Source organism: Eubalaena glacialis, chromosome 14 (assembly GCF_028564815.1).
Source record: "Eubalaena glacialis isolate mEubGla1 chromosome 14, mEubGla1.1.hap2.+ XY, whole genome shotgun sequence".
Classification (NCBI taxonomy): Eukaryota; Metazoa; Chordata; class Mammalia; order Artiodactyla; family Balaenidae; genus Eubalaena; species Eubalaena glacialis.
The window spans coordinates 59,056,127-59,128,215 of NC_083729.1; the positions used below are offsets into that span (position 1 = coordinate 59,056,127).

At 41.5% G+C, this 72,089-nt stretch overlaps 1 protein-coding gene across 1 annotated transcript; it reads left to right on the top strand.

The window, feature by feature from the left end:
• Nucleotides 1–25,752: 25,752 nt before the first annotated feature.
• Nucleotides 25,753–50,358, top strand: PLEK (pleckstrin). Its single transcript, XM_061211221.1, has 9 exons — nt 25,753–25,846; nt 35,429–35,584; nt 35,833–36,014; nt 37,852–37,943; nt 41,427–41,611; nt 43,023–43,127; nt 47,425–47,508; nt 48,353–48,422; nt 50,087–50,358. The coding sequence occupies exons 1-9, from the start codon at nt 25,805–25,807 to the stop codon at nt 50,221–50,223; spliced, it is 1,053 nt and encodes a 350-aa protein (XP_061067204.1). The 5' UTR covers nt 25,753–25,804; the 3' UTR covers nt 50,224–50,358.
• Nucleotides 50,359–72,089: the final 21,731 nt, after the last annotated feature.

Sequence of the window (72,089 nt, forward strand, 5' to 3'; positions counted from 1 at the left end):
AATGTTTAAATAAAGGATTTATTACAGACACTGAACAAGAATAAGACTAACTTACATTGTACTCTTCATTTGAGGAGTTATCTAAGGACACCTGAACTGAACAGTATAATTTTTTTTATCCTGGTGATAGTTAAATCGATGTCTTAGAATATTGCTTGTTTGGCTGATCCCTTAACACATCTCTTTGTTTATGTGTCTCTTCTCAGGTTTCCATGATGGAAAGAGATTTCCCCCTTGTTATTATATTCTAATATTTTGTTCTTATTTGGTTGAAATTTGGGAAAGGAGGGAAATGAAATATGAGTTCTCAAAACACTCTGGACCTTTAAATGCTTAAAAATTATTTTTATGTCTACGTCTGCCTTTTTGATGTTGTCCACTGTGTTTGCTTTATACAAATAATATAAAGCAAATACAGATAATTTCTAAATGAGCGCTCTCAAATGCTAAATGCTACAGGATCAGAGATGGGAGAACATGCGTCCTGGCACTAGGTAGGTCTGGGCTTCAATCCCAGCTTTGGTGCTTATCAGACTTTAGAGAGTTTCTTAGTCTTGCTGAGCCTCAGGTTTCCCTTCTGCAAAATGGAGATAATTATACCTTCCTTGGATGCACACACTAGGTGCTTTATAAACCTAGTTATTTGGAGGAGGCCATGGGGCTTGAGAGGAGGCAGAATTCGGGGCTGGATCTTGAGGGATGGATGGGATGCTTTCTCTGACTTTTGCTTTTCACCAGCTTCTTCGTCTCTGTGATAAAGTAGCATCCCTCCTCCACTGCCTGCCTTTGCTGTTACCATGGTGATCCAGGTTCTATTTAGCCAGAGTTTGTGACAGGACAGATTGGTTTTGCGATTTGTGAAATCTCACTCTCTAAAATAAGGACCAGGCAGTCACGGCAGCAGTAACAACATGGTGTTGGGTAGAGCTTCTGCAACCTCCCAGTCACACAGTAAGTGGAGAAGCTATAGTCAGCCTGGGTTGGTGCTGTCTTCTTTTTTTTTTAATATATATTTTTTAATTTTTTTGGCTGCGTTGGGTCTTCGTTGCTGTGCGTGGGCTGTTCTCTAGCTGCGGCGAGCGGGGGCTACTTTTTGTTGTGGTGCACGGGCTTCTCACTGCGGTGGCTTCCCTTGTTGCAGAGCACAGGCTCTAGGCGCACAGGCTTCAGTAGTTGTGGTGCGTGGGCTCAGTAGTTGTGGTGCTCGGGCTTAGTTGCTCCGCGGCATGTGGGACCTTCCTGGACCAGGGATTGAACCCGTGTCCCCTGCATTGGCAGGCGGATTCTTATCCACTGCGCCAGCAGGGAAGTCCCGGCCCTGTCTTCTTTTTTTTTTTTTTAATTTTTATTGGAGTTGATGTACTATGTTGTGTTAGTGTCAGGTATACAGCAAAGTGAATCAGTTATACATTTACATATATCCACTCTTTTTTAGATTCTTTTCCCATATAGGCCATTACAGAGTATTGAGTAGAGTTCCCTGTGCTATACAGTAGGTCTTTATTAGTTATCTATTTTATATGTAGCAGTGTGTATACATCAATCCCAATCTCCCAATTTATCCCTCCCCCACCCTTATCCCCTGGTAACCATAAGTTTGTTTTCTACATCTATAACTCTATTTCTGTTTTGTAGATAAGTTCATTTGTACCCTTTTTAGGAGGGGCTGTCTTCTGAACTGATAAGATATAGCAGTTGAAGATTGCCACTATCTTTTGTTTCCGCTTTCCTTCAGTTTCTTTTTTACATCACATGGCTTCGTGTTCCGCCCTTTCTACCATCAAAGGCATGCTCTTAGCTCATTCGTTCTTACTCAGCTGACACAGTAGAAGTCATGTAGTGGGCCTTAAACTTAGAGGTTTCTTAGAATTGGTTTCAGAAAACTTTTTATTATGGAAAATTTCAAACATTAAAAAGTAGACACTACTCATCACCCAACCTCAGTAATTATCAATTCTTGGCCAATATTTACCTCTTTGCAATTCCACCCTCACCCATATTTTTGAAGCAAATCCCAGAAACTGTATCACTTAGTCCATAAATAATTCAATAAAATCCCTAAAAGATAAGAATCGGTGTGTGTGTGTGTGTGTGTAAAACAGGACCACAATACCATTTACAATGACCTTGGAGATACCCTTCATCATTCTTGGAGAAATTATGAAGAATAAAATGATTGACTTGTGCTTCTTCTCATGAAGGTTTAACTGTAACAAGAATTTCTTTCCTGTAATAAAAAACTAGAAAATTAAACAAAATATATGTGACAACTATTGCTAGACAGTGGATGGCAGGCAGCATAGGACTGTGAAATACACAAGGGGAGCCCTATGGTAGTCCCAGCTTGCCGTCTGCAGCCACTTCCAGGCTGTGGTGCAGGAAGGAGAATGGAAACGGAGCCTAGTGGACACGCTGGATTGAGGAGCAGAGATCAGAATTATTGGAGACGGGCTAGAATTTGCAGGGCAGAATATCAGTGAGGGGGGATTGGCAGGGGGACGGGGAGTGGGGAGAGAGAGAGAGAATGAGGATGCTCTGGATATCTGCAGGGCAGTCGTTGAGAATCTTTGGCTAACTGATCGTGCGGGGTGAAATTCCACGAGATGAGGAAAGAACCACCAGAAAGCACTAGGTTGAATAATTCCTGGAACTCACACAAGGCTGGGAATGGTTTGCATTGCTAGCAACCAGAGTGGAAAGACCTTGTAATATTTGCAGCTCCTTTGTTGTACATTACCTTTGACTTGGTGAAAATAAGCAGTTAATGGGCCAAAGTCTATTTAAAAAAAAACTTGTGTAGATAAGTATTGTCTGAATTAGAGCCCTGTTACAGAGCCCACCCTATGATAACCGGTTAGCAGGAACCATCTTCTATTAAATCACATGATCATTCTGAGTGATATAAAGATAGGCAATGCTGTAACCCTATCTTTTAAGTTTATTTCTCAATGATTTTTAACAATTTTTGGATCAGCTGTAAGCTTCTGCTCATCTGTCCCATTTGTTATGTAGGAAATAGAAAAAAAAAGTGTCATGGGCTTCCCTGGAGGTGCAGTGGTTGAGAGTCGGCCTGCTAATGCAGGGGATGCGGGTTCGAGCCCCGGTCTGGGAAGATCCCACATGCCGCGGAGCAACTAGGCCCGTGAGCCACAACTACTGAGCCTGTGCGTCTGGAGCCTGTGCTCTGCAATAAAAGAGGCCACGATAGTGAGAGGCCCGCGAACCGCGATGAAGAGTGGCCCCCGCTTGCCGCAACTAGAGAAAGCCCTCGCACAGAAACGAAGACCCAACACAGCCAAAAATAAATAAATAAATAAATAAATAAAAATTAAAATGGAAAAAAAAAAGTGTCTTTCTCTGCTTCAATATATATACTTTTAGCTGTTATCTAACTATGATCAGAAAGCTTAATACAAACACCTTAAAAGCCGTTATTTTTTATCAGCATCCCTCCCCTCAAAATTATTGATTGGTATTCAACAACTTCATAGGGAAGACCAATATGATTAATTACTTTCGGTATATTACTTTTCAATTTTCTGTCTTAGTGGGATCACTATGATTCTGTGTTGTTTAATATCCACCTATCTGCCTATCTACTGCATCCCACTCCCAGCTTTGTTCAGGGCCTTTTTTTCTTAGTGTGGCATGTTCATGTCCCTAAGAGCATCTAGAACACTATACTTCGGGAAGCAGATAATAGAGCTATTCTAATAATGTCTGCTTTTATACTCTTCTAGTTCAAAATCACTATTGCCTATGATATACAACCTTGATTAATCATTCACATATTTATATATATGGTAGAGTGGACCACCAACTGTTTTCCAAGAAGAATCTCTGTCCTGGCATAAAAAAACCCTGCAACCACCAAATGCAGAAGGGGTATATTCATCTGTAAGGTGTGAATTATTTGTGCATTTGACTGGCGTTAGCCTGTGAAGATGGAAGCAATATTAATCCTTTTACACAAAGGATAATATACAGTGTCATAGTTGTGTACCCTGCTCTTTTCCACTTAGCAATATACTCATTCATCCATTCATTTAACATTTAAATATTATTTATAGAGTTCTTAATATGTGCCAGGTCCTGTTCTAGATGCTGGGCATGCAGCCTGCCTTTTGGTGCTTTGTCTTGCCACCAAGAGTAGCTCCAGGTTCAGACTGGCAATCCAAGTGGCAGGACTCAATTGCACCGAGTCTAGCAGTAAGGTTACTCTGTCGATGGAAACAGGTCATGGAAAGCAGCACACAAACTTCTTCGGGCTCATCAGTGATCCAGCAGGGACTGCAAACATAGTTTCCATGAACAAGGTCAGGGTATGTGTGATTCATCTCGAAAAAGAGACTTTTCTGCCCTAGTTCCCCTCCTGTCTCTCTATATGATTCCAGTTCTGTCAGCCCAAGGCTTGAGTGCCCATTTGCTGCTCTCTCAGTAAACAAGACAGATAACAAAAATGTAGTATGTAGTGGTCCACATTTATGCAAGGAAGTAGAGCTGTGAGAAAGCAAACCCAGGATCAGCTCCCCAAGCAAGTCTGGTGCTCACCCTTTACTTACACACATGCACTCGAGGGGGAGACAGACAAAACAAATTAGTATATCGGTAGGTGCTATGATGACCAAGAAGGAGAAAGAAATAGAGGAAGATGCAAGGTGCTGCTTTGTACTTTGAGGAGGGGAGTCCTTGTACACTTGTTATTTGCACACAGGTAAGTATATCCATAGGATTTTTGCTCAAAAAGCAGATTTGATTCTGGGTCAAAGAATATGTGCTTTTTGGAATTTTGATATAGCCAAATTTCCTTCTGTAGAGTTTGCTCTGCTTTATACTCCTACCAGCCACGTGCCTATTTCCCTACATCTTCATCAACACAGGATGCCATCTAACTTTTGACTCTGAGCCATCTGATATGTAAAGAATTGCATCTCATCTTTTTTTGGGTTCACACATTTTTCATAAGTTTAAGAATCATTTGAACTTCTTTTCCCATGACCTGTTCATCTTCTCTAACCATTTTCTATTGTCTTTACCTTATTTCTTTGTGTGAATTTTTAGTACATCAAGGAAATAAGTCTTTTGCCTGGGATATGTAATAAAATATTTTTTTTGATTTGACACATTTTTTGCTTTGTCTGTGACGCTTTTTTCATACATAGTTTTTATTTTTAACTTTATGTAATTTAATCTATCAACCTCTTATGGCATCACCACTCTGGGATTATAAAAATAATTTTATCTCATGTTTTCTGATAGGAATTTCCAGATATCATTTTTAATATTTACATTTTTGATCCATCTGGAATTTATTTTGACATAAGGTGTGAAATGTAGAATATATATATATATCTGTAGACTATATATATCTGCTTTTTCTATATGTCTATCATCACTTTGATTTATTGAATAACAACTTGATATTATTTCAGAGCATATACATCTGCTCTTAATTGGCCACCTAGAATATACACACTTTAGGCCTTTGCCAAAGATTATAACCTCAAATTTTTACTGCTAAACTTTTATCTTAAGCACTTTGATGAAAGATGATTTACATGGAAGATTGTTTAAAGGATATTCCTCTGAGATTTTATATACATGTGTGTGTTTTCAAGTTTTATTTCTGGATTAAGACAGAGAGTTTTATATATAACTCCTATTGTTTTAACACCTTTTTGAAGGTGAGCATTTATTTCCTTACCTCAGATTTGTTGAGAGATTTTAAGAAATTGCTATACAAAATCCAAGATTGCATTTATCGTAGGGATATTTTATTCAGTGACTTCTGTATAAAAAACACAGTAAGCATTTTTTTTTTTTTAAATGAAGAGTCAATGAAGCTTGGTTCCTTCTTTTGAAATGGTGACTCTTTTTGGGGTGGGGTTGATGTGAATTTCATGATTGATTTCTCTTGGCTGCCAAGCACCTGAGCTTAAAGGGACGGTATGCCGGGTACTGTGTGGAGCTTGTAGGCTCTGGAATGAGACAGATCTGGATCAAATCCCAACCAACTGTCCTTATGAGCTGAGCTGCCTTGGGCAAGCCATTTATTTATTTATTTGTTTACTTATTTATTTATTATCCGAGCGTTCTCATTTATTTTTATGAACAATGTTTGTCCTTTAAATAATTTTTTAATTGAACTATAGTTGATTTACAATGTTTCAGGTGTACAGCAAAGTGATTCAGTTACACATATATATAGATTTTTTCCATTATAGGTTATTACTGGATATTGAATATAGTTCCCTGTACTATACAGTAGGTCCTTGTTGTTTATCTATTTTATATATAGTACTGTGTATCTGTTAATCCTGAATTCCTAATTTATAGCTCTTCCTCCTTTCCCCTTTGGTAACTATACGTTTGTTTTCTGTGTCTGAGTCTGTTTTGTAAATAAATTCATTTGTATCATTTTTTAGATTCCACATATAAGTGATATCATATTATATTTGTCTTCCTCTGTCTGACTGACTTCACTTAATATGATAATCTCTAGGTCCTTAGGCAAGTCACGTAACTCCTCTGTGCTCACTGCCTCACCCGCAAGCCAGGTATAATAACAGTTGCCTCGTTAGATTGGGAGGATTAGATGAGGTTAAAATAAATGAAGGGTTAGCACAATGCCAAAACATAGTAAGCGTTCAATAAATCTTAGCTTATTATTATTATTATTATTATTGTTGATTCATGTTGATCAAAGTGTTAAGAAGTATGCCATTTTAAAAATGGTTTATAGCATTTGGAAGATTAACATAAGTCTTAGATGCATTGACATCTGTCCTTCCCAGGAGGAGCTGAATTATTTCTCTTTTGCTATTGTCCTTAACATCCTAGAAACCAGGGGCTTGAAAAAGATCAAACTGTCAAAAAACAAACAAACAAAGCAAATGTGAGTGAATCCTGTTCATTTCATAGAATCATAGAATCTAGGTGTCAGAAAGGAATTTAGATGTTATTTGGTCCAGTTTCCCTTCCCAGAGTTATTTGCTAAATATTTAAATAAACCCCAATTTTAACTTTTTTCCCCTATAAATGAGACTAAGGTGTCTTTTGAAAGAAATGGGAAGTCAGTTTGAATTGGAACGAAATGTATATTTATTATTTCTAATTTGTCAAATATTTTCAGAACCAAATCAGGATCTGATATTTCACTTGGTTTAATTCTTTTGGGAAACAATTTCCTCCATCTTTCATGGGAGGTTAGCTGCTAGAGGGCGGGAGATCTCACAGCGCTCCTGGCACCCACTCAGATCTGGTACCCACTGTGGTCCTGTGCAGTCAGGCAGTAATCAGCAGCCACTGCCGCTGCTGCTGAGAGGACGTTGTGCTGACCTGGGAATAACAGCTCTGAGTTGATGATGTCAGTAACTTTTAAAATAGCTTATTTAAAAATCTCTTCCGTGACCTCAGCTACACTTAAGGCCACTTAGCTCATCTAGACATGGGCAGGAAATGTAAGAAGGATAGGTGACAACTGGAACTCCAAGCAGCTGTATCTTCAGAAGCCCATTTTAGGAAAGAACTTGTCTGAACAAGTTGAAGATTGAAGATACTCTTGGTATCAAGTGACCGTGATGTAGATATAGAACTTGTGTATCCCCAGCCCTGCAAGTCTGGGGAAAGTCTAGCTATACAACAACAGTTGTACATGGTATTTCTCAAGCTCTGCACATACCTTCTGTGATGGGAGCTCTGGCTCCCTTCTCTGGTCCCCTGTGTATTTTAGAAATTCTGCAGGAAATGATTCACGGGGACTCATGGACAGCTGTATCAGTTACCGTGTGTTTCCCCCGTTGGCCCTTCTTAGCATTCTCTCCTGCAGCTCAGGCTGCCATCGCAGCAGGCGATGCCTCCCTAGGTCTGCTGCAGCCAGGCTGGGGATTTGTAATGCCAAAGATGCTGATGTCTGCACTGAGAGCACGTCCCCCACTTGCAGAGCCACTTGCAGAGGGTACCACTGCCATCCCTGAAAAGCTGTGCTTAGTCTTCTGGAGCCTTCAGTGTAGCTGAAGCAACACCAAACCAGATGGCATTTTGGCATTTGTTATGCTATTTATCTGTTCATTGGACACCAAAGCTATACCCCCAAATCTCCAGCAATCTATACCTGTTACTATTAAAATTTTTATAGACCATTATTAAACATGCTCGTATTAAAAATTCGACAGTTGATTCCACAGCACCTAGATCATCACAGAACTCAAGAACTTTTCAGCCTAATAAAAATTCCAAGTTTGGGACTTCCCTGGTGGCGCAGTGGTTAAGAATCCTCTTGCCAATGCAGGGGACACGGGTTCAAGCCCTGGTCCGGGAAGATCCCACATACCGGGGAGCAACTAAGCCCGTGCGCCACAACTACTGAGCCCACATGCCTAGAACCCATGCTCTGCGACAAGAGAAGCCACCGCAATGAGAAGTTCACGCACCACAATGAAGAGTAGCGCCCTGCTCGCTGCAACTAAAGAAAGCCCACACAGCAACGAAGACCCAACGCAGACAAAAATAAATAAATAAAAAAATAAAAATAAAGTTCCCTTTAAAAAAAAATTCCAAGTTTGTTATGCAAAAATTATCACATAAAGTTTTGAACTGGTTCACGTCCTGTTTTTTTTCCCACTTATTTCTATTGAATGCCTTTATTTCAGTCTATACATACTTTGTAATTCATTTAACCAACATTTTATTCTTGCACATTTAGATTTCCCCCTAACTTCTCATTACAGTGGTCCCTTGGTACCCGTGGGGAATTGGTTCCAGGAACCCCGCTCAGATACCAAAAATTGGCAGACGCTCAAATCCCTTATATAAAATGGCATAGTATTTGCACATAACCTATGCACATCTTCCTCTATACTTTATTTTTTTAAAAATAAATTTATTTATTTATTTTTGGCTGCGTTAGGTCTTTGTTGCTGCGTGCGGGCTTTCTTTTTAGTTGCAGTGAGCGGGGGCTACTCTTCGTTGCGGTGCGCAGGCCTCTCATTAGGGTGGCTTCTCTTGTGGAGCATGGGCTCTAGGCGCGCGGGCTTCAGTAGTTGTGGCACGTGGGCTCAGCAGTTGTGCCTCATGGGCTCTAGAGCGAAGGCTCAGTAGTTGTGGCACACGGGCTTAGTTGCCCTGCAGCATGTGGGACCTTCCTGGACCAGGGCTCCAACCCCTGTCCCCTGCATTGGCAGGCGGATTCTTAACCACTGCGCCACCAGGGAAGCCCTTCATGTATACTTTAAATCATCTCTAGATTACTTATAATGCCTAATACAATGTAAATGCTATGTAAATAGTTGCTGGTGCTTAGCAAATTCAAGTTTTACTTTTTGGAACATTCTGGAATTTTTTTTTCTGAGTATTTTCTATCTGCGGTTGGTTGAATCCTTGGATTTGGAACCTGTGGATATGGAGGGCCATATTATAAACCACACCGCACAGAACATCCTCATGGCTATATTTCCCCCTCACAACTATAATTATTTCCTTAAGGGGGAAAATTCCTGATTGCTGAGTCAAAGGAGTTGTATTTTTTTAAGGCTTTTGCTACACACGATCTAGTTGCCCTCTGCAACAGTGGGACTGATTTACACTCCTACCATGCTCTTGACAACTCTGAGTAAATCATTAAAATAAATGCTTACTTCATTTATATGTAATTACTGCAAGAATACATGCACACTGTGACAAGTTCAAATGATAAAGAAGAGATTAAAGTGGAAGGTGAAAGCCTTCTGACTTCCCCGACTTCCTAAAACATTTGGGGTTATGTTAACAGCTTTTTTTTGTTTGTTTGGTTGGTTTTCTAGTTTTTAGTTTTTTGCAGTGAAAGCATGGGGTCCTAACCACTGGACCGCCTGGGAATTCCCAAGGTTAACAGTTTTGTGTGTTTCCTTCCACTTTCCTGAGCAGTGCACCTAGAAGAAGGCAGTTCTGAGACTTTGGCATTTACCTGCTTTGATGTGATGAAAATGACCCTGTTGAAATATAAAATCACTGCTTTTAATGGAAAACACTTAAAACATCAATCCACCCTCTTTCATTTCCATATTTATTTCATTCCTTTCTGTACTGTTTAAAATGTTTACTGGTTTGTACTATTTTGATAATCCAAAAAAATCCATGAGTATATTTACAAATATGTTAGAATTGGGATGACCTCTAAGGGATGTCGCCTGTTCCCCAAAACCATAAAAAAGAAATTTGTTATATTTATTATAATGTATGCATATTACAGAGTGCTGAGAAAACTGTTAGAAATTTAGTTGAGGGGTTTTCTGTTGCTGTCTAGAGTTAAGGACAAAAGATCATACTGTAGCCTGTTTCCCTAACCTGCAAAAAGCAGGAGTTCCCTCCCTCAGATTAGAAGTGGACAAAATGGCACATGGGCTAAACCGAGCGTGCCACCTGCTTTTTTTTTTTTTTTTTTTTTTTAATTTATTTATTTATTTTTGGCTGTGTTGGGTCTTCGTTTCTGTGCGAGGGCTTTCTCTAGTTGTGGCAAGTGGGGGCCACTCTTCATCGCGGTGCGTGGGCCTCTCACTATCGCGGCCTCTCTTGTTGCGGAGCACAGGCTCCAGACGCGCAGGCTCAGTAATTGTGGCTCACGGGCCCAGTTGCTCCGTGGCATATGGGATCTTCCCAGACCAGGGCTCGAACCCGTGTCCCCTGCATTGGCAGGCAGATTCTCAACCACTGCGCCACCAGGGAAGCCCCACCACCTGCTTTTAAATGGCCTGCAAGCTAAGACATTTTTAATAGAAAAATCAAAAGAAGATTAATATTTAGTGATACATGAACATGATATGAAACTCAATTTCAGAGTTCATACAAAATTTTACTGGCACATAGCTACACTCATTCATTCATATATTGTCAATGGTGACTTTTGTGCATTTAAATTTTGAGAGGTACCAACCACATTGTTCCCCAAAGAGATTTTTACTAATTTGTATTTTCACTAACAGTATATGGAAGTGCATTCATGCTCTCACCATTATAAAAACAAATTTAAGTCTGATGGGCAAAAAATGGCACATCCTAATTGTTTGAAGTTGCATTTTATTTTTTAATTGAAGTATAGTTCATTTACAGTATTGTGTTAGTTTCAGGTGTACAGCAAAGTGATTCGGTTATACATATATATGTATATATCTATATTCTTTTTACATTTTTCTGATTCTTTTCAATTATAGTTTCAAAAGATATTGCATATAGTTCCCTGTGCTATACAGTAAAACCTTGTTGTTTCTTAAGTTGCATTTTAAAAATTACTACTGAAGTGGGAATTTTTTCATCTTTATTGGTCATTTATACTTATTTTGTGAAATGCTTTTTCATATCTTTTGACCCTTTTTTTCTCTTGGGTTTTTTTCTACTAGATTGGTAGGAGTCCTTCCTGTATTATGAAGAGTAACTTTTTGTATTTCATACTTATTTCAAATATTTTTCCAGGCTGTCATTTATGCTTTCACTTAAAAAAAAAAAAACCCTAATATTTACTAAGCACTTACTATTCAATACACACCAGATACTCACCTAAGAGCTGTGCATACATTACCTCATTTACTTCCCATAGCAAGTTTATGAGGTGGAGACTATTATTTTATTTATTTATTTATTTATTTTTTAGAAATTTATTTTATTGAAGTATAGTTGATTTACAATGTTGTGTTAATTTCTGCTGTACAGCAAAGCAATCCATTTATACATACATATACATTCTTTTTCATATTCTTTTCCATTATAGTTTACCACAGGATATTGACTATAGTTCCCTGTGCTATATAGCAGGACCTTGTTGTTTGTCCACTCTATATATAGTAGTTGGCATCTTCTAACTGAGGCAGGGACTATTATTACCCTAGTGTTAAAAACAAGGAAACAGAGTCTTAGACCACATGGCTAGGAAATAGTTGAGCTGGGATTAGAACCCAAACAGCTGGGTCTGGTGCCATAATCTTCGCCACTCTTCCATACGGCCTTCTTTGCAGGCATCACCCAACATCTCTTGTCATCTTCACAATAGTCCTAGAGGTGGGTGCCGTCGCTATCTGCATTTTACAAACGAGGAAATGGAGGCTCAGAGAGGTCAGGCCATTTGCCCAAGGTGAGAGGTAGAGCTGGAATTTGAATGTGAATCTGTCTCCAAAGTCTGTGTTCTTACAGTTTCCCAGCATCTCCCACTTTGAGGACCTCTCCCAAATGGAGGAGTTCTCAGCAGGGTTGGCTGAGCTCAGAAGGGCTTGGGAAGACCTTGCTAGGAACTGCAGGAGTCACAGGGCTTTGTGTTCAGGCCTCCTGAGCTCCTTTAAGCCCTGCCCAGTTTTCTGACCTTGTTTATTTAGAAAACTCCCTTCCTCCATCCTAAACTTGCCGGTGCATCACAGTGGGATATGGCATTTATGCACTGGTCAGTCTCTAATGGGACCCTTGAGTCTGTAGGACACATGTATTTCACAATGCCCCTTTCTCCTTGTTCTGGACCACATCCTGCCTCCTACCTACTCTTCTTTTTGGAAACAAAAATTAATGTGAGTGTGGGTGGGTGGTGCTTGAATACACCATCTGTGTGAAAGGAGATTTCAGGGTCTGTGTTATGGGCAGCCTTCAAGGACATTCACCTTACGGTGGGAGCTGGAGCAGGCATGTTAGGCCATGGGATGGAAATCATGTGTCAAGGAGGTAGAACAACCAGATCAAATCTGGATCCCGACCCCCCAGAGCTGTATTGCGACACTGGATTGTTTAGGTTCAGCTTGTCCTATGAGAGAGGAATAAATGTATCTTGTTTAAGCCTCTGTTTTATTTGCTTTATTTTTAAAGTAGCTACGTTTATGCTAAGGCAGCTAATGAACATATGAAAATAATTTCAATTGTATTGGTGGTCAGAGAAAATACAAATTAAAACCACAAGATACTGTTTAATATCCACCAGGCTGGTAAAAATTTAAAAGTCTGATACTACTGATTGTTGACAAAAATGCGGAAAAACCAGAAATTTGTAAACTTTGTTAATTTGGTAAAACTATGTGAAACAATTTGGTGTTGCTGTGTAAAATATGATCCAGTCGTCCCAGTCCTTGGTGTATCCCCAACGTAAATGAGTGCACTTAGGTACCTAGGAGACAAGTACCCAGCGTTCATTGGATCATAGTTTGTAAAAATAACAAACTGGAAATAACTCAAATGTCTACTAACAGGGGAAGTATAAATAAGTTCAAGTCTATTTGCATAATAGAATGCTATACAAAGGTGTAAATTAATGAATACATATATATCTATGTGCATTATTAGGAATATAATATTGAGCAATAAAGTAAGTTACAGGAGAATCAATATGACATTTCTGGTTTTTATGCAATATATTCTTTTAACTCTCTAATTATAATTTATTAATTATAATAAATCTTTTTTCTTCACCTCATTGCACTATTTCTGTTTTCACACAGTTGTTTGGTTGTCTTGTTTATTTTCATCTCTGGTTTCAACTTAACATTTTTCTTCCTGTATCCGGTTATCTTTTGATGCCTTTCAGATTCAAAAACAAGGCACTAGAAATCTGCTTGTGCTTGGGTGGAACTTGTTGACTTACGTAGTGCCCTGGGGCTGAGCGGGCAGAGACCTTGCTGTTTGGCTGGGGATCTCCTCAGTGTCCATATGTGATGGTCATTTCCCCAGGGAGGAATCCCCCGATTATCTTCTTGATGGAGATCTGCCTGCCTGCCAACATGGTTGGCCCAAGCAGAGGCACTGCGCCTGGGATCTTGCTGGTTGGTAATCAAACTTCATCTCTCTGTTTTCAGCATGTGCTTTATCTCCATTCTCAGCTGTGACGGTGGTCTCAGAGAATACTTTCTTGTCTTTCTTGTTCAATAATTCTCAAATGAGTAGTTCTAATAGTGTGATTCCCAGATCCCTGAGACTTTCCGTTGTCAGCCAGGTTAAAATTGTTTTCATAGTAATACCACAGGTTATTTGTCTTTTTTACCACGTCAACATTTGCAGTGATGATGCGAAAGCAATGATGAGTGTAATTGCCTAGCACAATCAAGGCAGTGGCACCAAACTGTAGTTGTTTTTTGCTGTGACACAGCCACAGATTAAAAACACCAAAAACAGGTTTTACTTAGGAAGGTCCTTCATGAAGCAGTAAAATTTATTAATGTTATTAAATCTTTACCCTTGAGTACATGTGTCTTTAATATTCTGTTTGACAAAATAAGTGTGCATAAAGCACTTCTATCTTTTAGCAAAGTATGATGACATCTGAAGGAAGGGGACTTGTGTGATTCTTGGGGCTGTGAGCTGAACTAGACCCGTTGTTTTTGCAGAAACGCAATTTTTCCTTGAAAGAATGACTGACTAGCTGGTTATTCAGACTTGGGTATTTGGCAGACATTCTCTTGAAAATGAATAAAGCGAGCTTGTCAATTTAGAGACAATGGTATTCGTTGCCAATGATAAAATTCAAACGCCCAAATGAAAATCAGAAATTTGGAAAATCTGTATCTGCTACCATGATCTTGACAGCTTTCCAATATTTTAAAACTATTTTGATGAGATTGATGATGATAATTTTTAAAATGTGGTTTTTTTTATTTATTTAAACTTTTTATTGGAGTACAGTTGATTTACAATGTGTTAGTTTCAGGTGTACAGCAGAGTGAATCAGTTATATTAAATGTGATTTTCAATATTATGGTAAAATAAACTGTCAACATTTGGAAGGGTGAACCAATACTTTTCAATTGATCAATGAGTCATGCTACAAAACTGTCCAGGGGCTAAAAATATCCATTCAAAGTGCCAGGTAAACTAATAATTTTAATAGAACAGAGTACCAAAAGTCCATTCATATGGATTCAAATTCTACGTCGGAACTAACCTTTAAGAAACTTCTCGAGTTTTGGTGTAGTTTGTAAGAAGAATATCTAAAATTACCTAGAAGAGCTACTAAAATATACTCCTTTTCAAAAGAATATAAAAAAGAACGTGTATATATATATATATGAATCACTTTGCTGTACAGCAGAAATTAACACAACGCTGTAAATCAACTTTACTCCAATAAAAAAATACTCCTTTTCTCAACTACATATCTGTGTGATGTTATATTTTCTTCATTTACTTCAACCGAGACAGCATGTCATAAGAGTTCAGACACAGAAGCAGTGCTGAGAATCCAGTTGTGCTTTATTAAGCAGGACATTAAAGAGCTTTGAAAAAATGTAAACTAATGTCACTCATCACTTATTTGTTTTATTTTAAAATTATCTTTATTTTATTTCATCACAATATGTTATTTGTGTTAACATGCTGTGGGGTTATTGTTACTTTAAAGTGAATTAGTGAACACTTTTTAAATTTCTCATTTTTTCATTGTTTTAAGCATAATTTTATTTATTTATTTATTTTTTATTACATTAAAAAAATTGAAGTATAGTTGATTTACAATGCTTCAGGTGTACGGCAAGGTGATTCAGTTATATGTATATAACTTTTTAAGATTCTTTTCCATTATAAGTTATTACAAGATACTGAATATGATTCTCTGTGCTATACAGTTGATCCTTGTTGTTTATTTTATATATAGTAGTGTGTATCTGTTGGTCCCAAATTCCTAACTTATCCCTTTATACCGAAGCTCTTTGAGGTCTTCAATAATTTTTAAGAGTATAAAGGGGTCCTGAGACCAAAGTGTTTGAGAACTATTGCTCTGCAGAGTAAACCTTTTCTCTTCTACTGGAGCAGAAGTGGGCCAGTCTTTGGGGTGTGCTGGCTGGGTAGGGATGCAACCTTTCCATAAACAGACTTTCAAATATATTTTTTGTCACAGCCCTTGTCTGGGCTTCAAGAAATAAGCTTCTCACTGATGTCCTTTCCTGTAAATAGTTAGGGTTATTTTCATTACTTTTTTACTTGGGTCCTATACTTCGTCAAGTCATTTATTTTTTTCTTTTTCTGAAAAAGTATATGAGTATATCTTTTCCAAGTCCTTAAACATATGAAATATCTTACTGAGTCTTTGAACATACATGACAGATTTGTTGTGAGTCTAAGACAATTTTTGTAGCTAGTTTTCTGATTCATCAATTCGTTTTTCTGCAGCTCCCATTTGCAGTTCTTTTGAACTGTTGAACTTGTAACCACATGTTAAACCAGATCTTGGAGTTTAGCCAGAAAGGAGCTAACTGGTGTTAAATACCTTTACATTCTGAGTGAAGCTATAGACCAGGGGGTTGGCATACATTTTCTGTCAGAGGCAATAGAGTAAATATTTTAGGCTTTGTGGGTCACATGATCTCTGTCACAACTGCCCAACTCTACCTTTTAATGTAAAAGTGGCCATAAACAAGACAGAGATGAGTAAGTGGCTCTGTTCCAGTAAAACCTATTTATGACCCTGAAATGTGAATTTCATAAAATTTGCATGTGTCACAAAATCTTCCTTTTTTTTTTTTTTAAACCATTTAAAAATGGAAAAACCATTCTCAGCTGATAGGCCCTACAAAAAACAAGTAGTGAGGGGGCTATGGCCTACAGGCTGTAGTCTGCTGACCCCTGTGCTAGACTATTCACAGAGCACTTGCAAAAGAGGCAAACAAGCTCTACTCCCATCAGCGATCACCTGGCTCCTGCCTGAGTATTGAGATTGGAAAGGTTGGGGAGATTTCCTTGGAGAGTCATCAGTGTGCTGTACTCCCATCCCACTTCCCCATCCCCCATTTGGAAAGGGAAGACATGCTCCCTTCACCTTGGACCAAGTGGAGAGGATTCAGGGGTACTTTCAGAGTGCTCCAAACCAGAAGTGTTTAAAGAAGGGAGCCCATGGGTGGAGTACTTCTCACTAGGAGGCAGAGATGAAAGAAATGCACTGGAGCAAAGCTGCAGTCTCTCTCTGCCTGGAGGCCCAAGAGCTTGGATTCTGGGGCCAGATGCAGACCCCTTGAGGCGAAGCCTGCCTGGGGTAGCTTAAGAAGGATCCTTTCCACAGAGACCAACAGGAAGGATGAAGGGACCCTTTACGGACAGCTTATCTGGTGAAACTCACTCCAGAGGCTGCGGGGTAATGGCAGGGAACATCCAGGAGGGAGACCTTGTCCACATCGAGGGGATTGTTGCCATCATCAGCAATGGCGGAACCAGGATGTACATCTTGGGAGAGAGGGAGCCAGCCACAGTGCATCCGCCAAGCGCCAGTGCCAGCTGGTAGCTGTGCCGGTCAGGCAAGACCCAGTCCAGGGCCGACACAAATGGGCTCAGCGCAACTGAATGAGCGTGGCTGCTCATGGTGAGTGAGTCCACTGGAAAGGAATCTGCGCTGTAGGGCATCTTTCATGCCCTTTAGGTTATCATGAAAAGCAGAGTTTTTCAAATAGTTTTAATGATATACAAAAATGAGCAGAAGACGTAAATAGACATTTCTCCAAAGAAGATATACAGATTGCCAACAAACACGTGAAAGAATGCGCAACATCACTAATCATTAGAGAAATGCAAATCAAAACTACAATGAGATATCATCTCACACCGGTCAGAATGGCCATCATGAAAAAATCTACAAACAATAAATGCTGGAGAGGGTGTGGAGAAAAGGGAACCCTCTTGCACTGTTGGTGGGAATGTAAATTGATACAGCCACTATGGAGAACAGTATGGAGGTTCCTTAAAAAACTAAAAATAGAACTACCATACGACCCAGCAATCCCACTCCTGGGCATATACCCTGAGAAAACCATAATTCAAAAAGAGTCATGTACCACAATGTTCATTGCAGCTCTATTTACAATAGCCAGGACATGGAAGCAACCTAAGTGTCCATCATCGGATGAATGGATAAAGAAGATGTGGCACATATATACAATGGAATATTAGTCAGCCATAAAAAGAAACGAAATGGAGGTATTTGTAGTGAGGTGGATGGAGTTAGAGTCTGTCATACAGAGTGAAGTAAGTCAGAAAGAGAAAAACAAATACAGTATGCTAACACATATATATGGAATCTAAGGGAAAAAAAAAAAGTCATGAAGAACCTAGTGGCAAGACGGGAATAAAAACACAGACCTACTAGAGAATGGACTTGAGGATATGGGGAGGGGGAAGGGTAAGATGTGACAGGGTGAGAGAGTGGCATGGACATATATACACTACCAAATGTAAAATAGATAGCTAGTGGGAAGCAGCCGCATAGCACAGGGAGATCAGCTCGGTGCTTTGTGACCACCTAGAGGGGTGGGATAGGGAGGGTGGGAGGCAGATGCAAGAGGGAGGAGATATGGGGATATGTATACATATAGTTGATTCACTTTGTTATAAAGCAGAAACTAACACACCATTGTAAAGCAATTATACTCCAATAGAGATGTTAAAAAAAAAAAATGAGGAATTAAGGCACAGTGCCTAATAGTCTCTCCCCTCCGCCTAAGCCCAGGAGCTAAGGCAGCTGTCCTAGATGTTTGACCCAGGGACAGGCCTGATGATGTATCTTTCGTCATATCTACCTCCCCCTTAGATCTCGGAGAGTCCAGAAAACCTGACCTAGCAAATAAGATTGGAGAAGGATAGGGCGAAGAAGCTGATCAGAATCTTCCCTCTTCACTCCAGGGTTCAAATCGGGGCTGAGAAAACTCTGTAAGTTAAACAAAAATGTTTGGAGTGTTTAATATTAGACTGAACTATAGTTAATATGATTGTTAGGCTGATTTGGGTTGTTTGTTTTTAAAGCTAAGCGTTCTTGGGAAATACGTGGAAACTGCCCAAGATTTCACCCAAGGGGCCGAGAAGGAACTAACTGATTGTCAGAGTGTGGAGCATTGAGAAAAAGAATAGATGCTTTGTGATTGTACCCTACTGGGTCTAGCTCCTTCAGGAACATGTTACAGTTGGCACTATCAAATCTTTTCAAATGTGCTGATTTTTTTGTTTGCTTGTTGTTCTTTAAGAGAGAGCTCTGTATCTTTCAATGTCAGAGTTGAAATGAACTCTATCCCTGTTCATATCTTTCAAGCCCATTTCAAGGAAGTAGAAAAAAATGTTAGATTTACTAGTGTTTTGTTTTAAAAGACCAGAAGCCTAATTGCTTGGGGTAGCGGCAAGGAAATGGAAGTGAGGGGCTTCTCCAAGGTCCTGTTTGAGTTGCCGCTTGGCAGTTGTTTGGGGAACTCCTTTGGGCTGCAGCTAGCCTGTGAAGGTCTATTGTTCCTGGCAAGAGGCACCCCCTCTGGGCCGAGCAACCTCAGGATCACAGTGCTTAATTGGAGGAGGGTACTATTGCATACAAGAAAAAAGCATCCCTTCCCCAGGGCAGCAACGCTGGAGGTCTTGTCAGACACCTTGAATCTCAGCTTCCGATTGCAAACTGCGCACGTGTTCTATGAGCCTGCAGCTCCCACTCGCCCACCCTTTCATCCAACAATGGCCCCTATCTACAGGCAGCAGTAGCATTGCCCCTTCTCCTCCTTCAGATCCACTCTCTGTACAAGGAGTGGGCTGACAGTAAGTGCCCAGCAGCGCTGTTCCACGGTGCTTGGTTTCCTGCACTTCTCCGAATGTGCTGGCAGATTTGGTTGGCATCGACCTTCAGCAGTCCATACTTCCTTCCAATAGCTAGTCCTCTCAGCTTGGCTGTATTAGTGGGATTCTTCTGGGGACCCATCCTCTTAGTTTTTGGTTGTCATTGTTGGTGTAAGACCTTTATTTAATAATATCTCTAAATATCTGAAATTTGAGTGCTTTCCATCTTTAGACAACTAGAGACTTACTGCATTAAAATCTTGAGATAACAAAGGTGCACTCTTTTAAAAAGCAGTGTTCTCTACCTCCATAATCTTTAGAGGGAGAGGAAGAACTGACAAAATGAAATTTCCATTGCAAAACAGTCCTGAATGAATTTAAAGCCTTTCTGAACAAATAGGATGTAAACATAACAATATGGAAATTTTTCCATCAGAATCTCCATCTGAATGGGATAAAAATTAAGAAGATGAAGATAAATCGGAAATGCTTTCTTTTTACCACAGTATTGAATACGTTTTAGAATAGTTTTAGATTTACAGAAAAATTTAGATAGTATAGAGAGTTCCTATATGCCCTCTACCCAGTTTCCTCTATTATTAACATTTACATTAATATGGCATATTTGTCACTATTAATTAACTGATACTGATACATTATTATTAACTAAAGTTGATGCTTTCTTTAGATTTACTTGGTTTTCCCTTAATGTCTTTTCTGTCTCCTGGATCCCATCCCATGTTACATTGAGTTCTCATGTCTCCGTAGGCTCCTCTTAGCTGTGATAATTTCTCAGAACTTCCTTGTTTTTTGATGACCTTGACAGTTTTGAGGAATACTGGTCAAGTATTTTGCAGAATGTTCCTCAATTGAGGCTTGCCTAATATTTCTCTCATGATCAGATATCAAGAGTGCATACTTTCAACCTGACTTATCACCATTGATGTTGACCTTGATCACCAGTCTGAGGCTGTGTTTGTCAGTTTTCTCCACCATAAACTTACTCTTTTTTTCCTCTTTCCATGCTGTACTCTTTGAAAGGAAGTTATTATAAGCGGCCCATGATTAAGGAGTGGGGATTTATGCTCCATCTTCTTGAGGGTGGAGTATTTACACAAATTAGTTGGAATTCTTGGAATAGATTTGCTTTTTCTCCCTCATTTATTTATCTGTTCCATCATTTATTTATCTATTTTATTCTTTGGGCTATAGTCCAATAGTGCTTTATCTATTTTGTTGTTTGAATTGTTCCAGCTTTGGGCATAGGGATCTCTTTCCGTTGGCTCCGGTGTCCCTTTGACATAACCCATCATTGTGGTTTTATTTATTTATTTAAAAAACTTTTAGCACGTCCTTGCTTTCTGACACTACAAGATGCTCCAGGCTCATCTTGTATATTTCCTGTCCCAGTCCTAGAATCATCTATTTCTCCAAGGAGCCCTAGTTCCTTTCATTGGAGATAGTGTGTCAAGATCTGGGCACTAGGGTCTTGGTCAGTTTAGGCTGCTTTGACAAACTACTGCAGACTGAATGTCTGATAAACAACAGAGATTTATTTCTCACAGTTCTGGAAACTAGACAACCAAGATCAGGTTGTCACTGCAGTTGGGTTATGATGAGGGCCTTCTCCCATGTTGCAGACTGCTGTCTCCTCATTTTATCCCCACATGGCAGAAGATCAGAGAGAGAGAAAGCAAGCTCTCTTGTGTCTTTTTATTAGGGCACTAATCCCATTCATGAGGGCTCTACCTTCATGGAGTAATTACCTCCCAAAGGCCCCATCTCCTAATACCATCACATTAGGGATTAGAATTTCGACATTTTGGAGGCATACAAACACTTAGTCCATAGCACTGTGAACGTTGCTACCAGGGTGTTGTTGCTTCTAGGCTCTCAGTTGACAGAGCAAGGAAATATATGTGTGGAAACGCTTTCATTGAAGCAAATGGGTATATGCATATGTATACTTTTGTATTTCTTTTATCATTTCCGCATGAATGTTGGGAAGAATTGCTTAATATGTGCTCTCAGTTATGCATTTTGAGCTGGAGGCCCATTGGGCAGCAACTAGATATTCCCTAATGGGTTTAAAGAAATTAACAACTTAAGGCTTTCCTTTCATTGGGAGATAATTCTCCATGGATCTCTTGTGCTTCCTTACAATTGGCAAGGAGAGGCACTATCTTTTCACGGATGTCTGTTTGTACGGTGAACAATAACCTTGGGAGATGGAGATAGGGTCTCTCTGCAGAGCAAGGGCAGATTTGTTTACTGTCCAGTATAATAAGGATAATGTCTCCTTCTGAGGCAAAGTTTGGGCAGGTTTGCTTGCAGCCCATGGTCAAAGATTTGGGTTCAATAAGCTCCTGTATGTGCAGCATCCATCCAGGCTGCTCCATCTTTTCTCACAGCAATTGGGGACAAGAGGAACAACACAAACATGAAGCCTATCCTGCCTACTGTGTTGTGAGTAACAAAGTCCTTTGTCAAATTGTAAGGTCCGGAAGTCTGGTGTCTTCTAGCAGCTTCCACAGAACTGTGCAGACTAACTTGTAAGCTTGCACGTAGGTAAACCTCAGACTCTTCTCTGGTTCTGACACCTTCATTTAGGTTGAGTACTAACAGTATTCTGATATTTCTCAGCTAGATGTAAGCCTTTTTTGGAGTTACCAATGCTGAAGAATAAGTTTTTAAAATTTTAAATTAAAAACATTTAAAACGTTTCAAAATAAAATCATGACTCACATATAAGAAAAGGAAAATTTTATTTAGCTCATGAATTAAAGTGGGAACCAGCCAGCTGTCACAACTGGTTCAAAGGAGAAGTCAAAGACAAATTGATATGGAGTAAAGGAATGGTAAAATCAATTTACAAATGGACAAAAAAACTGGCTTTTTCCATGGGGAGTAGGGTGGGGTTGAACCTCCACCAGACAGAATTTATTTGCATGTCCATTGACAAGAATTATTTGCATTGATATCAGGTATCCACAATTTATAGAGTTGTAAAATAATTCAAATACATGGAAAGCACAAACTCCATAGAATCAGGTAACCTGGAAAGGTGTGCTGTAAATGATGCCTAGTTTTCCACTGGAGACATGCAGTAATCTTTTTTGCTTATTCCAAAGTCTTAAATATTCTCTACACCAATAAAATGTACTGTAAGAATTGTTTCCAAGGTATTGATCCAATGTGAGAGAATTAAAAGGAGGACAGAAAGAGATTTTTAAAAGTAAGCCTAGACACATACACATAAAAAAGATATTGGAAGAGGTTCTAATTATCTGATCTGGGAATAGAATCCACCAGAGCAGAAGATCATTTGCTCAGATTCCGTCCAGTAAGAGAAGGAAGTCCTAATAAGTCATTGATTCAGACAGTTCCCTCTACTGACCACTAGGGGTCGCTAAGCAGGCATTTGACCCCTGACCGGAGAGGCAGGGGTGGCAGCATCTAATCCAGCCACGGTAAAGCTCACCTGACTTAACACATTTGGGAAGCTCATTGGTGGCAAGACATTTTTACCTAGTCCAGGGCCTGACACATAGTAAGCATTCAATACATATTTCTTGAAAAGAATTATTCAGAATGCAGGGGGTGCTTTTACACTGTAGGCATCTAAGAGATATGATATTTCAGAGTAAGGATTCATTAAGACTTCTGGTCATATTAGGACAAAAGGAGAAAACATTGTAAATTAGAAGTCACTAGGTTAATTAAACAAAAAGAGATACATTTAGCCATGAAATTAGACTTGGTAAATCTGTGAACAGTTTCCCTTGCCTGTACAAACACCAACGTAGCAAAATACTTGTTTCAATGCAGACCTGGCAGTCCTCTTTTTCTTTGTTTCTGTTTTGCTCAGGTGCCATCAAATGTTGATTCTTCCACTCCTATCCCCCAAAACTTTCTAATTTCTTACTAATTTTGGTGCAATGAGAAACTGATGGCAAGTCATCTATAATTTTAAGGAATCGATTAGGATAAGATGAAAAGTGAAAAATAGAGGGGCAATGACGATGGGTTAGATCCACAGCTGGAAGGAAGGAGGAGAGCGAATCAGGAGGCCCTTAGAAAACCCCAAGAACAGATCCTCTCCCTGCCCTTGACTTTCCTGGCTCCTCACACGCATTCTGTGGACATCTGTTGTTTTTGTCTGCCTAGGAGCCCTTCCCTCTTCTACTGTTACTAGTGCCTTGATTTTACCCTGGGGGGATGAGCCCCTCCCTGACTGGGCACGGTCTTGATGGGGATGTTAGTGCAGGTGCTTCCCCCATCAGATGGCTGAGGGGTAAACACTAAGCCAAGCTAGGCCAACCAAAGGCCCGGTCGCTGGAAACTCTTGTAGAGCCTGAAAACCACTGGACTTTCAACCTGGTGTCTCAAAGAGACCATCCATTACTTCTTGCTTTGTAGAATCCCACAGCTGTTCTGTTTTCCATCCTTTCAAAGACCTGAGTCTTTATTTTTTCCTTCAAGTCCGTGAGTCACCCCACATTCATCTAGTAAATTCCTATTTGCCTATATAAGCCAGAGTTGGTTTCTTTGTGACTGTAGCCAAAGAATGCTGACTGATGTAATGGGAAAAGGGAACGAGTCAAAAACCTAGTCCTGTGTTACTTCTATAATCTCAGTTGAACTTATCATTGAAAAGGACTAGCCGTAAGGAAATGGAGACTCCTTGAAAATGAGGCATTACTAACATTTATGGACACATTATGTTCTAGACACTTTTCTAAACATTTACAAGTATTCTTATTTAAGAATACTTACCTAAGAATGACCCCATGGAATAAATTTTATTTTTTCCCATTTTACAGATGAGAAAACTGAGGCACAGATGATTAAATAACCTACCCATTTTCACATGACCAGGTTAACATTCTCAAAGTTTATTCTGTAGAATACAAGTTTTTCAGACGTGTATTAGTTTCCTAGGGCTGTTATAACAAAACACCACAAACAGGGTGACTTAAAACAATAGAAATGTATTTTCTCACAGTTCTGAAGGCTAGAAGTCTGAAATCAACTGGCAGGGCCATGTTCTCTATGACTGCTTTAGAGGAGAATCCCGGCCTGCCTCTTCTAGCTTCTGGTATTTGCCGGCAATCCTTGGCATTCCTTGGCATGTAGAGGTATTCCTCCCATATATGCCTCTGTTTCTCTCTGTGTGTCTCACTCCTCTTCTCCTAAGGACACTAGTCATATTGGATTAAGGGCCCACCTACTCCAGTATGACCTCATCCTAACTGATTACATCTGCAATACATTATTCCCAAATAAGGTCACATTTTAAGGTACTGGGGGTTAGGACTTATTTTGGGGGGGCGGTCATTTTTAGATATTCATGTTAAATATGTTTTTGAGGGTTTTTTTTCCACTTTAATTCGTCACAAGAATGTTGATAGCAATTGCTCAAAAAAAGAATTATGTGGTCAAATAAATTTGAAAAACACAGGATTAACCACCATTACAGTAGGATTCTCAGCTGTAGTACTTTGGGAGGGTCTTTAATTTGTTAAGCTGAAAGGGAGCCAGCAAACTGGGACTGCAATGGACAATTTCTCAAACATGTTTGGGTATGGACTTCTTTTTACTGTGGGATCAGTGGTCTGTGTGACACAGACCCTCCTTACTCTTCTGGGTTTGCCTCTTACCTGCTATGCGTCCTTAAGACAACTGCTTTCTTCTCTGAGCATGAGTTTCCTTATGTCTAAGATAGAGGCAACAATATCCTTTCCCCTGTGGGTTTCTTATAAGAACTCTGCTAAATGAGGTAGGCTGAAACACACCTAGGAGAACACCTGGGACAGAAGTAGACATTCACTTAACAGTAGTTGCCTTTGTTATGCTATCTAGACAGTTCTGAATTTCTTGGCATTTTTATTCAGCCTTTCTAGACTCTCGGATATAATTCCTAAGCCAGGAAAATTTCCACCAGTAGGGTTTTCTTGTTCATTTTCCTTTTCCTTTCACTATTTTTTTCTCTTTAGGAGAATTATTTCTTTTATGATAATAAAAATTGACCTTAGGTAAATATTCGACCCAACTGTACTTTTGATAAATCTCCAATGTTAGCAAAGAACGGGTTGTTTCACTCTGCAGTTCCTTATTCGGATCTTCCACCCCGGTGAGGGGAAGAGGATGTGATCACGCGACAGCCAGCAGAGGGGAAACTGTGAAAGGGGCCTCGCTCTAGAAAAGCAGCCCACAACGGCCCCAGCTCTCAGAGGAGGGCGAGCTTCTGAGGCGACTCGTCTGCGGGGGGACTCGGCCATCTCTTTGTCCGTCCGACATGGAACCAAAGCGGATCAGGGAGGGCTACCTTGTGAAGAGGGTAAGCAAAGTGCCACCTGCAAGGGTGTCCCTGGACATAGGGCGGGGGAGGATTGGAGTCCAGCTTTGCACTCTCTAACCTGCTGAACCTATTGGGCTGAAATGGGAGAGCATCGCAGCCTGTAGAAGGTTGGAGTGGTGAGGAGAAGCCAGGACGTGTTGCCTTCTGGTTCTTAAAAGTGAATTAATACAGCTCAGGCGTCAGCACAGCTTGATTTTGTGGGGCTGAGAATTCCAGACGACAGGGTCTGGAAATCCTTCAGGATTTAAAGCATCCTTTTCAAGGGCCACACATGTGTGTTATGCTAGAAGACTGAAACTCTTCTTCTATAGAGGTTACTAGGAGAAACTCTTCATTTGTTATTTAAATTCTTCTTCCCCTCTCTTTTTTTTGGAAAGGAGGAAGAAGAAAATGATTAAAGATGAGCGGATATAATGATACAGTAATGGTAGCTTATTCATCCTTTTTTATTGGACTGAAATCTCTTCACTCACAGTTCTTAGTGAATTTGTATAACGTGCTGTTAAGGTGGTAGGTAGATGCACCATTTGAAAGATCAGAAAACAGAGACACGAGTTTACTCAAAAACACTTGGTTTCACTGGTGTGGCATCAGGAAATTGAATTTCGTTAGCACTGCTGGTTTTTCTCCTGATGGTGGGTGGATGCTGTGTCACTGTGATACTCCCCAAGAGGGTGAGTTCACACATAGGGCTTGTTGGCATCCTGTGGACAACACCTATATGAACATGTAACTCACACTGACCCAAGTGAGTTCAGGGTGTTAGAAGTGAACTGAATTCAGTACATTCCTTTAAAGGCCCAGCTTTTAATTGAATGAGAGCATAATGGGACTCTGTTTTAGGCCATTCATGGTTTAACATTTTAGCCTGCAAGTTCTACTAAGAGGAGGTTAAACTGTTCACATTGCTGCCTGATTCTGTTTTGATTTAAATCTGGAAGGGGCCTTAGACCGTCTGACCTCATTCCCTCATTTCCACAAGAGTAAGCTGAGACCCAGAAGCTGGGTGACTGCTCCAAGTCACGTGGCTGTGACAGATTTGGGACCAGAAACTCACTCCCTGACTCCTGGCGCTGAGCTCGGTCTAGTACACCGGGATTTTCATTGAGTAAATTCAATCTAAGTTAGGGTTTGCAATGTGTCTATGGTCGTGAGAGTTACGAGTAGATGCCAGAGAATAAATGAGCCCTCAGCTGGTATTCTTTCTAGCTAGCCATATTTTGAAACATCCTTTGGAAAAGACACATGTATATACACAGAGGTGTATGTAGATTCTTTGCAACAGACACGAATACTCTCTTGAGAGCCAACAATAATTAATGTTGACATTTCTTTCCTGGTCACTTAGGCTAGTATCCTGAGAAGAGCAGGTAAATGGAAACATTTTCTGCAAAGGTTTTTTGTTTGTTGGTTTTTTTAAAAAAAAAACAATTTAAACATTTTGTAATTAAAATTGCTGTTATATTGTATACTTACATTTTAAAGTCTCTAAATTACAAAGGATTAAAAGACTCAGTCTCTAATAAGTGAGTCTGCCCCACTAGAATATGACGATGAAAGAGTTAGGGTTGTCAAGCATATGGACTTAAATTAATAAATTTTTAAATCAGTGAGAGTAATTCTCTCAGATCATGGCCTGTAAAAGTCAGTCTAGAAAAAGTACCTAGAAAAAAACATGGTGAAATTTCACATTGAGTTTTCCAGTTTATATCTCCCATAATTTTCATGTCTACAATTTACATCTTCCATAATTTTTGCATTTTTCTCTGGGGCCTTTTGAACACTCTCTGTTATACTGTGTTAGGATTCTCTAATTTGTCATTTTAAAGAAATGCTTGGTTCAGAGATTCCCTTTGTCAGCTGCAGAACTGAAGTCAGAATTTCCCAGTAAGGTGTTAAACTTCTTAACTTCTTTAGACGTCATTTTTTTTTTCTTTCAAATACTTCATATAGATGGGTTAAAAAGTATATGTCAGGAACCTAGCACACAGTAGATGGTACCTAAGTCACAATGATTATTAATATCAGTGTTGCTATATACTTCAGTAGATAGGCAGTCCTCTCCTAGATGCTATTGGTCATATGCCCTGCTTCCTGGATTGGTTGCCAAGTTAATAGTGAAGAAAGGAGCATGGAGATCTTTCTCTGACAAGGCTGGGAGATGCCTTGACTATAGTCACTGATGTTAAAGCACGACAGGCGATAATATATGTCTCCCTCTGTTCAGCTTTTTTTCTTACACAGTTTAAGATATCTGGGTGGTAACAGAGAATATATTTATTCTTGTTTTATGAAATAATTTTATTGGATATAAAGATGTTTTGGGTGGAAAAAATATAACATTAGAATATGCTAGTACAAGGATTTTGTCAAGTCAGTAATCTTGGGGTCGGTAGTCAATGGTATCGACTCTATAATGTTTCTGCTTTTCTTCTGTGCAAGATAACTCTCCACATTTCACAATTCAGGTTTCCTCCTTTGCCTCCCTCCTGAGATCTTTAAATAGAGTTGATGGACAGATCTTTAAAGAGTTTTTTTATGAAGAGCAGGAGGGACAATACATGATTCTGTCATTTTGCAGCTTTTTCATTCTAAAGAAAACCCAGATTTTCTTGCCTCAAAGTCTTGACACTTTGACTTCAAAAAAAAAAAAAAAAGGAGCACTTAGAGCTGCCATGTAGCAGCTAGCCACTGTACAAACTCCATCTCATTCAATCCTATCCACCCTATGTAACAGTACCCTTATCCCCATCTTACAGATGGAAAACTGAGGCTCAGAGAGAATAAGTGGATTGCCGGTAAGAGGACAACCTGGGATTCAAACCCAGGCTTGCCCAACCACAAAGCCCACCATCTCGTTGATTCCAGGCAGCCTTCTGAAAAGCAGGCTTCCCAAGCCAGCAAAAGGGAGGTGAGATGAACTTTGCAGAGCCAGAGTGGGGCCTGGACAAACTGTACTGTGGGCAAGAGTGTGTGTAGTGACCTCAACCTCCCGTTTTCTCTGATTAGGGGGTTACTTCCAGCTAATAAACGTATTTTGGAGGTCCATGAAAATATACTACTGATTTGGATATGTTTATATCATAGCTTAAAAAAAAGAGAGACGAGCAGGTTACATGCAACCAATAACCTAGACTCCACCAAGTCACGTCACAAACCAGCCTCATTCCTAGAGGTTTATGCAGCCAACTGTCGTTTCTATGACAACAGCCAGCATGTTGAGTGGCAGGACTGACCCAAGGAGTGTATTAGGAATTTAGGTGGCCTGTGAGGCTGGGGGAAAGCACAGGAATCGGGGTGGTGAGAAAGAGAAGGACAAGAGGCTTGGTCAGGAAAGAAAAGGGCTGCAAAAAAGCTGATGTACTGATAGAAGGAGGAAAGCCTGGGGCAAAACAGAGAGCAGGACTCAGGGGTCTCTGCCCAGCAATTCTTTCGAACGGCTACCTTGTCTTCCAGACACCATGAAATAATCCCTCTTGATTTGCACACATTGATTCATTGTCATCAGAGTAGCCAACATATGTAGAGCTTACCCTGCAGCAGGGACAGATCTAAGCATTTAATGCATTATGCAATATATATATATATATATAGCGGGTACAACTATTACCCTTACTTTACAGAGGAGGAAAGTAAGGTACAGAGAGGCAAAGGGCCTTGCCTAAGGTCACACAGCTATTAAGTGGCAGAGAAGAACTGGAACCCAGCAGTGTGGTCCCAGTGTCACAGAGAGCTGTGCCTAACCGTGTTATACGTGACCCTCATGGGCTCAGATTGCAGTGATTTTCTTTTCCAAAGTGCTGTTGTTGTGATGCGTGGTGCCCAGGAGAACCTTAGGCCAGAATGACTTCATAGTATTGCCTCCAAAACGGTGTCATCTTATCTGCCAATATGGTTACCATTTTTTGAGCACCTACTACAAGCTAGGCATAGTGATCGGCCCTTTAAGTGTATTATCTTATTTAATCTTTATAACAATGGGAAATTGGTACTATTATTATTTTCATTTTATAAGTGAGGAGACTAAGTTTTGGAAAAAATGAAGTAACTTGCCTAAGGTCACACAGCTTAGAAGAGGCAAAGTTGAAATTTGAACCCAAATCCCTAAGACTCCAGAAATCATGCTGTTAGACACTTTGTGTCATTTTTCTATTGCTAACCTAATATGTTTTTATTGAGAAATTGTCCAACCTGGAAGAGTTTTTTTATGTAAAAAATATTCTGCTGAACAGATTCGTGTCCTTGCCTTCAAAGTATTTAAACTGGCACAAAATGACCATTGATCTGGGATGTTATACAAGTGACGTCATAGATCAGGTTGGACAACTAGATGATGCAATTTACGATGTAGCAGAAATAAGGACTTCATAGAAGCAACACCAACTTAAAATAACATGTCCCATGAGTGTGGGAGAACAGATGATACTAACTCACAGTTCTGCTTTAGTTCAATACGTAGTTTTGCCCATCATATAGTTTTCCTTTAAATTCTAACTATATGTCAACATAGGAAAAGAGAAGTTTGAAGAAAAGGAGAAGTGAAAGGAGGTATCTTCACTTGGTGGGAGATGTCTGGGAGGGGCTCGGCACCACAATCGAGCTGTCCCCTCCCTCGGCAATGAGTCATGGCTTTTTTCTGTGAAGCCACACATGCGCAGGAAGGCCTGTCTCAGTTTGTGCATTCATCACGCCGACCTGGAGTTGCAGGTCAAGGTCACTCTCTCCCCTGTTAGATTGTGAACATCTTGAGAGCAAAGATGGCGTCTTATTCATGTTTATACCCCAACACCCAGGCCAGTGTCTGAAGCATGGGAGCTGCTTTATCTATCATTATTTGTAGAGAAACCAAAAAAATCAGGGGTTCATATTATAGTAACCTAAAAAAAATTTCTAATGGGGTCATTTTTAGATATTCATGTTAAATACGTTTTTGAGGGTTTTTTTTTTTTTCAGTTTTGTTTTGTTTTTGCTTACAGATGAAGCCCAAGTGTTCAGATGAAGGCAAGGGCATCTGGAATTAGAAGACTAAAGGCATAATAGTAATAACACGTTTTTAGAACTGATGTATAGAATCTGAGGATTGAAAGGAATGTAACGTATTTTGATAAGCATTTAATTGAACTTCTCATCTGTGGCCTGCATTTCTTTTACTACTCTGTTCACAAGCCTGCTAGAAGACCTCTTGTGCCAGGGAACTCACTAATTTAACTTTCTCCCTTAAGTTACGCAGCAAACTGTTTTTTTCTGAAACTTTCACCTACTGAGACTTCAAAACAATCGAAATGTTTCACACCCTTGAAGACAGTCCTTATCTACTCTGCCTGTCCCTTTTTGGGCTAAAACCTACCAGTTCCAACAATTTCCCCAAGAGAGATGCCATCCTGTCACTCTCTTTGGAACAGGCTTCACTTTATCTGTAGCTTTGAGGTTTCCTGAGCTCAAGTTCATTCTCCAGGTGCAACCATAAGTACAGAATTACAGGGACTAGATAGTATTTATTGGGTGCTCACTATGTTCTGGATATTGCCCTAAGCAATTTACGTGGATTATTTTATTTAATCTCCCAATCATCCTAAGAAATAGGTGGTAGCATTATCCTCATTTGCCAGATGTAGAAAATGAGGTTTAAAAACTTCCTTAAGGTCACATTGCTAGAATGTGGCAGAGCTGGGATTTGAACCTGGGCCACCCAGCTCCATGGTCACCTACTGGTAAAGCTCCATTTAAAGTTAGAACGTTTCTTTCCTATGCTTCTATTTATATAGCCTACGAATGACTTTAGTTTTTTTGATAGCCCACATCAAACTGCTGACCAGTAGAGCTCCATTTTTTTCCCCACACACTCATTTTCCCAAATCTTCACCAATACATTTTATAAATCTTTAAAAAAAAAAAAGTATTGAAGAATAAGTTTATATTTTGTTTAATTTGCATTTGTTTAAATGCTGTTGAAGCAGTACATCTTTTTTTTTTTTTTTTTTTTTTTTATATTTTTGGCTGTGTTGGGTCTTCGTTTCTGTGCGAGGGCTTTCTCTAGTTGCGGCAAGCGGGGGCCACTCTTCATCGCGGTGCGCGGGCCTCTCACTATCGCGGCCTCTCTTGTTGCGGAGCACAGGCTCCAGACGCGCAGGCTCAGTAGTTGTGGCTCACGGGCCCAGTTGCTCCGCGGCATGTGGGATCTTCCCAGGCCAGGGCTCGAACCCGTATCCCCTGCATTGGCAGGCAGATTCTCAACCGCTGCGCCACCAGGGAAGCCCAGAAGCAGTACATTTTTATGTTTATTGGACCCAAGCATTTCTTCTTTTGAGAATTGGCTGTTTCTACTGTTTGTCCATTTAAAAAAAAATTGAGAGGGTTTGTATATTTCTTATTGATTCTAAAGGGTTAAAAAATATATTAAGGACATTAACCTTTAATTATATGATACTATATTATAAATATTCATACTTTTTAATTTGCTTTTCAGTTGTTCGGGGTTTTTGTTGTTGTTGTTTGTTCATTTGTTTTTTTTACTGTACAGAAATTCAATTTCTTTAAGTGGTCAAATATCTTGAGCTTTAAGATTTCTTCTTTTGGTATCATGCAATGTCAGACTCTTATGCACTAAACTAACCACTTCCATGATGATGTACAGTGACTCACTTGGAAACTTTAAATTTGACTCAACATTTAAAACCTGCCCATTCTGACATGTAATTGTATAGGTTTTGGCCTATAATGGAAGAAAGCAGGCATATGCTACATATATATTTACTTACATATATAAACCTTATATATTTATAGTATCATAAAACATATCTATTATATAGGATCATATTATGATGTGATTTACAATTTAGATATGTTTTATGATTTTATGTACACACATATACACATATATGAGGTTATATATATATAGCTGGCTAAGTGGCCTAAAAATTGATTTAGATTCCAGAATGACTCAGTGAGAACCAAAATGAAGATGGCATCTAAGGGGAAGTGGAAAGAACATAAAATTAGGAATCAGGAGGCCTGGATTCTAATCTCAGTCCCACATTAACTGGTCAGCTGTACTAGGCCCAGTCAAAGTGGCCTCAGCTTTCTTACGTGTATGATGAAGGTGTTAATAGATGATCCTAAATGCCTTTCTAGCATGGGTATTCCGTGATCACACTTCTGGGTTTGCTCTTGGGTGAGCACCAAGAAGGTTAAGGACAGAGAAGGGTAAATATAGCGGTCATGGAGAGGAGGTGCTGTCAGGTTATCCAGGGAGAAGCCAGCAGGTGCAGAGGAGAGAGATGACCCGGAATTCCATCATCCTAACCTAACTAACCACTACCAAGCCTGGAAGAAAGTCCCACTTTATAAGCTGTCCGATTTCCCTTGTTTTACCAAGTATCAGCCTCCTCAATGGGCATAACGCCCCTGAATCCCAAATGACACATCCTCCACGCAGTGAGCTGTCAGACCCTGAGGCTACATTTGAATTAGTAAAGCACAAACTCATTTTGAATAGTTGGCTCTGGAGTAGTTTTATTTTAATGGTCTACAGAAGGAATGTAGTGCTGGCTGACGTCTCCTAATTTTATCCCGGTTCCAAGGTCAAAAGCCCTGAGTGACTCCGGCAGTTATAAATCTTTGCTAGGTCTGAAGTGGAATATAAAATTTGAGACTTGAAGCATTTCAGCAGTCTTCTGGTCCAACTTCTTACTCCTAGCTCTGTGAATAGATCTTTTATTAATTTCATTTATTTAAAATTTTTTAGACTTGTCTATGTATTTCCCTAAAGGCACATCCCAAATTTTAGTATGTAGTAGTATCATGTGTTGTTCATTTATTTATTAATTTTTCCCAATTATTTTGAACACTTTCAAACCCACAGAGAAGTGGAGAAAATAGTATGACTACCTATATACTCTTTCCCTAGATTTATGAATTGTTAACACATGGCTACATTTGTCTTATCTCTGTATTTCTATATAAATATACACACATATTTTTATGCTGAGATATTTGAGAATAAGTCAGTTTATCATGCTCCCTCATGCCTAAATATGTCAAAATATATCTTCTAAGAATTAGAACGTTCTCCACAGTTTTCCAAATTGGATGTACCATTTTGCACTCCTGCCAGCCATGTATGGGAGTTCCAGTTACCATCCTTGCCAAGTCTTGCTCTTCTCAAGCTTTCAAAATTTTAGATGCTCTAGTGGGTGTGCAGAGGTATTTCATTGTGGTTTTAATCTGCATTTTCCTGATGGATAATGATGTTAAACACTTTTTCAGAGCTTTTTTTTTAATGTAATGCCTCTTCCAGTTTTTTGCCCATTAAAAAAAATAGATTATTTGTATTTTTTCTTATTGATTTGCAGGAACTCTTTATATTCTGAGTTTCTCTCTGATAGATGTAAAACAGAAGGACATTTGATTGAAATTATTTCATGTGTTGGCATAGTGTCTGACCGTGCCCATTTTTTCAAAAAGGGAAATAATTCCGTGTTAGCATGAATAATTATTCTGCATGTTCAGAAAAGAGATCGTCTGTATTAATTTAAAACTTTTTTTTTCAGTAACTAAAACAAAGGAAACACTTGGACAAGCAAAATGATAGTCCCACAAGTATTTATCTTCTTCGCATAAATAGTCTTCCTTTTGGGAAACTGGACCTTTATATAGAGGCTCTTGGTATTTTAAGATAAGCAGCAGGATCTTCTGGGAACTGGATGATAATCCCATTTTGCGGTAGTCATGACAGGGTGACATCGTGGGTTCAAAGATAAGAGGCAAAGAACCCTGTTCTCTTCCTTTTCCAAAACCCTCCCAAAATATAGATAAAAAAGAGAGACTTCCTTGATGTAGTCAGAATGGTTATCTGTTGATAAAGGGACAGTTGGCATTAACCCAAACTGAAAACTTTTTAAGTAAGGATATTCCTAAAGGCCACACTGACATGACAGCATCATGCTGGCATTAGAGACAGTTCTGCAGGTGATTTTCATACCTCTTAGCCATGCCTGTACACAAGGCTGTGCTCTGAGTTTCTTCTTGATGTTCATATCCAGATAAAATCTGATTAGACCAAAGGACGGAAGTAACTGCAGCTAGCATGCCACCATTTATGGCACATGCTATTGATGGTGGCACTTTTCCAGTGAGTCCAGCTTCAGGCATCCTCTACTCTTCAGTCTGAGTTGGCACTTGAGGTAGAATCTATTTGCCATCCCTAAGTTGAATGGAACACAATGGGCAGGGCTGGGAGAAAATAAGCCACAGATAGTCAACCTGAAATGTACAAGAAGGAGAGTTGAGATTCACACCCTATTCCCTTGGTAATGGCCCAGGAGAGGCTTATGGTCTAATTATAGATGTGTATATATTTTATCTTAAAACTTTTAAAAAAAATTTCCAGCAGAATGGTATTCCCCTTCTCCCCTGAAGGCTGCTTTTCTAGCAGCCTGGTCACACAAATGTGGGTCGCCTGTGTCCACACTGGCCAAAGCTAGGCTATTTATCAAGCCCTTTGCCACCTATAGAAGAGTTTTAGAACACATCATTACCCAGCTCTTTCTGTTGTCATTACAGGGGAGCATGTTCAACACCTGGAAACCCATGTGGGTTGTATTGTTAGAAGATGGAATTGAATTCTATAAGAAGAAAAGTGATAACAGCCCCAAAGGAATGATTCCCCTGAAAGGAAGCACTCTGACTAGCCCCTGCCAGGACTTTGGCAAAAGGATGGTGAGTTGATGTCGTTAACCACAATGAATACCTTGTCAGGCGCTGACCTTTGAGCCCATGCATAGCCTGCAATGTGAATGGAGCTTCCTGGGCCAGTCCCTCTCCCCACCACCCACCCTCTACCCTGGGCATTTGGGTCTTTCTTGGTCAAGCACTTCCAGAACAGGGTTGGCTCAACTGCTGTGCTTCATAAGAGACCTCAGCCCCTTGAAAGGAGTCATTCCTAATGGGATGTGTTTTGATTTCAGTTTGTGTTTAAGATCACTACGACCAAACAGCAGGGCCACTTCTTCCAGGCAGCCTTCCTGGAGGAGAGAGATGCCTGGGTTCGGGACATCAAAAAGGCCATTAAATGCATTGAAGGAGGCCAGAAGTTTGCCAGGAAATCTACCAGGAGGTCCATCCGACTGCCAGAAACCACTGACTTAGGGTGATTTTCTTTTTTTAAATTATTTTTTATTTTTTTTAACATCTTTATTGGAGTATAATTGCTTTACAATGGTGTGTTAGTTTCTGCTTTATAACAAAGTGAATCAACTATATGTATACATATATCCCCATATCTCCTCCCTCTTGCATCTGCCTCCCACCCTCCCTATCCCACCCCTCTAGGTGGTCACAAAGCACCGAGCTGATCTCCCTGTGCTCTGCGGCTGCTTCCCACTAGCTATCTATTTTACATTTGGTAGTGTATATGTGTCCATGCCACTCTCTCACTTCGTTCCATAGGGTGATTTTCTATGTTTGCTTCCCTTCACTCTTCCCTCCTCCCACCCTGCTTCTTGAGGAAATCTCACAACAGATCCTGCTCCAAGGCCTGCTTTGGTCACCTCTGAAGGTTGTATCCACCCTTCCAGGTCCTTAGTACTGGCACTTGGTGTACTAAGATGTTTACCTGGGTCTGAAGGAGTGATTGTGGCTTCTCTAAGGTCTAGCAGTTGAGGAGAGGAGGCAGTGGAATTTAAATTCCCTCATTTTGGGTAATCTTGGCAGAGAGAGAGACGGGGGATGGAGAGAGAGAGAGAGAGAGAGAGAGAGAGAGAGAGATGCATCATTGTGTTTATGAAGTAGCCATAATAAGTTACTCTTAAAAGAAAGCTTCAGGATCTATAGGTAGGTAGGAAAAGGCAGGGGCTGTGTGTCCTAGTAGGTAAGGTTTCAAGTTCAAGTTCACACATTCAACAAGGGTGAACACCTCTCCTAGCAGGAAGCCATTTGTGCCTTGGCCTAGTTTAACGACCTCTGATGTTGACTGGCCTGGAATTGCAGGTGATGGTTGTTGCCTAAAGGTTGATATCACATGAGCCCCTTTCTCTAGGAGTCTCTTTACTTTCTGCTGGTTTTTGCTTTTATGTGGAACATATCCTGTAACAGGAGCCCTGCCAGGAAGAATTCCATATTGGCTACTTAAAGCATCCAACCAGGATTCTGTTTACAAAATGGGTGGGGGGAGTCCTTAGGAGGGGACTGAAAAAAGCCCTCTGCATGCCTAATGCAGGACGTGGCAGGTCTCAGGAGTCTGATGAAATTTGTGCATTGAGCTTAGAGAGAATGAGCATTTTCTCTCACCGAGAAAGCTTTTTGGTAAAGACCCAAGAGGAGTTGCCTAGTCTAGCTGTAGCTGCTGGGTGGGATGGTCAGGTTATCACATTTCTAGCCACAGCTGTCAGAGCTAAGTGCGAATGATGCTTGTGCTATGTGGAGCCATGAGATGCATGAAAGTGGCCTTGGGTTTTGTTGCTTGCAATTTCTCTGATAAGGCTATCTTTAGTTTATTACTTCAAGGACAAAAATGAGAATGTCTCACTGTTTTGCTTTATCTCCTAATTTTTAGGACAGAGGGGTAAGCTTAGTCAAGACATTCACTTTCTGGGAGGCAAATGTCTATACCAGATGGTCTCTTGAAGGACACAAAGAAATGGGACATGAGGATTGAGCCCCAAGAACCTTTCATCTTTGGCACCTAACTGGGGGCAACTCTCCATCTCAGACACTAAAAATTAAACCAGCAGAGTTTAGTGAATTTAAGAGACGTTAAGTACCTTCCCAGTACATTTGGCTGAATGTTGCTCAGGCCATAAAGTTATGCAATTATGAACTCTGCCCTCTAATGATCTACTTATGATCTACTGGAGAGATTAGGCTCAGGGTTCACCTGGGGAGGGGGAAGCTTGTACTCAGGAGCAGCCTTTTCGAGGCGGCGAATCCCAGAGAGGACTGGTCATTCTGAAATGTTCCTGCTCATCCATGTGTTTTCATCTGTGCAGTGCCTTGTATTTGTCCATGAAAGACACTGAAAAAGGAGTAAAAGAACTGAACCTAGAGAAGGACAAGAAGATTTTCAATCACTGCTTCACAGGTAAAAGGTCTTGTGAGTCTGAAGTGGGGCTTCTGGGGCAGGCGGTATGGAGGCCTCGCTCAGCCTCACGTGTGGGTAACGGATGTAGAGCATGGGGGCGGGCAGTGGGGTCATGGAATGCAGACTGGTGGACATGATCATTGAACTTCCCCAGCGTGGAAGGAGAAAGAAGGGTAAAACAAAACTTTGTCGTTCAAGATAAAAATCTCAGAAGTTCCAGCTATATCAATCAAAGGGTCATATTTTGTTTTCCAATAAATGGCAGGATGTTGAAATAGACACAGAGTTGAATAAGGTGATAAACAGGAATCAGGATACCCAATGTAAGATTTAGGCGGCAATATTCGGGATGTCTGAGGCTGCACAGGGTGAGGCATTATGTATTATGGGTTTAGGGAGGTGGTGTAGTGGTTTAAAACATGTTCTTTGGAGCCAGACTTCCTTGGTTCAAATTCTAGCTCTTCAACGTACTAGCTGTAAAACCTTAGGCCAGCAATTTAGCCTCTCTGTGCTTCACTTTCCTTGTCTATCAAATAGGGATCATCGTAGGGCACCTATATTAAGGCTTGCTGTAACTGTAATGTGTTTAGAACACACACTAAATACTATATGATGCAAGCTCTCAATGCAGTTATTATGATTAAGAAGTCACATGTCTGCGCGGACAATCAATTCTGCGTGTTCAGAAAAGAGAAAGAACTCAGGGGTAGTTAGGATGAATAGAAGGTGGTGCCTAAATTCTACTCTGAAAGATGGGTAGAATTTCTTTAAGTATTTGTGGGAAGGAATTCTGATGAGGATAGTTAGGCTGAGCAGATGGTGAGGACAAAGTTATGGGGCTGAGATCTCCAGAATATTCATCAGGGAAAGAAAATGACCAGCTTGGTAGGACTGATGGTTCCTTAGGGAAAAAAAATGAGAAGTACAGTTTGGGACTAGGTTGTCAGATGTCAGACATGGCTGACTTATGGTGACAATAGAGGTCAAGAGAGGAAAACACTGAGAAGATACAACAGATGGAATCCGAAGGGCTGTCCAATCAACAGATAATTCACAAAAACGGTAGAGGTCAAGGTTAGGAAGGTGGAGGATAAAGGGTGTGATCTGGGGTAATGGGGGGGTGGGGGTTGGGGGGGTGGTGGGTAGTATCCCAGGGGAATTCAGCCTCAGAGAGTCAAGACAGTAGCCCATTAGCATCAGAAAAGCCAGGGTTGAGATTTGGAATCAAGATACCAAGAATAAGGCAGGGCCCTAACTCAAGTAGGACTGAGGTCACTAAGACAAAGCCTCTGGAAAAAGAAACCAAGGGGAGGTTCTGATATAGATCTGGGCACAAGGTCCAGGTTAGACTTATTTCCTGTGAAATGTCCTACTGAGTCCCAGAGTACTGGGCTTGAACTACTTAAGTTCTCTCCATTGAAGGTCAGACCGGGTTCTAGAAATTCAGGTGGCTTGAGCCTTCATGTGGGACTCAGGTGGTCTCAGCAGAGTGACAAGTCTGTGGCAGAGACCGGGACTCAGGCACTGATGACATGTGATGGAGGACCTGGAATGTCAGGTGATGGGGAGACTAGACTGAAATTGTCTTTCGAGTTTCAGCATGCCTAGCTGAACACATATGGAATCTAGGATTAGAACACTCAAGTGAAGGCCCATTGCAGGTGTAACTCGGGCCTAAGGTCACTTAAACCCTCTGAGTCTTAATTTTCTCATTCGTAAAAGAGGTCTGTAATTACCACCCTACCTCTTTTACAGGGTCACTACAAGGACTAAAGTCAGAAATGCAGCATTAATTAGTTTATCCTTCTAGAGAAAGAAAAGTGGGCAAAGCATTTTGTATATGAAATTCATGGAAGGTACACTAATCAACTGCTTTCACTCTTGTTTCAAGGATGGCATACCCTACTGCTCTTGCTTTGATGACCTGGGACCTGTTATGTTGGCTCCCTGGTTGGCTACATTTGTACAGAATACATATGTGTGTGTGTGTGTATATATATATATATATGTATAAAATGTTTGAAAGAAATTTGTTTTATTTATTTATTTTTATTGAAATATAGTTGATTTACAATATTGTGTTAGTTTCAGGTATACAGCGCAGTGATTCAGTTACACATACATATATATATATTCTTTTTCAGATTCTTTTCCCTTATAGGTCATTACAAAATATTGAGTATATTGCCCTGTGCTATGTGGTAGGACCTTGTTGGTTGTACAGAATATTTTTCATATAAAGTTTCATTGTAACCTGCTAATAATCCAGTTGATGGCTCCTCGCAATCCTCTCTTGAGGCAGAAGGCTGTTTGAATGGCTTCTCAAGGTCTCCGCTAGACCCTTGTCTAAGGTGTGACATTCGGTGCAAGGGACATCATCAAATTCGAATTTAGGACATACACGTACTGTCATGGTGTTTTCTGCTTGAAAACTTGCAATAGCTCTTCACTGCCAAATATCCTAATGTGCCATCAAAGCTCTCCCCACTCACACTGGGCCTTCCTCTCTCTCTCTTGTCTTTGTTTGCCTTCTTTCCACCAACTCGTCCCCCCACCCACCAGCGGGGCTGCTTCATGCCTGTGTGAATCTGTTCCCACTGCAGCTCCCTCAGCCCTTGCTGGTTCTCTCAGCCCCTGCTTGAGTAGAGGCTTGGCAAGCACCCACTCGGTGTCACTTCCTCGGTGAAACTTTTCCTGATGGCGCACACACAGTAGCCCTTCCCCCACCCACCCCTCCACGCCTTCCTGCAGATTTGACCCAGCAGCTCCCTGTATCCATCCACAGCAAAGCACTTGTCACAACACTTATCACCCAGCTCTCCCTTTTAGATTCCCTGAGGAAGCCTCCCCAGCACCCATCACAGAACTTAGCTCCTAGCAGAAGTTCTAGGTCATTAATGGAATAAATGAGTGGGTTAGTAAAAACTATTTCTTTATGCATGCACTGCTCCTTAAAGAGCATGTAGATGTTTGTTTTTTTAAAGGAACTCCTTTATTCATTTATTTATTTATTTATTTTTGGCCGTGTTGGGTCTTCGTTTCTGTGCGAGGGCTTTCTCTAGTTGCGGCGAGCGGGGGCCACTCTTCATCGCGGTGCGCGGGCCTCTCACTATCGCGGCCTCTCTTGTTGTGGAGCACAGGCTCCAGACGCGCAGGCTCAGTAGTTGTGGCTCACGGGCCCAGTTGCTCCGTGGCATGTGGAATCTTCCCAGACCAGGGCTCGAACCCGTGTTCCCTGCATTGGCAGGCAGATTCTCAACCACTGCGCCACCAGGGAAGCCCTGTAGATGTTTTTTAAAACATTTTACATGGTTCCTTTTGTTTCCAGGTAGCTGTCCCACGGAGTTCATTTTTCCTTCTTGGAGTAATAGGGAAGATGAGACAAGTCCGACACTTGGGTCATCCGGAGCTCTCCAGGGGCAACTGTCAGTGGCTTGTTCTTTGGTAAAGAGAGCTAACATTCCCTCTGATGGTCCCATCCAGGTAACTGTGTCATCGACTGGCTGGTTTCCAATAAATCTGTTCGGAATCGCCAGGAGGGCCTCGTGATAGCCTCCTCCTTGCTCAACGAAGGGTACCTGCAGCCTGCTGGAGACCTCTCCAAAAACGCGGTGGATGGAACTGCTGAGAACCCTTTCCTCGACAACCCCGATGCCTTCTACTACTTTGTGAGTGAGAGAGCTCCCCATCTACTCCTCCTGGCTTGGGGGCTGCTCTGGGCGGGGTCTGGGTTGGTTTCAGTTCATATCCGCCGTGAAAGAAAGAGCCCAGCCCTACAGCATTGATGCATGTCCCTGACTTGACAGCTGTCCCCCTCCACAGTGCCTGTCACATCCAGTGAGATCGTTTAAAGGAAAATATTGTTCACTTGAATAGTTTTCTTTATTTACTTTTAAAAATTTGCTATATCTATTCTTATTCTAAGCAAGAATTCTTTTATAAAAACTTATTAGGCCCAAGTACGTGACAGGTACCCACCTAGACAAAGGAGATACAGTAGTGGAAGGAAAAATAACAGGCAAAAATTATGGCCCTCTGGGAGCTTCCTTTCTGGAGGGACATGTGTAAAATCACAATGGGCCAGTTTTATATTTCCAAATAAACATTAAAATATGTGACTCAATACAAAATGTGTTCATCCAGGTTCCTTCCCCCTGCACCATGTGTATCCCCGGTGGCATGCTTACCACAGATTGGGAAACACTATATTGTACAATATGGACTTAATCTTGGGTTACATGAGAAATGTGGCAAAGTGGATTTCTAGGGGGATTTTGGCAATTTTGTGTCTATTTGGGGTCAGAGCACAAAAGTAAGGAAGCTGCTTCTAAAAATGAAGTGAATGTCACAGAGAGAGTTTCATTTCACTTTGGGGAAGTTCAGAATTTTTTTTTTTTTCCAGAATTTTGATCTGGTTGTTTATAGCCATTTAAATGTGGGACTCTAAAAATACCCAGCACAGTGGCTCCTCTTCCTCTGTGTGGTTCATTGCTCTCTTATAGCTGAGCAAGGCCCAGCTCCCTCCTGACCTCAGAGGATGTGGCTTGGTCTTCTCAAAGTGGAGGAGCTGAGTGGCAGAGGGCATTATGGAGATTGTGTTGTGTGCACAGTGTCTTATAAACTAGCCAACTGTGCTTTCAGGGATTTGGCCATAAGGTCCCAAGAGAAGAAAGTCTTTGAAAAAAGATGTGCTGAGCTAGACTTCCAATATAGCTTGGGGAACCCAAGAAAATGAAAGGATATTGATAAAATCACACTTGAGCAGAGACAAGAGAGCATCTAGCAACAAGAAATAAGCATCTAGATGGGACTTCCCTGGCAGTCCAGTGGTTAAGACTCCGAGCTTCCACTGCAGGGGGCGCGGGTTCAATCCCTGATCAGGGAACTAAGATCCCACATGCCACGCTGCAAGGCCAACCCCCCCCCAAAAAAACCCCAGAAACTTTAAAGTTCAGGTTGGAATAAACCAATAAACCACAGGGGGAAGGAGTGGCTGGAGGGGAGAGGGAGATGGAGATGGTATAAGTAGCAATTTGCCTAAGACTGGGAAAATAAACTTGCTTTTTGGTTCCCCAATAGCCAGACAGTGGGTTCTTCTGTGAAGAGAATTCCAGTGATGATGATGTGATTCTGAAAGAAGAATTCAGAGGGGTCGTTATCAAGCAGGGATGTCTACTGAAGCAGGTGAGTGGTCACTACTATTCCATCCTAACCTTTCTCCCTTACCAAGTCCTTTGTATTCTAAATCACCAAATGGTATTTTGTTTGTTTGGTCAATAGTCAATTAGAAAATGACACCCACCTAGTGAAAGATAGACAGATACTTAAGTAGATGATCAAAGTGGCATTAGGTCAGGAGGACTGAGGCAGGCAGGGCAGAAGCACCTTAAAATAGGGAAATTCGGGATATCCCTGGCAGTCCAGTGGTTAAGACTCCGCACTTCCATGGCAGGGGGTGTGGGTTTGATCCCTGGTTGGGGAACTAAGATCCCACATGCTGTGCGGTGCAACCAAAAAAATTAAAAATAAATAAATAAAATAGGGAAATTCTTCTTCTATCAATGTTTCAAGAAAATGCTGACCATTTCATTAGCTGGAGGATATCAGCTGGCTAAGAGATGCCTTCAAAAGACAGGGATGTTTCATAGTGAAAGTACTTCCATTGGCCTATCCCTCCTCCCTGCAAAGTAACCAGGAAATAGGAACAGGCCATACCCGGAAGAGGGACATCATAAACCACTGAGAGCAAGGAAGTACCATTTCAGACTGTGGGTAGGTCATGGTGAGACCAAATCCAGACCAGCTCTGCAAGAACAGCAGCAGACAAAGGTCACATCTGCTCAGAGGGCAGAGACTCAGTAAGTACCAGGTGTCCACCAGTACTGGCCACTGTCAGTCTGGAAGGCAGGGGCCGGGGTGAGCTGAAGAGCTCTGGTTAGTTACCAGGCGCCAAGGCACGGGATGCCAAGAGGTAAGGGATCACGAGGGCTGGGGCTGAGTGAGGAAGTCAGGGCCAGCACCTCTACAGGAAAATATGCGAATATTCAGGGTGAAACAACTGAGGCTAGCATATGTTGTCGAGAAGCCAAAGCTGCTTTTTAAGGCCAAGGTCTTGCCCTCGCGGCTGTGCTGTGAGCTGTCTTAAAGGCACTGCTCAGTACGTAACAGAGAGAATCTGGTTGCTGTAAGGAGATTTCCATGCATTGCCTACAGGTCCCGTGGGACTGAGAGATTTGACTTATAATAGGACCCTGAACTTCCAGGGTGAAGAGAGAAGAACCAAAATTGAGCGTATATTTATACTTAAAAAGGAGAACGTTGATATGGATTTTGAGTTTCACTAGGGGAAGTAGGGCATTAGTGTGGAAAACTTACCTTCACATCAGGTTTTGAGAGAATGACGTCCTAAGGAATAATACAGCCGCAGTTTAGAAAGAATTCTAGAGTATTCTAATAACTTTTATGACAGGGTGCTCACTGACTAGATTAAAGGACGAGCATAGGAGCAGGGCCAGCCTTATACAGGGAAGGATCTGACAGTTGCCCATAGGCAGAGCTTGTCCATCACCTGCTTTCTCATTTGTTCTGATAAACGTTCCTACGTTATCTGGCTCTTTGATTACAGGTGCTGAAAGGTGGCTGTTAAAGCAGGAATCACTTGGGGGGGGGGATTTCATTGTTTCCTTTTTGTTGATGTCTTCTATAATTCTATATTGTTATCAGCCATGAAGGACTTTTCTTGAGTTAGTTGATCTGACAAGCCTTAATTTAGAGTGGAGCCCTGAGGAAACTGAACATGAAGGTTGAAAAGGGGTAGACAAAGTCCCGTCTGGACTGGAGTCATGTCCAGGCAAAGGGCCCAATGGAGATGCCGGATGGCCAAAAGTCGGCTGAGGGTAATGGTGCGAGCATGTGTTTAAAGTAATGGTACTGGAAGTAGGCTTACTTCCCTGTTTTCCCTCGCCTTCTTTACATGGCCTTTGGTAGGTGCAAGTTAGCCTTTCGATTGCCTGGTTGGTGCACATTTGAATCTCCCAGGGATCTGTTAAAATTGCACCCCAGGCCAATTAAATCAGAGTCTCTGCATGTTACAGGTCCCCAAGAGATTCTGATGTGTGGCCAATGTTAAGAACCCCCTTTTTCTTAGAAGTGAATTTATCCTATTTTCAAAGTACCACTGTTTAAATAGTCAGAAGCCTCCTTTTAACATGAAGAAAACAGAAATCTTTGTGCATTCAGGAATTGTGTTCTTTTTCAATATTCTGCCCTCTAATTTTGGGGGGAGGTAGAGGGAAGAAAAACCTCTTCTACTTGAATTGACAGCCCCCTTTAATGTTTCCAATCTCTTGTCTTGGTGGTTTACAACCCTGGTTCATAGCAGAATCACCTGAGAAATCTTTCAAACTCTTCTCTTTAAGTACCACAAAACTAAACTACCCTGTGTCTACTGTTAGGAGTTAGCCAGGCTTACCTGTGTAGAAGGCTTATCTCGAAAAAGGACACCTGTGCTCCATACTTCACAGGTGGGAAGTAGCTGCATCCAGCTGGTGGTCAGTGCCCTCCCCCCCATTTCCCCCCCTCCTTCTCTCATCCCAGAGGAAATAATTCTACTTGGGGGCCGAGCAAGTTTGAGGATGAATGATTTTGGATTACATTCAATATAATCCTTTTCATATAATTCATTCTGTGACGACAGCGAATAAAATATCTAGTTTCTCAACCACGTGTAGATTCTTTGATGAGGAGATTCTTTGTGTTATATGTGTTTTTCTTGTATCTGCTACAGAGTTCAGCATCTTTCTTGGTCTGTAATAGGCAACAAATATTTTTAGAGGGAATTAAATCGAATATAAGCACAGCCGTTCCTCAGTATCCGCAGGGGATTGGTTCCAGGACTGCCACAGATACCAAAATCTGTGGATGCTCAAGTCCCTTGTATAAAATGGTGCAGCGCATAGATGACGCTGACAGAGCAGCAACAATTCTTGGAAACCCCAGGCATGCATGCATTCCTTAAAATACCCCAGGAAATACTCAGTCAATGAAAGATAACTCTTCAGTGCATCACACTGTGATGCCAGTGAGGGCTTAAAGACAATGTGGTGGTTGGCCAGGGTTGGCTGATTTCACATCCTCCTGTACCTTCCTCTTCCACTGACTTGTGAGTACTTGATATTCACCCAGTAGTTGCGTAAGAGAACGTGACTTGTGTATCCGTGGATCTGGAGGAAACGGCATGGGGCAGAAGCCTTAGTGTCCTCAGCCTATGGGCAGCATCAGCTAAGGCAAAGAGCAGGCACTCTTAACAAGAATTCTAGAAACTGACGCTTTACAAAAGCCATTCTGTATGTGATACTGCAGATAGAAATATTCTCTGTTCTCCCATATGACTCTACAGCGTTCCTGCTCCATTCTTCAGGCAAGTAAAAGTTTCTTTGGAGCTGAGCTCCTTGACCAGACGCCCTGCCAAATGACTTAGACCCATTCTTGAAAGCTCTCTTTAAACTCTTCTGACCTGGCATGTCACTGTAATCTTTTCGCTTCCAACTCAAAAGCCATCAATGACAATACCCCCCATGTTTCATTTTTTATTGTCTCCTTCCACTTTTCCAAACTTGCCTCTGCTGTTCCTCATGAAGCCTGCCTTCTAGCCTGACTGGTCTTACTCATCAGGGTCTGAATATGCCTTGGACATTCCCACCGCTGCTTTTTTTGTTGTCATTGGTCTTTCCACCCACGTTTTTCTCAGCTATATAACTCCTGTGTGTCCCACGTGGATAAATGTAGGTTTTTATGAGGCTCTCTTTGACATCCCAAACCCACAATTACATACCCTTCATTTAAATCCTTTGAAACCAGGACCTACTGTATAGCACAGGGAACTATACTCAATATCTTGTAATAATCTATAATGGAAAAGAATCTAAAAAAGGATATATATACATGTGTGTATATAACTGAATCAATTTGCTGTACACCTGAAACTAACACAACATTGTAAATCAACTGTATTTCAGTAAAAATTTTAAAAACCCAAAAAACCAAAAAAACCCAAATTAAGTTTCCAAATAATAAACAATAAATATTTTAAAAATCCTTTGAAACTCATTACCTATACATGTTATTTGATTTGGACATTTGCTATTATAACCACATAGGTTATAAACTCTTTGAAGAACAGGGCCATGTCTTAAATCTCTTGATAGCCCCCATTACCTAACACAGTACGTTGTACATAGTACTGTCTTATATAATGCTAAAGCTGTAAGACAATCTTAGAAATAACTTAATCCATAATTTAATAACATCTATCTACTGCTATCTCTCTGACAAAGGTCTGGGTTGTGGCCTGGTTTCTCCTGGAGTTAGGATTTCATCTTTATTTTTTTCTTATTTCAACTCAACAAGACTTATCACGTAGGTACTAGGTGTACCTACGAGGAACTCATCCTTTCTTTTTCTGTGTTGATCCTGGATACAGGGGCATAGGCGGAAGAACTGGAAAGTGAGGAAGTTCATTCTGAGAGAAGACCCTGCGTATCTGCACTACTATGACCCTGCTGGGGTGAGAGACTGTGCTCGATAAACCCATCCCACTAGAAGCCTCTGCTGCTTCTATTCACTGGGCTTCCCAGGCCCCTTTCTGCTCTGCTGAAGCCCCTTTCCTCTTCACTATCCCTCTTCTTTTTCCTCACCCTCCTCTACCTTTTCCTACCCCTTCTGATTGCAAAGATCTGAGATCTTAGGCTTTGAGGCCAGCAGAATCACAGGGATGGAAGAAAATATCACTAGATGGTCATTTATTTGGTCAACTCAGCATAATTTTCTTTGTTTGCCCCAATCTGATATTTTCAGAGGAACTCAACCAATCCAACTCTGTGCTCTTGGCTTAATATGCAAAAAAGTGATAATTCCTCTTCTAGGCCTACTTCAGTGAGAACATTGTTTGAGTCCAGCCATTTGGGCTGTTGATTATTCAGAAGAGGGCTTTTTCCTCAATAAAATGAGTCAGGTCTACCTGGGTTGGGTCCTTAGCCTCCGCTTGCAGTGTAGGGCTCTTCGATTCCCTCCTGTGAAGGTTATACTACTATGTCTGTTGCCTGGGGCCAAAGGGCTCTGGAAACATGTGGTCATTCTGTCATGGGACGTGATGATTCAGCCTCACTGCCTCTTCTGCCTGCCACTTTCCTCCGGATGTGAAGCTCAGATTGACTTGTGTCTCCGCATCCAGCTCCCACACCTCCCCGCTGTGTGAAGTGAGGGATGGGGGATCCAGAAGGGGGTCTCTTTCATCTCTTTCTGCTCTTATCTACACAGCAGTGAGTCTGTGTGGCTTTTGCACCAACAGGATAAAGTATACCCATAAGTTTTCCTTTGGAAACATAATGAAGGACTCCTCTCTCCTTTAGGGGGAAGATCCCTTGGGAGCCATTCGCCTGAGAGGCTGCGTGGTGACCTCAGTGGAGAGCAACCCAGATGGTAAGAAGGAATTTTTGTGGGAGAAAGGTGTGTCTACCCAGGCTCCCTTCCCACACCTGGGCACCCTGAGTCAACAACAATCACTCCTTCACTCCCTCACTCCGGCATGAATGAATATACTGTCTGAAAACTTTAGAGAGACCCAAAGCTGTTCTCTCCCAACTGCTGCCCTGGCTCTCTGGGCTTTGGGGACTTGGAGTGGTTTTGTGGTTGCCTTGAATAAATCCTAGTGCAGTGCTGAGAAAACTCCATCACCTCAGAACCAGCTTAGGTGGAGACCCTGGTTACCTCCTGATGCCTGAGACTGAGCCATGACATTCCTTAAAGGGGACCTTTTACAGACCAGGAAATATCCCACAACAAAAGGAACATTTGTGCCGTGAGGCGGTGTGAGGAACAGGAAGTGCTCCTGGGTTATAGTTAGGTCGAGGCTAGTTAGTGAGTGGCACAACTTTGGGTGAGTTGCCTAACTAATCTGGGCTCTCCCGTCTCCTCCGAGAATGATGGAGTCGCACCAGATGACCCTTGGGTCCTGATCACAAGTCTATGGTTTGGTGATGAAATGACCGTGTCTCCTCAGGTGTAGGGATGAGTGGTGTCAGTGGGCAGATGCGGTTCAGTCATCCAGACCCTGGTTTCTCCTTGTCATTTTGGGTCTATGAGGTTATAGAGGCTGACAGGAAAACACTGCAGCTGCAAAAGCCGAGATTTTTACTATGCCTGGATCTGCTCACTCCCCTCTCCCCGTAGAGTCTTCCTTAGTGTTGGGGTGGAGAGCGTGCTGCTTTTTGATCTGAGATGGATGTGTTTTAAGTCTTGTCACAGTACTGGAAAGTTGGCTGCCTTCCGATCTTTCAGCAAAGAGTCTCACTTAGCCCTTGATAAAACCCAGTTCAGGCTATACTGATGGCACTGGTGGTGAATCTGGGGTTTTTTTTTGATGTTTTAAAAAAATATATTGAGGTCAGCTCTTGGTTTATATTGTGAGTGGAGGAAAGATACTCACTGGACACTATTACAGGGTTACTCGTTAAACACTATTTGTGGGGCTTCTCTGGTGGCGCAGTGGTTGAGAATCTGCCTGCCAATGCAGGGGACACTGGTTCGACCCCTGGTCTGGGAGGATCCCACATGCCTCGGAGCGGCTGGGCCTGTGAGCCACAATTACTGAGCTTGCGCGTCTGGAGCCTGTGCTCCGCAACAAGAGAGGCCGCGATAGTGAGAGGCCCGCGCACCGCGATGAAGAGTGGCCCCCACTTGCCGCAACTAGAGAAAGCCCTCGCACAGAAACGAAGACCCAACACAGCCAAAAATAAATAAATAGAGATTAAACCCCTTTAAAAAAAAAACAAACACTATTTGTGTGCAAAAGTGAGAAATTTAGTTTGCTTATAAACTATAAAATGTTTCCCCTTGAGTGTTTTACTTCTTAAACACACATACACACACACACACAAAATCGTACTACATACCTGTATATATAAGCACTATATATATAATCATATAATGAATATGTATGATCATACGGTGATGGTAAGTTTGAAAATCACATACTTAATTTTCTTGGAATGCTTGAAAAATGGGGATTTCATTGCTTGCAGAAGGAGGGTGAAGTAGGTGGCCTTTCTGGTGCCCATGCCCACTGTCACTTTCTCTCTCACCAGGCAAGAAGAGTGAAGAAGAGAACCTCTTTGAGATCATCACGGCTGATGAAGTTCACTATTTCTTGCAAGCGGCCACCCCCAAGGAGCGTACTGAGTGGATCAAAGCCATCCAGGCGGCCTTCCGGACGGGGAAGTGAGGACACACCGGCGACCTGCACCACCCGAGGGAACCTCATGGATAAGCTCGGTCCAGGACCTGGCCACTTCTGCGACAGATCAACGAGAAAGGGCCCAGGGGTGGGACTTTGTCATCTTCGGGGGTCCTGAATGTAACTAACCACGTGCTGTGTGATGTTCGCCTACACCGACCGCATTGCTCACTGAAGCCTCTCTGCCACTCGCTGTGTCCCCCAGGCAGATATGACAAGCTGTGTGGCCTGGGGACGTTGCTTACCCTCTCCAGCCCTCAGGTTCCTCCTCTGGAAAATGAAGGAGTTGTACTAGGAGAGCCCTGAGGTCCTCCCTAGCTTCAAAAGCCCCGCGATTCTAATACCCATGGCAGTGCAGCTGGAGTCCCTCTGTGACCAAGTCTTGGCCTTCAGAACCTGAAACAACTCTTCCCTTTAAAACTGTTGCCCATCTGTACTAAGAGCACTAGATACAAACCTCTTTTTTTCCCTTTTGCTGCCTTCCCTTGCTCTTGGTCACAAGATCATATATCACGGTCAAGGAGAACCCTCTTCCTTCCTTGTCCTACCCAGAAACTTCCTGGGAGCCAGCGCCGCAGTGTTGGCTTTTAGCTTGAAGCCTTGTGACGACAGCCTGGAAAGTTATGTCTTCTGAGAAAAAGACCCGAGGAAACCAGGAGTAGCCCAGGGTCCTCTCCACGTCCTGAAGCTGCCCAAAGCAGGCGTTTTCCACTCGCACTGGAGACTGATCTGCCTCGGGGCTATCTTTGTCCCTTTCCAGAGCATTTCTCTACCATTTTTTCTAATTAGGAGCAGGAACTCCAAATCTGCAAGATTCTGTTTCATTTGAGTGTTTACAGAAAAAAGTGGCCAGAGGGGTTTTCTCTATGGGGTCTCTCCATGGGTGAGGGGGCTGGACAGCTGCCCGCCTGAAGTGTCCCCCCAGCTCCAGAGGGTGTAGGGGCTGGATCACAGGCCAGCTGATTGGATGATGAGTTTATACAAAGACAGCTCTGAAAGGACTTACATCTAGACAGCGCGTGGAGGTGGCCGTCACACTGTGCCGTGCCTTCAGTTCTTGAGTTAAAGATACTGTGGTTGTGCCTTAAAGCATATGCTTTAAGGACAAGCTGTCCGGTCTCCTGCTTGGCCTCTGAGGGGCCTCATGGACCCATCATCAGCCAGCGGGATCTGACCTAGATTCAAATTGGGTACCTGTTTCCAATTTTTGACCCCGTCCATCAACTAGTGATTCTAAACCAAAATTGAGAAGGAAATCTGGTATGTTGTGCAGGTGTATTTTCCAGCTTCAGATTTTTAATTTTAAGGCCCTAGTGAGGAAAGGAGAGTAGAAAATTCTTCCTGATTTTATCAACTCCTCTCTTTCCCTCCCCCAATTCTACACAATATCCTTGAAGCTATTCCTACCTCCAGATTGTTTTCTCAATGGCCGAGAGATGAAAGACTACCTTTTCTCTGATTCTTTAGTAAACTGTATTAGAACATGCATAGTAGTTTTTCTATATTCAGTGTTAAAAGTATTTATTAATATGGAATCAGTTTTGAGTTTTGAAATAAATGTTACCGTGTTTAGCGTCTTCTTGGTACCATGACTCTGATGTTTTGCCTGACATTAGTGACTCTCCTTTTTTACCACCTACTTTCCCTTACTGAGGATAACACCATCTGTCATCTCTCAAGTCATCCCAATGTCTTTGCAATTTTTTTAAAAACAAAGTCAGTATGTTCTAGGGAGCAAGATTATAGGGAAAATAAAATATGGGGAAAATAAAGATAAGGCTTAGGGAAAAGGAAGATATACGGACAGTATTTCTTCCTATTCCCTAAGCCTTTATCAGTAATTTTTAATTTATAAGACCTTGATTATAATGTTTAGGCAAGCAAAAGAGTCTATAAATGGCCATTATTTTTAAGAATGCAGAAAATGATTTCCATTAGAGGAAAAGATGTTTCCCACTGAAAAGTTGCTAAGTGTCATTGTGCAGGGTGTGCACTGCTTAATTCCAGGGAGCATTAGTCACACTGTAGTCTAGGTGCTTGTCACCTCTGGGGATTTGCATTGCACAATCTGCACATTTGTATATTGTGGTCTGCAGAGAATTCAAAGCATCGTTATGGTTTCCTAACAGGGGCAATTGGAACGAAGGTGTCACTTGCCGAAGTAAATACTTAGAGTATAGGTATAGATATTATGTCTGAACCTCTTTGGCTTAGAAATCATACTCAGGCCCCTTCAGCACAGAAATAAGCAAACCCACACGGGGCTGAGCCCCAGAGAGACAGAGATTGCCCTCAGTGATATGGGTCAAGGAAAGTACTACCTGTCAATTCCATTTGAAGAACATTAGAAGCTGGAAAAAGGGCTGCTCAGCATTTACCCAGGATTCCAATTTAGAGTGGGGAGAAAAATAAATTGGAAGAGAATCATTTATGGGAGAATTAGGAAAGAATATATAAAGGGGGAAAATGGCTTCTTGCATCATGTGACTGATAACAAGTCAGAAAAATAAAGCCTTAAATCTGATAAATCTAACACCCTTTTGGGAAAAAAAAAATAGAAGGAGGCCTTGTAAGGTGAGAATCTTCCACTCAGGTGGAGAACACAGTACTAATTTAAGGAAAGACGTTAAGTGTCTCATAGACACACATACAGTGGCTAAAATCCTACCAAAGGGAGATGGCTTTCGAAAGCAGAACGAGGAACTTGCTTAGATGAAAATAACAACCAGTGTCCCAGTGCTTGTTTGTAGACCTTCGAGAAAGCTAAACAGCGCGTCCATATAATTTCCTGTGGATTTCAAGTGAAGCCTCCTATGGACAAACCCTCCCCCACCCCCTGCTGCCACCCCATGTCACCCTTAGGGTAAAAAGAAAACCACAAAAAGAATTATTTAAGATTTCATGTTGTGTTCTGCTATGAATAAGGAGTTTCAGAACTGCATAGGGTGCTGCCCCCATGTTTACTGCAGCATTATTTACAATAACCAAGATATGGAAGCAACCTAAGTGCCCATCGATGGATGAATAAAGATATGGTGTGTGTATATGTACGTATATGTATGTATGTATATATATAAATAGTGAAATACTACTCAGACATAAAAAGGAATGAAATCTTGTCATTTGCGACAACATGGATAGACACTGAAGGTATTATGCTGATTGAAATCAGTCAGAGAAAGACAAATACTGTCTGATCTCACTCATATGTGGAACCAAAAAAAAATGAACAAGCAAAATAAAACAAAAACAGACTCTCACATACAGAGATCTGATTAGCGGTTACCAGAGGGGAAGGGGGTTATGAGATGGGCAAAATGGGTGAAGAGGGTCAACTGTGTGGTGATGGATGGTAAGTAGACTCATGGTGATGACTCTGTAGGGTATACAGAAAAGAGAATCCAGTTGTTGTGGGCTGAAAAAATCCAGAGAATATAAATTACTACTTGTGAAGAGACTGATACTTTGCTTTTATTTTAATATATCATAGGAAAACATTAAAGAGTAGATGCATGGCCATTTTCCTTTGATGTTCTCCAGAGTTTTACTTTACACTGTCATGCAGTACACCTGAAACTTATAAAAGACAACAAAACTGCACAGGGTGAATTAGGAGATACCACAGAGGAAAGGGTGGAGGAAAAAGAAAGAAGAAGCTCAGTTACAAGAATAAACTCCACCTGAAATCATGGCCCTCAGTGATTCTGGCTCAGCTTCAGGGCAAAGGGAAGGTAAATTCAGATTTCACTGGAGGAGAGAAATGAGGATGGGAGAAGAGTGCTTATGATGCCACATTTGCTACTGGACTTTGTTTGACCTGCACTAAGTTTCAGGAGAAAGATGCACATGGGTGTTTCTGGGGCAATCAGGTGATACAGTGGGAAGTACAGTCATCCTGGAGCCTGGGACCTGGGTTTGAAAGCCCTGTCTGTGGCTTACTGTGTTTGCAGCACGTCCAACTATTGGCTTCTTTATCCCTAAAATGAGAATCATAACGTCTCCCTAATAGGACTGTTGTTAGGACTCAGTGAAAGAATACCTGTCAGTCCCCTGGCATGTGTGGGCGCTCAGCAAATCCTAGTTTCCTTCCTTCTGACCTTTCTGCCATAGAAGCTGTTCGTGGTAATCCAGGTTTTCGAGGCTCTGTAGCAACTGCTTTCAACTTTCGAATTATGTCAGAACAGCCTGTGGAATTCTTTCTCTGAGCCTCAGTGTCAGGGATTCTGGTTTCCTAAGTGTGCAGTGGAATCTTTAAGTTTGCACTTCTACTTTTTAACAAAAATGAGACGTGTAATTTTAATCAACATTAAAGTTAAAAACGACCAATGAAGTCCTTCAATCCCCACTGCTTCTAGTGTAGACATTGAAGCAACAGCCTAGCTTTAAAGACTTTTCAAGAACTGGCCTCCACCTACCTTTCCTAACTGATTGCTCCTTTGCCCCCTAATCCACACCTGCCCTCTCTCTGGTCCTTGGGAGACCAGCACCCCCAAGGGCACCCTGCTCCCTGTCTCTTTGGCTCTCTCATTCTTATTCCTCCTTCAAGATCCAGCTTGAGGCCATGCCTTAGCTCTCCACCCCTCTCCCTTGTCCTTCTCTCCAAGTCCATGGTAGACCTTTCACCTCTGAAATTCTCCATCATCTTTTGCATCAAGCATTTAGGAACAGTTGCATACCGTGTTGCTTGAAGTTACCAACCATGCTTCCTGATTTAGGGTTTGTGTTCTTTGGGGTAAGAAACATACCCGTGTCTTACAACTCTTTCAATCCCTCCTAACTCCTAGTTGAGTGGTTTGCGTAGCAGGCGCACTATAAATAGCTGTTGGTTAAGTAACGTGAATGAAGTAATCACTAGTCACAGTCAGGAGGCTCCTGATACACCGCCTTGAGCTTAGGGAGATCACTGCAGCTGTAACAGCAAACAATTCCTGTCTGCTACCACCATTCTAAGGACTTTGCAGACATGAACTCAGTTAATGTTCATAATAACTCTAGGACATTTATCCCATATTATTCCCATTTTACGGATGAGAAAATTGTGGCCCAGAGAGGTGAAGGGACTTGTCCAAGGACACACAGCTAGGAATTGTCAGAGTTGAAGTTCTAGCCAGCTCTGGTTGACCCCAGAGTTCATGCTTTTAACCCCTACTTTAAACCTCCCCTTCATAAGAGCTGAAGTTTAATTAGTGCTGACTATGAGTGCTAGGAACTTGGCTACGTACCACACAAGTTTTTCCACTTAATTTGTACAACAATCAATTTTTTAAAAAAAACTGGGAGATATATTTGAGTCCAGGTTCTGATTTTAACTTGCATCATTTCACTATAGTTAGTAGCAGTTTATGGTAGAATGACCCCACTTAGAATTAACCCAACCATGTTGTGATTCCATATCTGCCTTTGTCTAGATGAATGCTATTTTGCATCATCTTTTCCAAATTAATCTGCTAAGCTCTTGATAAATATTAGCTTCCTTATACTTAATCTACAGGTAATGGAGGGCATTATTTTGATTGGAAAGAAGAGCGGCAGGGAAAGAAAGAAGTAGCATGCTATAGAAATGATGCCTTTGGCAGAGAGTGGAGGAACCATTGGAAATGGGGTAGACATTTGTCGGGCTGCGTCCCCAATTTGCAAATGAAGGAAATGAGGTTAATCATATTGCTCAAGGGCCCCAAGTTGGTCGCCCAATGAGATTCAAACACAGGCCAGCCTGGCTTCTGAATCTTGGTGCTTAAGTGCTCTGCTCTGTCGTGGATATATCTGGCTCTTACCACCTTTTGACTCTCTATCTTGTTGCCATGGAAACACCCGGCTTACTACACCCACCACGCATGCTCTGTCAGCTGCAGCAACATTTCCTGTTAGGCCAGGGCCACGCTCTAGGCTTTTCTTTATCTAAAGGGAAACCTCTGTGGTTAGATACAGCTATGCAAATAGCTCTGCCCTCTTGATATTGGTTTTGAGGCTTCTGAGGATTTTATCCTCTAATGTTACATGTGGCAAAACATTTTCCTGAGTTGGTTACTGTGTACGTGTCTATATATGTGTGTATATACACACACATATATATTTGTGCGCTTATTTGTGTATTTAAACTTTTTTAACCTAACTCTACTGATATCACAGGGTGTATCACAGGAAAAACTGCTATGTGGTCAAAAGCCATGTTTTGTCAATAATAAGAAAACAAAACATAATAAAAGGGGGGACATTTTACTGAAGGCATGTGGTTGGCAGATAAGCACATGGAAAGGTACTCAACATCATTAGTCATGAGGGAAATGCAAATTAAAACTGCAATGAGATGCCAAGGCATGCGTAGTAGAATGTCCAGAATTACAAAGACTGACCACTCCGGGTGTTGACAAAAGTGCAGAGGAACTGAAACTCTCGTATGCTGCTGGTGGGAAAGTAAAATAGTTGCAACCACTTTGGAGAACAGTTTGAGAGTTTCTAAAAAACTTAAACAGGGCTTCCCTGGTGGTGCAGTGGTTGAGAGTCTGCCTGCCAATGCAGGGGACACGGGTTCGAGCCCTGGTCTGGGAAGATCCCACATGCCGCGGAGCAACTGGGCCCGTGAGCCACAATTGCTGAGCCTGCGCTTCTGGAGCCTGTGCTCCGCAACAAGAGAGGCCGTGATAATGAGAGGCCCGCGCACCGCGATGAAGAGTGGCCCCCACTTGCCACAACTGGAGAAAGCCCTCGCACATAAATGAAGACCCAACACAGCCATAAATAAATAAATAAATAAAATTAAAAAAAAAAAAAAAACAAAAAACTTAAACATACGTCAGCCATTCCACTCCTGGATATATTTCAAGAGAAATGAAAGCATATGACTATGTAAAACTTATACGTGAATGTTCATAGCAGCTTTACCTGTAATAATCAAAAACTGGAAACAACCCAAATACACAATAAAAGGTTAATAAAGAGACAAATTATGTATATTTATACAAGGGAATATTACTCAGCAATGAAAAGAAATGAATATTCAACATGGATGAATCTCAAAATAAGTGTGGTGAGTGAAAAAAAGCCAGACAAAAAAGAGTACCTACTGTATTGATATAAAGTTCTACAAAATGCAAATGAATCTACAGTGACAGAGAACAGTAGTGGCCTGGGGATGGGGAGGAGGGCAGAGAGGAGTGGAAGTGGATAAGAATTTCAAAGGGAAAAGGACATTTTTGAGAGCGATGGATGTGTCCATTTATCTTGATTGTGGTGATGGTTTCGCAGGCACATACATAGGTCAAAACTTACCAAGCTGTATGCTTTAAATGTATGCAGCTTCTTGTATGTCAGTTTTATCTCAATAAAGCCATGCTTTGCACATAAGAGGCTTTATATTTGGGGTTTGGCAGACACAAGTGTCCTGTAGCATGAGTAGCTGCTCATGACTTTTTTAGCTGGAACCCCCTGCTCTCAGCACTCCTGAGGGGCTAGTCCAGAAGTCAGCGGAATTTAAAGCACCTTCCCTTGTTTCCTTACCTAGTGGGACGAGGAGCAGCTGAGAGTACAATCTGGATACCCAGAATGCTTTGGGAGTGTTCCGGCTAATGCAGATTTCTTGCTCTTTGCATATTAAGTGGGCAGCTTCCTAATATCAAGTGTTTAACTTGATAACCTTCCTAAAGCTGTAAGGTCAGGCTCCAGCCTTCCTAAGAAGTGCAGTGAAGCTGCCTGAGATTCTCTTTGCTGATTCAGGAGCTTGCCTTACTGGAGGTGGGCCTCCTGGGCTTCAGCTACCATTGCCGGGGGTGGGGAAGGAGAAGGGAATGGGCAAATGTGGAAGGAAGTGGTTGCATCTGGACGGAGTCAGGGCACCACTAGGAAGCTTCCTCTGAAACACCCCATGACCCCTCTCCGCCCCCAATCTCTCACATTGACCTGCTGTCTTGTGACTTGCCTGTTTATTTTAAACTGTACTATAGAAGAAAGTTCCTGTTATTTTGGAGTTCTGATCGGTTGGGTCTTGTCCAGTCAAATGTTTCCTATAATTCCCATAATCAAATTTTCCCTTTGAATGGCAGCTCAGAGGAAATAGATTGTCTGATGTGTGCAAATCTGTGAAGCTGAACACACTTCCAAGAAAGGCCAGAATGACAGAAAAAATGATGAGGTAGCTGATGAGCTCACATTAAAATTGAAGTGTGGTTGGCTTCATGTTCAGACAAGGAAGACTGTAGTTCCTTCTAACCGGGCACTTTTAACAGAAGATCAACCCACTGAAGTCGAATAATTTTAAATGACTGTGAATTTATCTACCCCTACTACAGAAGGGAGCTTTATCTCCTAGTCAGTAGGCAGATCAAATGCCAGACCTCCTTCACCAGTTCCTAACTAACCTCTTTGAGCCTTGCATATGCATCTGTAATATAGGGAGGCTGGCACCAACATTGCACCATTGACCTGAGGATTAAATGAGATCATGGAAGTAAGATGACTTATGCGGGCATGGATGGTCAACATACAATAGTTTAGCAAGATGTTAAAATAGGATTCTTTTTTTTCTCTATTTGGCTGATGCCCTTAAAAAGTCCAGGTACTCCCACATCAAAACAACATGGGACTTGCAAAGGAAGGGTAAAAGCCAGATGTACGACACTTTGCTCTTCTCCCATCTGGAAGATCTAAACGAGAAGAATTTGGAGAGATCAGTTGGAAATCAGGGAGATTGTTTCTTTGGGGAAAGCACTTGCAATGCAATGGAATTTTCCTTTTCACTCCATGGGGGTGGCGTGAGGGTATTTCCCTTCACCCCAAGTAGACCGTGAAAGGCTTCAAGAAGTCTCTGACCTTGACCTGTATCCAATGGAATCCATGTAGCCCAGAGGCTAGTGGCAGATCACGCCTGGAAACAGCCTAAGTCCAGAGGCTGTGACTGGTGTGTCTTGGTGGCAGAGGCAAGGAACAGAGGCTACCCTGGAATCAGCCTCTACTCCTGGATTGTTGGGGCAAAGCCTGTTTGAATGAGTGCGTCCCAGTGTGGGCCACAGGCAAGAGAGGGCCACATGGGGCTTTAAAAAATTCTGCCAGAGAGGACTCCCTGAACAGGAGGGATATGACCTCAACAAATGGAATGGACCATCGGATTCTCAGGGGCTGAAGGAGAAAATGCAGGCAGCCAGCCCTGGGAACACACATGGCCAGCCTCATGAGAAGTGCATCTTAATGCTGCTTGGGGTAGATGGGGCGCAGTGTCTTTGGGAACCCACCAAAACCTCCCTGAAGAGGCAGCTTTGAACTTGCACAAGTTGAGAGGAGAGTAACACAAGATAAGGTTGGTAACAGGAAAGTAGAACATTTCCTGTCCCTTGCCTTCCTCGCCACCCCTCTCCCAACCCTTTTTACTTCTGGAGAAGCTGGAAGAAGCAGGGGCAGCGGTACGAGGCAGGGAAATGGAGCAGAACTTGCTATACTGTCACCCTTTCTCCTGCAGAGTTCTCAAGCCCCCCAGGCCTGATATGTCTGAAAGGCAGACTCCTTACCTCTAAATGAGTTTTAGAGTATTGTACGGAAGGCTACATTTTAATTACCCAGTTGAGATGGTTTTGTGACTTCAAGTGACTGGAGGATTTTTCATTACCCCAGAGACTGAAAATATGATGGAACCGGCCTGAGAGTCCATCCAGGGTGGGGAAAGTTCTAGCCCCAGAGAACTGATTTGTGTTTTTTACAGTTTTTTTCCTGTAATTGATTTCTAATCTCATAGCGTGGGGGTCGGAAAAGATACTTGATACGATTTCAATTTTCTTAAATTTACCAAGGCTTGATTTGTGACCCAAGATGTGATCTATCCTGGAGAATGTTCCGTGTGCACTTGAGAAGAAAGTGTATTCTGTTGCTTTTGGATAGAATGTCCTATAAATATCAATTAAGTCTATCTGGTTTAATGTGTCATTTAAGGCTTGTGTTTCCTTATTAATTCTCCGTCTGGATGATCTGTCCATTGGTGTAAGTGGAGTGTTAAAGTCCCCCACTATTATTGTGTTACTGTCAATTTCCCCTTTTATGGCTGTTAGCATTCGCCTTATGTATTGAGGTGCTCCTATGTTGGGTGCATAAATATTTACAATTGTTATATCTTCTTCTTGGATTGATCCCTTTATCATTAAGTAGTGTCCTTCCTTGTCCCTTGTAACAGCCTTTATTTTAAAGTCTATTTTGTCTGATATGAGTATTGCTACTCTAGGTTTCTTTTGATTTCCATTTGCATGGAGTATCTTTTTCCATCTCCTCACTTTCAGTCTGTATGTGTCTCTAGGTCTGGAGTGGGTCTCTTGTAGACAGCATATATACGGGTCCCTTCAGCCAGTCTGTGTCGTTTGGTTGGAGCATTTAATCCATTTACATTTAAGGTGACTATGGATATGTATGTTCCTATTACCATTTTCTTAATTGTTTAGGGTTTGTTTTTGTAGGTCTTTTTCTCTTGTGTTTCCCACCTAGAGAAGTTCCTTTAGCATTTGTTGTAAATAGAGAACTGATTTGAATGGGTTATGGGAGAGAAAAAATAAAGACTTATTCTGATTGTTTCTTACGAGACCAGCTTTCCAACATAATGGTTACAGTAGCTATGGTTATAACAGGAAGATATTATTCCTGAAGGCATATGTGACAGTCCTGAAGGCTGTTCACTGCATAGTCCCAGCTCTCTCTCTTCCAGGAACCTGGTAGGATTGCCATTTCCCAGCCCCTCGGGGTTGGGTATTGTCGTGTGACTTGCTCTGGGTTGAGCATTTCATTGTGGCGTAAGACCCTGCGGAGTTCTCTTTTCTCTATCAATGTCCAGATCCACCCTGTAGCCACTGTGTAGTGACATGGAACCCCTGAGCACTCGAAAGTGGCCAGTCCAAACTGAGATGTAAGTGTAAAAGACATATCAGATTTCAAAGACTTAGTAGCCCCAAAATTCTTGTAAATATCTCACTAATAATTTTTACATTTGTTACTTGTTGAAAAGATACTATTTTGAATATAGTGGGTTGAATGAAAATATCCTTAAAGTAATTTCATCTGTTTCTTTTTACTATTTAAAATATGGCTATGAGAAAATTTTAAATATACATGTGACTTGCATTACGTTTTTTAAAAATTTATTTTATTGAAGTATAGTTGATTTACAGTGTTGTGTTAATTTCTGCTGTACAGAAAAGTGCATAATGTTTTTACTGGATAGTGTGTTTCCTCCATCAGTCTGGAGGATTCCTAAAGTGAGGATGTCAAAAACATGGAGAAGGTCCTACAGTCAACCCATAATGAATGTGTAATATAAGCAAGAAATAAAAGTTTGCTCTTTTAAACCATTGGGGTTTGGGGTTGTTTGTTATGGCAGCATTAATAACCTAGCTGTTCTGATTGGGTCAACATGGAAGAGAAAAGGCAGCAGAAGTGAATTTCCTGACTCTCCTATCCTCTCAAATTTCCATGAAAGTCTTTTTTTCTTCTTTGGACACCACATCTCCATGATCTACGACCAGAAATGTCAGAATCTTTTAGGATTTTCCTTGTCTTCTGAAGTGGACTCTGGTCTAGCAGTCATTTAGAAGAGAATGGCAAATCCAATAACACTGTGTGGATTTTTCTTTGTTGGCAGTGTCTTGACGCACAGGAAGATAACCTTCCACTTGTCTCGTCTTTGGGTTAGTAAATGAGGTCAACATAAGACCAGAAGACTCAGTGTTCCAGTTTGGTCATCTGTTTCCTGCCATAGTGAGTGATCCAGTTGGATAAACAGCCCACTCTTTCTGTTATGCCTCCCTTCCTATTCCTCTTGCTCTCTAGGTCTCTCTGTGAAGTGTTTGCATTAGCATTTTGCAAGCTCATTCTGACCGCAGTGTGGAGGGTATTTGGAGCTGAGCATTCCTGAGAGAACAGTGGCAGTCAAGCCTGTTATCGTAATCCAGGTGAGAGGTACCTGAATCACAGCCTCACGTGAAGGTGAAGCAGGTGAGAGTCCATTTCAGTCAACAGTTGGACAAATATTTACAAAAGGTCCATCGTATGTCTGGAGTTGTGCTGGCATGAGAAGTAGCCTAGCCTTACTCTCTGCCCTCAGAGAGCCCCCAAGCTGATGATTTCAATACCCTGTGATTGCTGAGTGCTATTATGTGTGGATAAAGAAGGGGAAATGGGTTGTTTAGGGAAAACTTCCTGGAGGTGGTGATAACTGAGTGAAGTTTTGAAGGATGGATAAGATTTAGTAGGCAAAGAGTGTAGGAGACAGATTTGACAGATACTTAGGAGGAAGAACCAACAGGAGGGTAAGAAATCTAAGATGATTTCCAGTTTCTGACTTAGCGACCTGGAAGATGATCATTTCATTGAAGAGTGTAAGAAATACAAAAAAACCCAGCCTAGTTAGTGGAAAGGATAATTTTTCTATTTAGATAGAAAAATACTGAATTTAAAGTCCTAGTTAGAATCTAGGAATGACTGCCCAGTGGCAGTTAGGGATCTACAGGACTGGAGCAAAGAAGAAGGGTCAAAGTAGAATTTGAGGTTTTGGAGTCATGAGCTTGTCTATGTACATTTGAAGCTGTAATAACGAATGAGAATGTCCAGGGAGAACAAGAGCCCATGTATTCATTCACTCACACGTTCAATGTTTACTGTGTGCCCACTTCGTGGTAACTGAAGAAATGTGAGTTCAGCCTGGGTCAGTACTTTAATGACAAACAGGACTATAGACTCTTCTTTCAAGACTCTTGGTGGTGCAGAGAAATAGATAAATAGCTGATAATTAGAAGTGGGATAGAAAACCAAGAGAACACCCTTTAAGGATGAGAGAGACTTTATGGAGTTGAAAAATTAGTTGAATTTCGCCTACACTTGAAAAAAAATTTTTTGCCAGTGAGAGAAATATAGCTTAATAATTTCAGTTGATTGTACACGTAGTTGTTAATATTGTTAAATCTGCAGAGATTTCAATCTTTATTAATGATTATAATTAATAATTCACATCTATGTATTATCTGATTTTTCTGTTTTGCAAATGGACATAGAAGACTTCTGCTTCAAAAGAAACTTGCTAGACAAACTTTAACTGACCATCTCCTTATGCAGGGGCAGAAGAGTCAAGACCCAGTCATGCCCTCTGGGCCATAGCATCTGTGTATAAAGCTTAATATGCGTGAACTGTATAAATGATCCCTGTGACGAGATTACACTTGCATTTAATACCATAAAAAGTAAGAAAGTGGAATGGTTGAGAATAGTCTAGAAAACCGGCTTGAGGCTCTGTTTATACTGAATGAATAACTAAAGAATTTGAGTTTTCCCTTTTTCTTTGGCGGCAATGGGGAGCCATTTGTTCAAGGGGGCCTAGATTGGAGGTAGCTTGAAGGCAGGTGACTCAGGGGCTAGGAAATCAGTTAGTGGACTCTTGTCCTTTATCTGTATGGCAGGTATTAGAGTGTAGGCAGTAGAAATAAGGATGAACACAACCATTTCAAAGGAAGAATCCACAGACGGTAGTGACCGAATAAGATGGTGAGAGTTGAGAGGTACTCAGAGAGGACTGTAGTACTTCGATCCTCTGAGAAGAGCAGTTCTTTAGCAGAAAAAAGAAAATCATAGCATGAGGGTAGGCTTGGGACATGAGTTTGTTGTAAGGAGAGAGAGTGGAGTTGTAGGGGTCTGCTTAGAGTCATGAGCAAAGAAGGCCTTCAGTCCTAGGAGGTGGGTTCGTCAAAGGAGAACATGTAGAATTAAGATGAACACAGTTTTATGTCGGACAACTGGGAAGAGCCATGGATGGAGATCGGGAGCAGGAAGAGGGGCCAGCAAAAGTGTTGATCAAGATGTGGTCAGGAGAAGAAGACTGTCAGAAGCCTAGGGAGAAGCCTGATTCCATAAGAAAGCACGTGTGACATGCCTTCAACAGTGTCAAAAGCACTGTGGGTGAGAAGGCCGAGGCCTCCAGAACGCAGTTGGGTGTGGTCATGAAAGCACATGGTGACCTTCAAGGGAGAAGTTTCAGAAGGATGGTGTGGGGAAAAGTCGCAACACAGAGAAAATGGGGCGGGTAGTAAAAAGGGGAAGCAGTGGTTGCAGATGATTGATTCATTCTAGAAGTTCGTTACCGTGCATTCTAGGGTAGAGGATTGGGCTGTAGCTTCCAGAACTATAGTAACTCATGGTAACTCATTCATTTATTTGTTCAACAGGCTCATATTAATTAGAGTCCACTAATGCTTGTTCACTGCTAGGTAAATAAGGCAGGCAAGATCCCCACGATCAGGGGGCTTGCATTCTAGTGTGGAGGGATAGTCCATAAACAATCAAGACAACTTCAGATACTGAAAGTGCTATTGACGAAAATAAAACAAGGCAAGAAATAAGTACATTCCAGTCTGTGGAAAGAGAAAGCGTACAGATCCTGAAGCAGGATTGAGCACCGCAGGATCAAGGAACAAAAAGAAGGCCAGTGTGTCTGATGCTTGATAAACCAGGGGGGAAGTGATGATAGGAGACATCAGAGAGACAGGGAAAGAACTTGGGTTTTATTCTAAGTGCAAGAGGACATCACTGATGGATTTTACAGAAGTGACATGATCAGATTGACAACTTTCAAGTTCTCTTTGGCTTCATCAAGAATGGACTACAGAAGGCAAGAATTAAAGCTTGCAAACATGGGAAGCTGCTGACTAATTCAGGCAAGAGGTAAGGTTGGTTTAGACCAGACTGGTAGCACTGAAAATGGAGAGAAAGGGTCAGATTTGAGATATGTTTTGGTGGTAGGATGATCAATTAAGATCTGCTAAATGATGTTAGGATAAGGGGAAAAGACAAATGAAGGATGACTCCTAGGTTTTTGACCTGAGTGACTGGACAAATGGCAGAGCATTTGCTGATACGGGGAGACTGGGGGAAGTGCAGATGTGAGGTGTGGTAGGATGGTAGCATCAGGGGTTTCATTTTGCTCACATGTGGCATGCTCTGAGTCATCCAAGTAGAGGTGAGGTCCGAAGGACTGGTTAAAACCAAGTGAAAGATTTTTTTCCTAGCGGAACACTGAATATTTGTAAATTGTAGACTGAGGGTAGGAATATGCTGGAGAGGAGAAGAAAGGAGGAAATGAGGAAGGAAGGTTTTGGAGCAGGTGATGCAGGATTGGATCACTGGACCAGACAGAGCGTTGCCATGAAAAGCAGGAGCGATACCACTGATGTGAAAAAAGAAAGAGAGACAGATGTAGGAATAGAATTCTTTGGATGTTGAGAGGAAGAAAGAGGGTAGAGCTTATGCTGACTGCCCTTGACATCTCTCTAAAGCAAGACAGGAAGTCACCTGCAGAGGGGGATTGAGTGAGCGGAATTGTTGGGAGCTTGAGGAGAGAGGTTTGGAATAGACATTTTGGAGACTCAGTTGAGAGTAAAGAGCATCGATCTCTAGGTAGTGCAAGGAGGGAGAAAAGCCATTGACATCTCTCAGAAGTCCTTAGTGACCCTAAACAAGAATAAGGAATCCAATGGAAATGACCTGGGCACACAGGTTGGGGTAGGGATGCTAGCAGGAGGTCAAGGGTGTGTTGATAGACTAGGTTAAGGACATGTGTGGGATCCAGGCAGGGGATCTGGAGTAGCCAGAAGAGCCTTAGTGTGCTGAGTGGGGCTGAGGGGTTAGGTTCCTGATGTAGGCAAACGCTGGGTGAATCCTCTGTGCGGTAGAGATGTGAAAGTGTGGCTACAAGTGTGGTCCACGGACTGGCAGCATCAGTACCCCTGGAAGTCTGTTAGAAATGCAGAAGCTAGAGTTCCAACCCAGATCTCTGAGTCAGAACATGAGTTTTAACTAGACTCATCAGGGGATGTCCTATGCATATTACAATCTGTAATGAGCTGCTCTAGGGAATGACCTTTCAAAGGTTAAACACTTTTAAAAATAGGATCTGTGTATTTCTGCTGAAGATCAGAGGATCTTTCTTATAGGTTAATATATTTTACTTTTAAATATATCTATGTTTTTCTGATTTTAAAAAAGAACGTATACTTGTTTTAGAAGTGGAAAATATGGATATGTGTGAAGAAAACCATAATTCGAAAAGATACATGCACCCCAATGTTCATTGCAGTGCTATTTACAATAGCCAAGACATGGAAACAACCTAAACGTCCATTGACAGATGAATGGATAAAGAAGATGTGGTATATATATGTATATATATATACACACACACACACACACAAACACACACACACACACACACACACACAATGGAATATTACTCAGCCATAAAAAAGAATGAAATAATGCCATTTGCAGCAAAATGGATGGACCTAGAGATGATCATACTAAGCGAAGTAAGTCAGACAGAGAAAGACAAATATTATATGATATCACTTCTAGGTGGAATATAAAAAAATAGTACATATGAATTTATTTACAAATTAGAAACAGACTCACAGATGGAGAAAACAAACTTATGGTTACCAAAGGGGAAAGGTGGGAGGGGGATAAATTAAGAGGTTGGGATTAACAAATACACACTACTATATATAAAACAGGTAATCAACAAGGACCTACTGTATAGCACAGGGAACCCTGCTCAATACTCTATAATAACCTATATGGGAAAAGAATCTGAAAAAGAATAGATATGTGTATATGTATAACTGAATCACTTTGCTGTACACCTGAAACTAACACAACATTGTAAATTACTATACTCCAATATAAAATAAAAAATTTAAAAAAAGAACATACTTTTGTTTTAGAAGTGGGAAATATGGATATGTGGATGCTTAGCCACATTCTTAGGGCCTGTTCCAATAGTAGAATGAACAGAATAATAACTGGGAGGGTCTCTCAGATGTTCCGTCTCCCCCAGGAAGTATCCCTGGAAGGTGGTATAGCCGCAGAGCAGCTACTTCCTGGTAGGTGACCTTCTGTCAGTTACTTATCCTAGCCTCTGTTTCTTATCAGCAAAATGGGTATGCAAATAATAGCACATAGGATTAATGTAAGAATTCCATTAAAAATTCATGTAAATACCTTAGGACAGTTCCCAGCTCATAATACAAAAAAAAAAAAAAAAAAGTTATCATTATACAATAGGATTGTACCAGGATGAGAAATCACTAAGCAAAGCAAATTTTTAGCACAATGTAACAGATGCTCCTGATTGGAGGTCTTTGGGCCACTTCACGTACAGACTATTGCCTTGAAGGTCCTCACCAGCCATGCCAGTTCAGGAGAACCCTGGAACCCTGGAGGACTGAGGAGACAAGATACACCCCTGATCTGAAGGAGCTGGTCAGGAAACGAAAACCAAGGTCTATGCAAAGGCAAGCAAGATGTGGAAATTTTGATGTGGAGAATTAGAAGCAACAGAGAGAAAGCCCAGGTCCTGGGATGGAATGCAAGGTTTTCCTGGGGCCTCTTCCACTTTTTACTTGTTATATCTTTTCTTTTTATTACATAAGCCCATAGCAACAATGCAATCGCTTTTGTAGTAACCCAGTTACAAATGAAAACCAGAAAAACCAGGAAATAAGGGAATGAGCTGCCCTCCACTGCCCCTGACTAGAGGGTAAGCAATTTGGAAATCTCCCACTTTCTGATGGTGGCGTGGCCATCCATTTAAATGAGCACTGATGAAACACTATGTTACGTGTTCAACGTAATGATGTGTGAGGCTACATGAAATGTTTAATTTGCCATGTGGCACATGTAGGGTAGAAAGAATGCATACCTTCTAAGACATTTAGTGAATATGTCCTTCTTTTTGAAATTTCCTCTGATTATAGGTTCTGCCTGAGCTATAGCGATACTGTGTATATGAGTGAGAGAATGATGAAGAATCCTGGTCTTGCTTCTTTAACGTCCTTTGTCTTTCTTGGGGGACGAAGGACGGATTGAAGTTATTTTGTGGACTGGCAGATTTGTTTGCAAGGGCAAAGGTAGTACAATTTGGGTGGGCACTATATTAAGCACATGCTTGCAGTTTTTCTGGGGGAAAATGCACGCTATCATTTTTTTCCTTGAGGTGTGACACATGTGATACTGGAGTTTCCTAGGATTTAATAAAATAACAGCCATTTACAGAATATGTAGCCTGGGTCAGGAACTCTGCTAAGGACTTTGCAAGCATTGTTTTATTTCAAACTCCCTCTAAACCTCTGAGGTAGTTCCTCCTATTATGCCCATTTTACAGATGAGGACACTGAGACACAGAAGGGTGAAGTAAGGTTACACGATTAGACTAGCAGAAATGGGATTCAAACCCAGATTTTGCACTTTTAGTCAATGTTACGTTTTCTCTTTTTTTAATCCTCACACTCTTCCTGGGGATGTCACTCAAATCCATTGCTTTACTTAGCATCCACTGTAGCAGGAATTCTCTAGCCTCTAGGGTTACCCTTTCTTTTAGCAGCCACATAAAATGATTTAACCCTGTATAACTTTCTTTAGCAACCTCACCAATTTTTCCAAAAATTCTGAAGACTGACATTCTTTCATCCCTTCTCATTCTGAGTTCTTCTCCTGTCTTAGTTCTCATCACCTGCCCCCTAAAATACAGCAGTTATTATTCACTCTCTACATACAGCCTCATCCTACAGATGCGCACAGTTCCTCCTCCTCCATTCCCGTTGCCAAAGGTCTAACACATCAGCTGGGTTCTCTGGAAAGCAGATAACTGAGACAGAATCAGGAGTGGAGGAGGTTTACTGGGAAGGAGGGAGGGGAATCTCATGAAAGATAAAAGGAGAAGAAAGCAGAGCTGGGTAAGGAAAGCCTTCAGACTGCAATGCATATCTGACTAGGGTGGCCTTGAAAGATGTGGTAGAGGGTAGTCTTCCCAATGGACAGATCTTTGAGCTTCATGTGGAAGAAGAAATGGCCCAAGGTGGTAATACATATGGGCTCGTGGACAGTGGCAAATGGCCTGTACAGGTAGTCAGGGTCCTGCAAGGAAAAAGACTGGAAGATCAGAGACAAGAAGTTCTGGGGTAGTGGCGTATGGTCATATGGGAGTGGCCTGAAGTGGGAAGATTTTTGTACGTATGTCAACACCCCAAAAGCATCCACCCTAAAATTAGTTGGCCAGTTGATGTTCGCCTGTCCTTGTCTAAAGTCACTACAGAACTGGCATAACTGGCACATGAATAGAGTGGTCACGGTGGCAGAGATGGTGGCTATGCATAGTGTCAACAGTATTGACTTCCATTTTCCAAGGCTGATCTAGCTAGTGCCACCTCTGAATGCCTAACCTGTCAGCAACAGAGACCGATGCTGTGTGCCCAGTATGACACTATTCTTCAAGGACACCAACCAGCCACTGGGCAAGTTGACTAATTGGACACCTTCTATCTTGGAAGGACCAATGATTTAGTCTCATACAAATAGGCATTGATTCTGGGTGTGGGTTTCCCTTTTCTGACCCTAGAGTCCTCAACCAACATCACTATCCAAGGGTTTACAAAGTACCTGATCAGAGGCATGGGGTCCTATACAACATAGCATCCAACCAGTAGACCCACTTTACAATGGGGGAAGTGAGGAAATGGGCCCATGACCATGGGTTCCATTAGTCATATAACATGCTGTACTATCCAGAAGCTGCTGGAGTGGTAGAACATTGGAATGGCCTGCTAAAACATAGCTGAAATGACAGTTCAGAGGTAATACTCTGCAAAGATGGGGTCCATAAAAAGGATACCAAATATCAACTGAATCAGAGACCTCTATACGATGCTGTGTCTGAGAACCAAGGGGTGGAAGAGGAGTAACCTCACTCCTCACTCAGGTGCCCCACTGGTAGAACTTGCTGGAAATTCACCCTCCAGGATGCTGGGGAAAGCTGTTCACAGGGAGGTCTCAGAGGAGGGATTCTGCTAGGATATGGCCTGCGGGTGGTTCTAGGGCAAGATGCTGGCCAAAGGGTACTGCTGATCATCCTGCACGTAGGTGCCTGGTGCTGGAGATAGGGTGCATGTGGCAGGAACCTGCAGAGAGAACACACTGGAAACCTAAGTGTCCACTCCCTTCTGCTGATAAAGTTTAGCATCACACCAGCTGGCAAAGAAAATCATTTAAAGGGACCATTCCATTTTCACGGAGCAGGCAATGAAGGGTGAATCTGGGGCTGAGAGTGAACAAATTGATAACTGACACATCCCCCAAGCCCTTTTGTCCTTCTTGAGCCTATCTTAGTCCAACTATTGCCCAGTCCTTAATGTATGTTGAAGCCACCCTCTTTTCTCCATCTTCACAATTCTGTCATTAGCTTGCCTGGATTTTGTCAAGAGCCTCCTAACTGGTTTTGCTGTCTTATTATTGGCTCCCTTCAACATATTTTCTGTACCTACAGAATCAGTTATTTTAACTCTAAACTCCTCCACTTAGGATGAAGGACTCTTGAACATTTAATCCCACCCGTTTCCCAAGTCTCAGCCTCATCTCTAACAATTCCCTTGCTTAAACTCTGTGATGAACACTAGTGAACTATGGGGAGTCCTCGTTAGTCAAACACTGCTTATTTCAATCACCAAATCCAGAAGGTTCTACTGGATACAAAACCAATACAACACAAAAATTTAACTAGAAAGCAGACCGTTTATAAAATTATGCCCCTCTCAAACATCCTTCCCACTTAATGTCCATGGCCTCACATCACATGAGTGTATTGTTGGTCGGCCAGGATGTTGGCTGGGATAAATATCTGGTAATAGAGTGAAAAAAAAAAAATTGCAGGAATCCCAAAGGATGCAGAGTTCTAGGAGACCGATAAAAGCGTTTCAACAGTGGCTCAAAGAATGTGAAAGCTAGCGATAAAGAACCTAGGGGCAAGACGGGAATAAAGTTGCAGACCTACTAGAGAATGGACTTGAGGATATGGGGAGGGGAAAGGGTAAGATGTGACAAAGTGAGAGAGTGGCATGGACATATATACACTACCAAATGTAAAATAGATAGCTAGTGGGAAGCAGCCGCATAGCACAGGGAGATCAGCTTGGTGCTTTGTGACCACCTAGAGGAGTGGGATAGGGAGGGTGGGAGGGAGGGAGACGCAAGAGGGAAGAGATATGAGGACATACGTATATGTATAACTGATTCACTTTGTTATAAAGCAGAAACTGACACACCATTGTAAAGCAATTATACTCTAATAAAGATGTTAAAAAAAAAGATTATATTGGAAGAAGCAAAATTCAGTGGTGTGGATGCGAGATAGACACTTCAAAAGAGAATGATTTGAAGATCAAAATGTTGAGGCCACAAAGATTTCTACAGAACACCTTAAGTTCATGCTGAAAAAGTAAACTGAAAAGAAGGATCTTGTGTTATGCAATCATACTTTTTAGTCACAAAAATTAGGTCCTTAAAAAAGAATCATCTCTGGATTCTCTTTTCATTTGCTCTAAATATTCAAGATTCAGACGCAGGGCTGTTTCCCTGCCTCTCTCTAAGGTGATATCTGCTTGTGTGAGGGCCGTGGTGTCTATGCACCATCACAGCAGTTGGGGAAAGGTATTTGGTCTATATGGATTTTTTAAAAAGCATTTCAGAAAATGTCCTTCTATATCTTACCCTGAGATTTCCCTTGTGTCTAGTTAACTTTTAAATGAACTCCATCTCGTCTTGCAGCTTTGACTCAATTGAACATAAAATTCCTTTCTTCTCCCAGTAAAACCGAGCACTTGCCAATGAAAACATTGGCTTTCGTAACTATTATCTCGAAAATGTGTATCGAAAGCCTAGTTTGGAACTAAAAGCTGAACACTGTTTCCCTTTTTTGTAGCTGGGTTCTGCTCACCCCTCTGAAGAGTCTAAGGGAGTAATAAAAATTGCCAGGAATAAAATGTGCTCTGACAATATTTCAAATTATTACCCTGCATGGA

What these genes read in the sequence shown, in the direction of transcription:
- PLEK (XM_061211221.1), top strand. Translation starts at nt 25,805, where the DNA reads ATGGAACCAAAGCGGATCAGGGAGGGCTACCTTGTGAAGAGG. An exon ending in TTTCAATCACTGCTTCACAG is followed by an intron (nt 37,944 to 41,426) that starts GTAAAAGGTCTT and finishes GGTCCCATCCAG; the next exon opens with GTAACTGTGTCATCGACTGG. An exon ending in AGTGGAGAGCAACCCAGATG is followed by an intron (nt 48,423 to 50,086) that starts GTAAGAAGGAAT and finishes CTCTCTCACCAG; the next exon opens with GCAAGAAGAGTGAAGAAGAG.